The sequence below is a fragment of the Cupressus sempervirens genome, chromosome 3, assembly GCF_028749045.1.
Source record: "Cupressus sempervirens isolate cs-2001-9-10 chromosome 3, ASM2874904v1, whole genome shotgun sequence".
Lineage (NCBI taxonomy): Eukaryota > Viridiplantae > Streptophyta > Pinopsida > Cupressales > Cupressaceae > Cupressus > Cupressus sempervirens.
This window is the reverse complement of record NC_143120.1, coordinates 260,870,325-260,942,413: the sequence shown is the minus strand read 5'-3', so window position 1 is coordinate 260,942,413 and position 72,089 is coordinate 260,870,325. Positions and strand designations below refer to the sequence as shown.

Sequence of the window (72,089 nt, the reverse complement as noted above, 5' to 3'; positions counted from 1 at the left end):
TCCTATACTTCATCTGAATACTTCTACTTGGGCTTATATTTCCTATTTCATCTATGTAAGTTTTATGAACAACAACATGAATAAGTTATTTTCACTATTCAACTCATGAACACATATTTTTTTCATCTATGTGAATTTTATGAACAACAAAATAAATAAATAAATTCCACTCTTCAAATAATGTTTAAAGGTACACTTATGATATTTGATGTTACATTTTCTATGCATAATCATCAACACTAATAATAATATTTATGAAATTGCTAACATTGATATGTATATTATGTATAAAATTTATGCTTTCATTCATATGTTAGATGCCATATTATCTATGCACAATCATCAAAACTAATAATAAAATGTATAAAAATATAAAATTGATACTAACCCTTTAAAAAATTAACATTTTATCAAGTCGTTCAAAATTAATTATTCAAATGCATTATGCCAAATTTTATTTTAATATTTTTTAATAATTAAATTTATTAATTCTAATAATTAAATAACCTTAATAAATAAAAATAATAATAGAAAAATAAATATAATATATTTAAACAAATAACATTATTGATTGTGCGTTGTGTCTGCTACTAGCTTATATATATTTTTATATATATATAAAAAAGCTGAGAGTTATCCTTCTCGAGGCGCCTATTTTCATAATCTAACTAAGTGCAATAGGCGCCTCGAGCAGGATAACTCTCGGCTTACATACACACACACACACACACACACACACACACACACACACACACACACACACACACATATATAAGCATAAGCTAGTTACACTTAAGCTTAATTAGGATAAAGCATTGCAAATTAGTTTGTCATTAAGACATCAAAGAGTTTGCACCTATATTAAACACCACCTATATTAAATATACAATGTAGGAGAAATTCCACTTTTAGTGGTGATAATTTCTATCTCATTCCTCTTTATGTGTGAAATCCACATTTAGTACATATATCACATTATCATCCTTCATTTCATAATGGAGGATTTGCCATATTTGTTATACATGTGATTCCACGTTGCATAGGTGATAACTTATCGTCTCCTTAACATTGTCTCTTACTACCTTGATTGTATATGCATACATATTATGTACATTTTCATTATGTCCATTATCAACAATTTCATGATTCCATCTTAATGCGATTTTCTTGTCATCTCATGTGCAAGTTATCTTGGTCTTCCATTTAATCTTGGAGGTCTTGTAGAGTGGCCTAAAAATGTAATAATTGAAAAGCTTTTATGGAAAGATAGAGATGCAGATGTATTTTCTAACAATTATCATTAGGCAACTATTATTTTAACGCTTTAACATGTTTCTTTAGGTAACTTTCTTGTCTTCTCTAGTCTAATTTTTACACAAGGAAATGTGTAATGGACTAGCTTCAAGAAATCAAGGAGCAAATTTTTTAAAGTACTAGCATGATAATAAACTTAATCCATATATATGGTGTTATATAGGGATAACTTTAAGAAACCCCTTTAGGAAAAACTATAAAATTCTAATGAATCAAACATTAGTTCGGGGGGAAAAAATTAATTTCTATTAGTGATTTTTTTTTTAAGTAGGAAACTTTATAATTTTATTGGCAATTGTTTTTCAATTATATGAAAATTATATAAAATCCTAGCGAATCTTTCATTATTGATGAGAATCATGGAAAAAAGTAGAGAAACCTAGAAACAATGATTTTATTATTATTATTATTATATGGAGCCTAATTAATTATCAAACTTTAACGTTAAATTTAGCCCACTTTTATAATTGCAGTTTCCCTCCAAATTATTGAATGGTGGTTTGAGGGAAGCACCCCTATTATTTTTAACCATCAGATGATCCTAAATGAATTGTCTAAATCCTATTTCAAGCCAAAATTTTAAAAGGATACCAAGTTTTAAAGAAAGTTCCCAAAGTAAAGAAACGTATCCCCAATCAAATCTATTTTGTGGCAAAGTGAGAAAGGATAAAAAGTTTCATGAAAAGTCTTCAGAATAGAGACGCATGTAAAATATAAATACTTAATTTGTAGTGTAACTTAATTTTTTACCAAATATTGGCGAATATGACCATAAATTAAGACAAGCCTTGAAAATTGTAGGTGAAAATATTTAATTTACTACATAGAAAAAATATGTTTCATTGGCAAAGTTATCACTAACAAATAAATACTTTTGTGTTATTATTGGTCATTAGTCTAAGCATGGGACCCAATTTTGGTAAAGTGTAGGCGACATGGACATCCCAAAAGTGCAAAAAAAAAGAGCCAAATCTAGAGTCCCTGATGAGTGAGATTAGCCAAATGGTGAATATTAGCCACTAAAGTTATCCTTCGTGTTATACACCTGTATGATGATGTTTTTTTTGCTTCAACATCAAATTTTATTGTTCAAAGTTAACCATTTCTCATTTGTAATGGTGTTATGTGTTGAAGTTGATGAAATATCAACCCCACAGCTCCTAAGAATCACCTGCATGCAAACACCTGTCACAGAAAGAGAGAAGCAAAAGCTATGGAGGTTGGAATTCCTAGATCCATAGATGAGACATTCTTGATAAGCAAAAAGAGAGCTTGCTATTATCAAAAGTAAATTAATAAATTACAAAGAGATTAATCCTTATAAAAGGAGATCAAAACCCTAACTGGTAAAACATAGGTTGCATGATAATAATTAATAAAAGAATTAATTATTATATGCTCAAAGTTTAGCTTAAGTAAACTAGAGATAATAAGTGACTTAATAATTAAATCAATATGATTTAATTAATAAGAAAATACTTTATTACCCTAATACCCCCCCCTTAAGATAAACTTAGGGAGTAGCTAAAAACCTAGAAGCTTCTACTGAAAGAAGAATTGGGTCCCGACAACAAAGGCCTGATTAGGTACCCAAGTACAATCAAATCTCTGTAAAGAGGAGAAATAGAGAAAAGCACATGGGAAAAACCCTACTCCAAAAAGAGATGGAAAGAATGTTCTAGAAGATAGGAACAAAAGGATGACCATGAAGAACACCACTAGAGCATGAAGTTGCAAACACTGTCAAACTATTGATTTGAAGAACCTCCATTATATGGAACATGACCATGTAGAGAAGACTAAGTCTGAAGAGTTGATCAATTGAAGATGGAAGGTATCTTCATGGCCTCAAAAAATGGGAATGAAAGAATGTCTATATGAAAAATGATCCATCTCACTGAAATACATAGGTATCCAGCCATTGCAATCGCCTAGTACATAGGATCAAATACTGAATACATAGCTCACTCCATCAAACCAAGAAAGAAATAGAACCAACATAAACCCCCTATAATGCTGAGAGGTAAGACATGAACAATGAAACTGAATGCAATATCTCCTACAGAAAGAAGAACCAAGAACATCAAGAGTGCAAAAGAAGTACAAACACCTATAATGACATGTGCCATCGACACATCATGAGGCTAATATCATGGAAGGAACACACACTTGACAAAGGAAGATGGTGACTATGCCCAACATGAAATCCACCAAGTCACTTTATAATGCAGTACAAGTACAACAAAACACAAAGATGTGCAAGATCTCAAAATGCAATAGAGTGACACTTTATCCGAGTGCATTTGCAAAAATACTACAAAAGGATGTCAACAAAGATCAAAAGAGACATAAGGTTGATATAAGAGATAGTACAAGCCATGAAAAAATATTTGAAGCAACAAAATTGATCTTTGGACCTAAATCAACCAAGATATCCACCAGAATGTAAAAAAACAAAAAATTAAATGGGATGTGCCTAGAGTAGAATTTGGAAAATATAATGCCTCAAGATATGTCTCCCAGAGTGCAAAATAGAACCTCTAACTCTGACTGCATAAACAAGTAAAAAAAAATAGCATCAAAATTCCAAATAAACTGCACCATCATGATGGGCTCGGAACCAACTTTCTAGTGATATTTTGTTTACGAAAAACAGAGTCCGAATGAGCAAGTTATGGACACAAAACCATAGGCAAGTCAAAAAAAGTGTTGAAATTGAAAAAAATCATGCCTCGAGATCCATGTCAAAATGCCTTAGAAAGTGTGTCCATGAACACCAAAAATACCTCCAAAAGAGTACTAGCTTTGTACAAAACCATCTCGATTTGCATACCAAAAATCTTGATGTGTGTGCTAAAAATATCAAATTGTGTGCCAAAAATCTTGATCCACGAACAAAAAAATTGTGATTGGTGTGCCAAAAATCTTGATTTACATGTCAAAAAATCTCAATTTAAATGTAAAAATCTTGATTTTTGAGCCATAAAATCTTAATTTGTGTGTCAAAAATAAGAAAATCAATACCTTGGGAAACATGCCCAATCAGGAAGCAATATTATTTTGCTTCAGATTCCTACTGTGTCCAAATTCGACAAATATTATATGAAAATAAGGGTTTTTGGGTGCTCTGAGCTCAACGGTGATGTCCATTTGGGTTCAAAGTGCACTAAAAATTAGTGACCCCTTAGATTCAATACAAAATGACTTTGAAAAATGAAACCCTTTGAAAGAAAAAAACATAGATCTAAAAGTCAAGCCAAGCCAAGCCTCTCATAAACAGAACATGGGCATGTAGATCTGGAGCTTTGATACCATGTTGAAGTTGATGAAAGCTCAACCCCACAGCTCCTAAGAATCACCTATATGTAAACACCCATCATAGAAAGAGAGAAGCAAAAGTTATTGAGGATAAAATTCCCAGATCCATAGATGAGACATTCTTGATAAGCAAAAAGAGAGATTGCTATTATCAAAAGTGAATTAATAAATTACAAAGAGATCAATCCTTGTAAAAGGAGATCAAAATCCTAACTGGTAAAACCTAGGTTGCATGATAATAATTAATAAAAGAATTAATTATTATATGCCCAAAGTTTAGCTTAAGTAAACTAGAGATAATAAGTGACTTAATAATTAAATCAATATGATTTAATTAATAAGAAAATACTTTATTACTCTAACACTATGCACCTCCTTATTGAGGTTCCTTTTGTGAAATGATATTGTATATTACTGTTTAGAATTTAAGATTGTTCTTTATACTAATATTTTGTTTTAATTTTATTGAAATCTTTTATATGTTAGATCTATGTAATTTTGTAAATTGATTGGAAAAAGAGGGGTAAAAATTTATTAAGACAAAAAGGATTACAACAAGGAGAGCTCAACAAGGAGTTCTATCTTGAGAAAAAAAGTTCATCAAATTCTTGCACTAGCTCAAAGGGAAGCTACCCCCTATCCATAATATTCTAGCCCGGAGCATGACCAAAAGCCTATTTGGCCAAATGATCAACAACTATATTCCATTCATGAGGAATGCAAGTAAACCTAATGAACTCAAGAGAGGTACAAAAGAGAAGAGCCTAATTAACAATAGTGGCCAGCTACCAACTAACATCCTCAAGCTCATGCAAGGAAAGCAAGTTCACCACCACTTGGGAGTTAGACTCATAGATAATCTTGCACCATCCCCACAAACAACATTGTTCCACAACATATAAAATGGCTTGAGCCTCTATGAGATTGTTAGTGTAGTCACTCTTATGCATTGAGAAAAAGAATTTAACTTCACCAAAACTGCAATGAGCCACTCCCCCAATACTAGAAGGGCCTAGATTCCTCCAAGAAGAACCATCAATGTTAATTTTTAGAACTCCATGAGGAGGAGGAGACCAATGCCCCTCTTGATTCACCCATCCTTTCCTCTATTGTCGAGGCTACTTGGGCACTCTTTGATACCATTGAGCTACAACCCCATCCTAATGATAAAAATTGAGATGATTGCATATAGCAAGATCAGTTGGATCCATAACCCCATCTAGCACACACTTCACTTGAATAGTTTCCTAAAGAGAATGTGAGATCTTCCACCGAAGATGCATAACACCAATCCGAACATCTTGGAAGATTCGATGATTCCTCTCTAGCTAGATATGTCAAAGAATGAATGATGGGTCAGCAATCCAACCAACATGGAGAGGAGAAGACTTGGAGGGAGCATTGCCTAAGCGGGCCTAGAACTTAGGTAAAGAGGAAGCATGCCTACAAGAGTAGCCCCAAGCACTCCACCAAAGGTGCTATAATTAAGTAGAAAAGGAGCAATGGAAGAATAGATGGGAGACAGACTCCTCCCCATTACCACATAAAACACAATAAGAGGGGCCCTACAATCCATGTTTACAAAGATTATCCCACATAAGAAATTGATTGTGAGCCACTAGCCACATGAAAAAATTGCACTTGGACCAAGAAACTTTATTCCAAACTTGTTTCCAACAAGGGACCTCAACATCCCCAAATAATTGTCTAGTTATCTCCTGATACCCAATAGAGACATGATATTTACTAGACAAGGTACCTCCCCAAGCCAAAACATTTGGTCCTAGTAAAGGGGAACACTCCCTAGAGGCCAAAATCTAAGAAAGCTCTTGACGATCCACCTTTGTGCCTCTAGGAGGGCAATTAGAAGATTGCTTCCATCTATAACCAACAACAGGTCCCAATTGATAAGGAGTCTTGTAATGAGCCACTTTATCCCATCCAGTAGAATGAAAAGAATCACATAGAGTCTAAAATGAGGGTACATGGATAATATGGATGGGAATCCATCCCAAGCATTGGACCAAAAGAAAGCCTTAGAGCCTCCCTTACAAATCTAGAAGATACCTCTCTTAACTAACACAACACCAATCTTCACAATATGCCAGACCATAGAGCCACGACCTTCAAGAGGAAGTGCAAAAATAGAAAAAGGATCAACACCATGAAAATATTTATGGGTGATAATATGAGCCCAAAGTTGATTTTGTCCAGAGCACCATCGCCAATAAAGCTTAGCAGCCAACACTTGACTACTCAAGAGAGCTGATCGAAGACCAAGACCACCCTCCTTTTTAGGCCTGCAAATAGTCTCCCAACTAATCAAACTCCATTTAGTGCTACAAAAATTACCACTCCAAAGGAATTGTCGAGAAAGAGCATCAAATTCCTTGAGAAAGTAAACAAGAGTAGCCTGAACAATACTTCTATAAGTAGGAAGAGCATGAATAACAAACTGAAGAAGAGTAACCCGAGTAGCAGTAGAAAGCCATCTATGAGTCCAATGATTTTCCTTATCCTAAAGCTTGGTAATCAAATTTTTCCCGAAGAGTGGTGGTTGCCTAGAAACAATAATAGGGATGCCAAGATAAGTCAAAGGAAGCGACCCAATATGAAACCACAGGATATCAACAATCCTTTGTCGAATAGAATCAGGAGTGTTAAAAAAGTAAATGGAAGATTTATGCTCATTAACTTTTTGGCCTGAAGTTGCCAAATAAATATTCAAAGTATGTCGAAAGGCTTTAGCTTCCTTGATCCTAGCAAGACTTGCAAGAGCAGAATCATCAACAAATTGAAGGTGAGAAAGAGTAGGTAAACCATTACCCCACCGCCACCCTAAATATAATTCTAGGACACCTGATACTTAATGAATCTACCCAAACCCTCAGCTATGATGATGAAAAGATAGGGGGAGAGAGGATCACCTTGGCAGAGACTTTTAGAGGCATCAAATAACTGGGAAGGTTGACCATTAAGAAGAACTGAAAAAGAAGCAGAAGTAACACAACTCATAGTCCAACTCACCCAGTCAGAGCTAAAGCCAAAGGTAAGAAGAATATTCATTAGGAAACTCCATTTAACTCTATTGTAGGCCTTAGCCATATCCAACTTAACAAACATTGATTGCTACCTTGAACTAGCCATAGAGTGAATAGCCTTAGTAGCAATAACCACCCCATCCAAAATTTGTCTTCTAGCAACAAAACCACCTTGTTCCTCTGAGATAATAATGGGGAGCCACTTTTTAATTCTCTCAGCAACCAACTTAGTAATGACTTTGTAAACCTCATTAATAAGGAAATTGGTCTAAAAAAACTCCAATTGATTAGCCCCCTCTCTTTTTGGAATAAGAGTTAGGAAAGTAGAATTCAATGCCCGAAGCATCTACTTGCTAGAATAGGATTCTTTAACCACCTCCAACAAATCATGACTAATGATGTCCCAAAATTCCTAAAAGAACTCAACTAGAAAGCCATCAGGACTAGGAGCCTTTCCCTTAGGCATGCCAAAGACCACCTCCTCAAGCTCTTCCAAAGAGATCAGTCACATGAGATAATCATTCATTTCCTGTGTAATAAGGGAAGGAATACAAGACAAAATAATATTTTCTTCATTATCAATAGGAGGAGAGTCCTTAAAGAAGAGGGTAGAAAAGTATCAAGTAGCCTCCTATAATAAAGCTGGCAAGGAAGTCAGTTGGATACCTTGAGAATTAACTAATGAAGAGATATTGCTCTGATTCCAGTGAGATTGCACAATTTTATGGAAAAAAGTAGTGTTCTTATCACCTTCCTGGAGCTAATCAACTCTAGCCTTTTGCTTCCAAAAAAATTCCTCTCGAAGTTCCCATTCTTCTAGAACTCTAGAAGCTAGGGATTCAGCCCTTCCAAGATCCTTTTAGAAACCTCGATCTCTAATCTGCCTGGTGATGACATCAAGATCTTCCTAAGCAAGCCTCTTCATAGAGTGAAGGTTCCCAAAACATTGTCTATTCCATATCTTGAGCTGCCTTTTAACATATTGAAGCCTTTTAGAAAATGAAAACATAGCAATACCATATGCAGAAGTGCCATCTCTCCACCAACATAACATAAGATCACGAAGAGAGGAGTCACAAAGCCACATCAATTGGAACTTAAAAGCTGGATGCTTTGGAAATAAAAGCCCCAGTAGCAAAAAATTTGATTGGCCAATGATCAAAACCCCTCTAGTCTAGAATTTTTGAAGAGAGAGTAAGGGTGCCACTAACCTAGAAACAAAAAACAAGAAATCCATCCAGACATTCTAAGATAGCATCAGCCCCAGTCCTTCGATTATTCCAAGTATAGAGACCATTAGAAGGCTTAACATCATAGAGGTGCAAAAGTGTTATGTGTTGCCGAAGAAGAGCATAAGAAGGCCCCAATCTAGCCAAACCACCTTGCTTCTCCTGCAGACTTAAAACTGAATTGAAGTCTCTTGCTAACACCCAAGGATGAAAAGGGTGACAATTTCTAACATAGTGAATATGCCTCCAAAGTTCCTCCTTTCCCACAAAATCAACATGCACATACACATTGGTAATCATGATTACCTCTCTTGAGTCTAAAGCAGAAGCCACCATAGAAAGAGCTAAGTGAGAAGACACCCAGTTAAGGGGAGAAATTATTTACGGATCCCAAAAGATAGCCAAACCACCAACACTACCCATAGCCCCAACACATTGGTATTACCCATGAGTCCAAATACTGGAGGCATATAAGACCATAAACTCCATAGAGAGCTTAGTCTCCTAGATACAAAAAACATCAGGAGAATGATCAACCACCAAATTTTGAATAGCGTTTTGTCTAGGGGTGCTATTCAACGCCCTAACATTCCATGAGAGAATAATCATCATTGAGTAGAATGGGGAAAATGAGCATCTAGCAATTTCACTGACCCAGACTCTATCAATATATCTCTTGTGAGTTTAATCTTCTCTTGGTCTGTTTTGTGCCCACTCCTTAGAGGAGGAGTAAAGGAAACCTGCTTAAAGGTTCTATACATCAACCCCAAGGGGAGAGGAGACCCCTTACCCTTACCAGATGCTAGCACATCCTTAACCAAGTCTGCCGTAACAATGTCATTATCCTCTGACACTATAAGTGTCACCAGAGCATCTGATACAGGAGCTATAGGGACCTCACATTTATGATGTACCACAACTTGGTATGCCCCACAAGCGTTAATAAGTGAAAGTCCCTCATCTGGGCAAACTGGGTATGAAGAAATACTAGGAGAAATACCCTCCTCTAGAACCATACTATCCAACACCTCAAAGCGATTAAAACCCAAATCAGATAGTCTATCTTTCAAAGACCTCTTCTGACCACGCCCCTTAGCTCATGGGTGAGCAGGGATAAATCCATCCTTATCTTGCATTTGAGCCTTTCCCTTTCCTGTAGCATCTGGTTGATTCTTCCCCTTGGTTGTATTATCCATCTAAGCTTGTCCTTTCCCTACATCTGCCAGACCACCACTATTGTTGGTCGTAGAACCATCCACTCCTTTGGAAGTCAAGTTGCGAGGACACTGATGCTGTAAATGACCATACTCATGACATATCTAGCATCAGAAAGGGAGGGATTCATAATCTAATTGTTGCACCTAGGAAGAAGTCCCAAGACAAATTTCCAAAGAATTCGGTAATGCGTTATTCAAATTAATTTCAACACAAATTCTAGCAAAAGAAATAACCCTTTTATCAAGGGATTGATGCACAATCGCAGTTGGCTTTCTTAACAAAGCAACAATTTGATAGAGGATGTCTTCTCGCTAGAATTCTAGGGGAAGGTGAGGCAAGTGAACCCAAACTAGCACAGTTGAAGGGAGATCCTCAGTAGAATTAAATCCTGAATGCTAGGGTTTGATAGATAACCCCACATGGTTGTAGAAATAAGGCCCTCCTTCAAAAACACAATCACGATCATACATGCAAGAGAATATGTAACAAAAAAATAGCTATTCCCAACCAACATGATCTCCATATCTCCTTCCACTTGCCATGAACGACGGATCCGTGCCTCAAGAGCAAATAAGGAAATCTGGACTCCAAGAAATTTGCATATCAAAGCATGCTTGGTCCAATATTCAATGTCCTCCATCACCGCCACTGGAGGAATAACTAGAACAGGGTGATCATGGCTACGCGAAAAATAATCGTTAACTGTTTTCATCTTGGAGCTCTCCCCTAAATAAAATGAGTCAGATCTCGTTACATGCATAGTTGGAGAAGAACCATCTGTCCTCACCAACGTAGAAGAAATCCCAGGCCTTGCCATGCAAACAATAAAAACCCTAATTCAAAATTGTCTGCAAATGCTCTTCAAAATCCAGAACCCACACTAACTTTTTCTAGCAGCTGTCAATCCAAAAAGAAGAGGGAAGAATATCAACAAAAAGGGCAAACAACAAACAGGGGCTAGGGATTGAGCCCTAGCCTAGCTGGCATCCATCGCTCCTCATCGCTCTCCTGCAAATCCTTGATAAAATCTTGTTTTAAATTTGTAAATTAATTCAAGATATGTATATATATCAAATATTCAACAAATGAATACAGCTTATTTTTTAATAACAAGTGCTACGTAGTGGCATGTAATTGGTTGAAGTTTTTATAGTAATTAAAAATTAAGATTTACATAATAAATTTAATACTTTTGTTACAATATTATATAGTTATTTGAAACAAAAATTGTAATTATAATAATTTTATGAAAGATATATAAAAATTCTAATACATTAAATAAATATTGGTTAAATTAAAAAATATGAATGTTTAAATTTTAATTTGAAATAAATTCTATATAATGAAAAAATAAATACAATAGCTATTATCATACAAAATTGTTTAAATATTTTATTAAGATAAACACCATTAGTTCTCTGCAAAATTTTAATAGTAGTAAATTTATTGTACCCATCTAACTCCACCAAAATTTTAAAATATACTTTTGCATTGATTACAACTATTATGTTTATATTTTTTAATTTTAAATTCTCTATTACAAATGAGAAAAAATGAATTTGAGATAGTAGAAGATTTACTTTAATATGTATATATATAAAACACCAAATCAAATTGACCAATCAATTTAATTTTTTTTTCTTTTTTCTGTAATATAAAAAAATCATAAAAATTATAAAATTTTGTAAATATTTACATGACAAAAAAATAGTTATCTTTGATTAGGGGAATTTAAGACAAAGTGAATGCAATAATTGCATACTAACAATTATAATAATAAGAACAAGTGGCTCGTATTTGCCGTAGATTATAATAGTTTTAATTAAGTAGAATAATAAAGTAAAAAAATGATAACATTTAATATAATTTTATTAATAATGGGTTAATATTTTAAATAAAAAATCTAAATTTCAATTTACAAAATAAAAAATTATCATATTATTTTAAATATTTTTAAAAAATAATATTTAAAATAAAAATATTTATAATTAAAAATAATTTCTAATTTATTATATAAATCTAATGATACTATAATAATTGTATTTTAATATATTAATATTTTATATAAATTAAAAAATTATTCAATATATTTGCAAACCATTTGTCATTTAAGAAATTTTGGCTGTTAGATAATCATAAAATAATTCTACTCAATTTTAACCTAATAACAAAATATTTAAATATATGTATATATATTATTCATGTAATATTTTTATCTTTTCATTTATTATTATACTTCTTTTAGAAATACAAATAATATCAAGTATTATAAAAAAAATCATATGATAAATATTATATATACAAATAGTATTAAGTATTATAAAATAAATTATATGATGAAATATTATATTTAATATATAAACTAGCCATCTTTCACAAATTAAAATTATTTAAAAGTTAATATAATGAAATATTATAGTGATGAAATTAATATTTACAAATCTAAAAATAGTCATTTCCACTCTTATAACAACCAATCAAGTTCAAGTAAAATTATGTTTCAAATTTTATATATAAAAAATATAAACATTACAAAAATCAAAACTTAAAATTAAAAAGAAAAATACTTATATCTAATTAGTTGAGATATAAAAGATTAATACTAATTAAAATAGTATTTAAGAACAAATACAATAACAAAATAAAGATAAAATAATTAACTTTTTAAAATTTATTACAAAATATTTTGATGAATATACCTTTTAATTAAATTTTAAAGATTCATATGCTGATGCACCAAAAAAAAAGAGGTCTATTCATTAAAAGAAGAAAAAGAGCAAAAACAATTGTTCTTTGATTTGTAATATGAAACTATGAAACTAAGAAAACTTGAACAAACATTTTTTGAATTAATTGAATCGATAAAAGAATGATATTTGAGGGCTAAGAGGTCCCCAACTATACTTCCAATGATAATGCTATCCTAGGTAATAGATATTTTACTAATGATAAAATTAAGTAATAATAATAATAATAAATTTATTAATTTTGCTCATTTAATAAAATCTCATGGACCAAAACAAAAACAAAGACAAACAATCTCATCAGCTCAATATAGGAATTCCACTGCGCGCGGAGAAAAATGGCCACGCTGGTGACAGCAGGAGTTGTTTCAGTTTCTTCCATTTCAACCCCTTCTTCAAAATATGCGCAGGCATTTGGCTGCAGATATTCAGCTCGGAAGAGCTTGTCTGTACCTGCTAACATTACTTCGTCGGGAGATGGAGAAAGAAGATTGCCCAATAGCTTCATTTCTTCTTCTTCTTTGAAGAAATTCAGGTCATTTTCTGTTCAAGGGGAAACAGACAGTAATAGCAGCGCCCAAGAAAAGGTAAGTCTTAATTTTTATATTCTTTTCTATTAGGTCCAGGACAATGAATTGTTAATATTTAGTTTTAAATTATTCAGCTGAAGAATCGAATTGCTGTTTGTTCTTTACATTTCTGATGTTTTTGGGTAAATATCTTTTGATTCTTTATTAGAATCTTCTGTGTAGCTGGAGAATTTAGAGGCATCTGTTCCATCAAATTCACGTTTGGCTTGCACTTGGCCTCTTTGAGCGAGCGGCCTAGTCGAATGTGAGATTTTAGTTAGTTTTAACATTTTATTGTGCCTTCAGAGTCGAATCCGAGGTTGGTTGTTGTACTAGGCGACTTGGATATGGGATTTTATTTAATTCCACGTTTTATCAGTCACGCGGGGTTTAAACCTGTGCTAGTTATGGAAGCCATGCTTTTATCAATTGAATTCATCCATTTTGACGTTTGCTTTATCTTAAGCAGTTGGTGTATTATTTTATTAAATTCTTTAATTTTGAGTAGGATTTTGGATAGAAAAGGAGTTAAAATACCTGACTTCCTTTTTTTATTCGACTCTGTAATCTCGAATCATCTTGAAGGGGTTTGGTTGTAAATTTCAAAGGGAAGCTGCAAGCCAAGTTCAAATTCCTTATTGGTATAAGATTGCCCAGAACTCTGGCAGGGATATTTTTAAGTTGGGTTGTTAATTGTTACATTAGAGTTTACTTTCTGTTTTCTTATCAAAATAAGGCAATCCATAACTCTAGCAAACTTGTGGTAAGGTTGCAGGGCAATAATTATTCGGCACTTTGGAGTTGGAGATATGATTACAGATGAGAGATTATTGAACACCAAGTTAAAATGCAAATAAAAGAAGAGCAGGACAAGCGGGCCAAAGTGGCTAATATCATAGTCAAAGGAGTGAAAGATTTCGGAGAAAGTGAGAAAACGGACACCCTAATGAGAGATTTTCTTAGAGATCAGCTGAAGTGGATAGGTGGCATTCAACAAGCAAACAGGATTGGCAAGTGGATGGATAGAGGGAGAGATAGGCAAATACGGGTTACCCTAAAAAATATAGAAGACAAGAACATCATTCTTAGAAATAGAGGGCTGCTTAGAGACACGAGGTTTTATTTGGATGAAGACTTAACCTTTTCACAGCAAGAACAAAGAAAGGAATGGGAAAAAGTGAAAACAGCAAGAAGTTAAGGGAAATGGGCTTGTTTGAAGAATGGGAAAGCCCAAATCAGCAAACGTTTCTCGAAGGGGAAATAGCAATCAGGGACCCCACAAGACTGCCTAAGCATAGTAAGTTGGAATTGTAGAGGCTATCGATGGAGAAGAGGTCTGGGGGTGGGGTCCATTGCGGAAAAAAGAGATATCATCATTCTTGTGGAAACACATGAGCACAAGGGTTGCAAAGTACCAGTTTTTGAAGGTTACAAAAAAAATTCAGTTTGGAATAAAGGCAATGACACAGGTAAAGGGCATGGTGGGATTACGGTGCTAATCCATGAGAGGTGGTGTGACATTGTTAAATTTGAGAAAGAGGGCCCAAATAAACAGTATATTTGGCTGCAAATATCAGGGAACGAAATTAATTTTAGATTGGCTGCATGCTACTTTGCTCCGCAAAACTCAAGAAGAGAAAACTTGACAGTGAAGATCCCTATGCTTCACTAAAAAAAGACATTTTACAGTTCAGTATCATGGGAGATATAATTTTAGTGGGGGATCTCAATGCTAGGACTGTGAGCAATCAATCCTTACAGTTAAATGACAGTGAAAAAGTGACAAATAATTCTCTATGGCTGGAAGAAGGTAGTGATAGGCTTTGGAAGAGAGCCTCTGAGGATGACAATGGAGGTGTTTCACACTTTGGGTCTGAATTACTTGGATTGTGCAGTGTGTTCGATATGGTTATTTGCAACGGGCTGGAAAGATGGCCAAAATCAGGGGGTATCACGTGCAAGATGTACAATGGCCAAAGTGTGGTTGACTATGTAATCTGCTCACAAAATCTTATAGATAAAATGCTTGAGTTTAACATCGGTGTTTGTCCCATAGAGATGAACTCCGACCACATGCGTTTATGTTTTCAGATGGGCCTTTCCTCAAACAGTTTACACAATAAACAAGATACTTGCGTGCAAAAAGCAACTAGCATCAAAGGAAAAATCCTTTTAACTCAAGATAACAAAGTCATTTTCAATGCAATGCTTGAACAACAATTTCGGGAATCCAACAATCTTGTAGATAGTGACAGGGTTAATGGGGTAGGGGAACCGATTCATAGCAGCCGGCTGATTGCTATTATTCAGAAGGCTTTAGAGGCATGTAAAAGGTCAAACAACAAAAAGAAGTCTACTAATACCTTTCCGACAAATCCTTGGTATAATGAGGAGTGTAAGGCAGCAAAGAGAAATATGAAAGGGAAAGGGGCTAACAAAGAGACCAAGAAAGGTATATCAAACTTATTCGCACCAAAAAAGTAGAATATATCACTACAAGAAGGCAACAACTAATATCCTTGGGAAAGCATGACCCCAAGAAGTTTTGGAAAGAATTACAACATGAGATAAAGCAAATAAATAACAACATTAAGGATGCGCAATGGCTCGAGCATGCAAAGCTTTTATACGAGCGCCCGCAAGAGGAGAACAATCCTCTTGAGGTAAATACTTTGAAGGAACTCTTCACGGTTGATGATATCATAGCGGGGATAAAGAAATTGGCAAGTGGTAAGGTGAGTGACATTGATAGGATGCAAGCTGAATTCATAAAATGGGGTGCAGAAATTATTGCGCCTCATATAAAGGATATTTTCAACCACGTTACTCATAAAGGTTTCCCATTAAATTGGACTACTAGTGTGGTTATCCCACTTTTCAAGAGCGGTGATATCAACAACCCATCAAACTACCACACTATTATGGTTAACCCACTTCTTGGAAAACTTTTTGGGAGCATGATTGAATGTAGAATCAGCAAATGGGCAGAAAGTGAAGGTAAAAGAGCAAGAGGCTAGGCAGGTTTCAGACCCAAACACTCCACCTTTGACCATTGCATCACCCTTCGGCACATAATAGAGAAAGTGTAGGACATTTAGGGGAAAGAAGCTTATTGCTGTTTTGTTGACTTCAAGAAAGCCTTTGACACTACCTAGAGACAAGCTATGGAACAAAATGAATGAATTAGGCATCCTAGATGAATATAGAGCAGTAGTGCATAAATTATATGACAAAGTCAGAGCCAAAATCAGAACTAGTGATGGTATGTTCGAATGTTTTGGGAGTGACATTGGTGTTAAATAGGGATGCCCTTTATCCCCTACCTTGTTCGGGCTATACATTGATAAACTAGAAATTGGTTAGACAACATGGAGGGGGATGGTGTTCAGTTGGCAGGGTATGTGGTGAAGCTTCTTTTGTACGAGGATGATCTTATTTTGATAGCAAAAATGGCTCAAGGATTAAGAGATCATTTAGGGGCCTTAGAAATTTTTTGCCGAGAAGTTGGGATGCAAGTGAATATCTCCAAAACCAAAGTCATGATTTTCTCTCTAAAGAGAAAAGAAGAGAATACTACATTCCTTTTCGAAGGCAGCCCATTGGAAATCGTGAAAGAATACAAGTATCTTGGGATTGACTTTCATCATAAACTCAGTTGGGAGACATGTAGAGCGAAAATGATTCAAGGGGGTTGAAAAGCTTCATTTCTACTTCAGAATGGATGTAGAACAACATAACTATGGGATTGGAAAACTAAGAAGACTCTCTTCGGTTTGCTGGTCACGCCGGTGGTTCTTTATGGCTGCGAGGTGTGGGGGGCAGCATATCAAAGTGTGGATGGAGGCAAATAAAGAGAATTAAGAACACTTAATCACAAGCAATCTCAAAGTGAAATCCTCCATTCCTTATGAAATTCATTTGTTAGAAGCCGACATTTTTCAGTTAGAGGCTCTAGCATTAATTCGGTTAATTACCTACTTAAAAAGGATGGAAAACATGCATGATCATCAGTACCGAAAATTGTGAAAGAGGAAGCTCTTAACCATAGGAAGAAAACACAGATGAAGCAAAACATTAAAGGGATGGATAAATGGAAAATCAAGGTGCATGAGTGTCTGAATGATAATGCGGGCATAAAAAAGTTTGTTAGGGAAAAGTTTCAAAGTGCCATGTGGAATAATAACATTGGCAGAAAAAAGGCGTATTACATTAAAAAATTCAACCCAACCGGGGATCACGGCGAGAAAGTGTACCTTGGGGCTGCTATTAAAGGTAAGGCAAGGTTGTTATTGGCTCAATTGAGGACTGGATCCCATCACCTTAGATGCGAGACAGGTAGACGGAAGATGCCCAAGGAGGTTTGGGAGGAGAGGATATGCGTGTTTTGTAAGATGGGAGCTATTGAAACAGAATGTTATTTTCTCTTCAAGTGCATAGCTTACGACAACATCTGAATATACTATAGTTTCATACAAAAGGCGGTCAACATGCATAGTTTGTTTGAGGTCGACAGGATCAAACAAGCGACGAACTTCTTGATTAAGATCCATATCATAAGATTGGAAATGGAAAGAAATATGGAATCTGTTTAGCACGCTTTGCTGATCCCATAGACTACTGTGGTCTTGTGGACGTCATTAAAATCACATTCATTCAAATCTTAGGAATGCAGTCCAAGCTTTCCTCACGCGAAATTTAAAACTGTGCATAACATCCTTGCCAAGGATTTAGCAAGCAAACAAAACAGAAACTCATAAGTTCAGAATCTTTTTTTCATTAGGTTTATGAATTGTGGAAACTGAAGAATTTCTATTTTTTTATTTTCTGTAATCTGACCATTCAAGATAGGCCAGCAATTCATGATTTATGTCAAACCTAAGTCACAAGGTTTGTGTCGCATTAGAATCCAGTGATGAAAAAATTGAGAACAAGTCTTGACAGTTGATAGAAACTTGAAAATTAACCTGTCACTAATCTGAAGAATGTTCATCTGCATTTTTTTATTATTTCTATTTTGGAAAACAAGAAATTAATCTATAAGATCATAAAAAATAGGTGAATATCCACGCTGCTCATTCATATTTGGGTTTGATGGTTCACTAACATTTTCCCAAGGTTCTATATTGCTGGTTTCAGCTGTTAAATGTATATATAATATGTAAAAAATATATATTAAATTGAGAGCAACCATTACTTGCACAAAATGTACTAAATCAAATATATAAAATAGGTGAGATAGATTCAGCTCTACCACTTGCTAGCATTTCCTTTATCATTTACATTTCAATTTAAAGATTGACTCCTCAATCTAGGGCTTGACCAAGGTAGGCCCTTCTCCTCCCCCCCAAACAAAAAATCCATTTTTCTTGTATGCAGGAACAATTTATCGGAATTATGGATTTGGAATTAGAAACCTATTGTCCGAAGCTTTCAGAAGATCTGAGGTCAATTGGACTTCTGCCTTCTAGAAACATGTCAATTTGGGGAACATATACGAGCATAGGTCTACCAGGTCCATTTGTACTTGGAGATTTGCACTTTTCTCAGATTCCTGGTTTTCTGTCCTGATTCCAGATCTGGTTTTAGTTTTTGTCATATAGTTTCTAGTTTGTTTTTTTTAGAGCTGAAAGGTGTCTTCCACTACACATCTTCGAGGTTAGTCATGTTCTCTCCCTTGTCCTTGTGTCTCAGATCTGATTTCTTGCTTTGGTAGGGCTTTACATGTGTTTCTTGCATTTAAACCAATTACCCTAGGTAAGTTAATCAATCTAGTATTTAATCAATCAATCCAATCTATTCAATCTAATCACATTGCAAATCTAAGGTTAATAAATATTGCATGAAAGAGGACTTTCTTGTGTACTTCCTTGATATCATTTGGGTTTAGTATTGACATCCTTTGACCTCACTTGGGTTGTGCTAATCTAACTTGGGTTATATTAAGAGTTATATATGGAAGCCCCTCTTTTTCTTGTATTGAATGGCTAAGTGTGAAGATGTTTAACTAATGAACTCATCTCATCTAGTTTGCATTAACAAATTGATCGCTTCCATTTTTCCCCTAAACATTTTGGTAAACCCGACCGCTTACCCTCCTTTTTGATTTTGGTGTTGGATTCCTTTCCTTAGCTAGATCTACTTGGTTTCATTGTATGCATCTAGTTAGATCTCCTTTTGCATTATCTTCTTTACATTGTTTACATATTGATTTTATTAACTACATTGTTTCATTTCACATATATTTGCATTGTGAAAATACAAAAATTGTATCCTAATTTCTTAAGATTGCATAACATTTTTAAAACAATATAAAAACACAAAAACATTTCTTTCATGGTCATTGCATTTCATTTTCAATGGGGTTGTTATCTTTATTTTCAAGTTTTCTTCATGATCTTCAAGATATTCCATTTCATGCATATGATGACACTAAAGTGTTTTCTTTCATTCCTTCCCATATTTCTTCAAAGCTTCCCCCTCCAAAGGGTAGGCTCTTCAAAGACGATGTTGGCCAATCTTTAGTGACTCCATGAGTCATGACGTTCCTAACCTTGATAATGCCACTATTTGGGATGAGCCCTTGGATAGGGATATTGACTACTTTCTCCCTCATGGAACTGTTTTGAGTCATGATTATTCCTCTCCTAAGGTATGCTTTCTTCCATACTTCGATGATTCTACTATTTGGAATGAACCCTTGGATAAGGACACAAAACCCTCCCTCAAGAAGCAACCTTTATAAAATTGGATGATAACATGATTATTGCTCTTGATGATTAAACACTTCCTATGCATTTCATTGATTTTCCTTCTATAGATGAGGCCTTTATGGGTTATGTTTATCTATCTCCTAAGAGCACCTTAGAAGTGGAGAACCACACCTGTATGCTTTTTTTGTTCGTTTCAAGACACATCTCAAATCAAATTAGGCCTTGTAGAAAAGGATGGCCATTATGACCTCATTTTCACAAATTCAGCCTTTAACATAAGGATCCTAATCATACTGATCCTAGAGGTGGCCGATCAACTCTTTAAGATTGGGGAACCTTATATTTTACACCAACATTCTATACCAAAAGCAAGATCCTTGACTTTGAAAATCAAACACCTTTATTTGACGAGTGTACACATATTGAATGCTTCTTTTTACATTTCAATCTAATTGAAACTAAAAAACCTTATTATTGTATGCTTCATCAAATTCATAAGACTAGTCAATATCATTATTTGCAATGTAAAGAATTCAATTCGTATGGTATGTTTCAAATGAATTGTGATAATGAATGCTATCTTTTTCACGATCATTCTACTTAATACATCTACATTCCTATTATGTTGCTCTTCACTCTGTGACATTGCTAGCTATCCTTTGTGGGTTCATTGTCCTACTTTGGGAGCAACATAACAGTCATTTCCCTTGTCTCCTCAGTTGGGGTGCATGGGCCCTATTTCATTTTCCTATCTATATAGCGGGATCAATTTTCTCCCTTAGTTGACTTGTTTTCCTTTTATATTATGACATGTTTTCTTGCATGCATTGATTGCGTTACATAAGGATTAACATCCTGAGTGCAATCTTATGCTTGTAAGTGCATCTTTGTTATAAAAGATTCTCGTTTAAGGCATATATTGGGCATCCTTTCTTATTTCCCTCAAGGATCCGTTATCTCTCTGTTCCTCCCTTTGCAACCACCAAGTAGGCATAATATGGTATCCTTCCATCTTCCTTTTCATCTTTCTATGGATTTGCATCATTTTATGATGCATTCTTATTTTTTTGGGTATGTAATGCTTTGTTTCATGCAAAATGCGATTGTTTTTGCTATGCAAAATGCGATTGTTTTTGCTTAGCAAATTCTTTCCGTGCCTCGGATTTGAGTGCTTATCATTCAAATAATCATCTATAGCATTATTATTTTTCTATCTACTTCATATGTGAAATGTTTTCTTGCACTTTATCTTCTTGAGAATTATATATCCTATGAGGTATCTTTTTTCTTTATCTCTTTCTCTAAGGATCAACTTTCCTTAGTAAGTGGCATTTATTTATCATGTGACATTCTTTTTTTATAAGGAATTATTGTCTTGATCAGGATTCTCTTACAAGAGGTGTATGTCCTTGATCATTACCTCTTTTTTATTTGCAAAGCTATGCTCATTATAATTTCCCCCTACTATATGATTCAAAGTTTGCCATCCTTCATCCAAGAATCCTTATTTCAATTCGAAACAAGGGGGCTAAATAGGGGCATTCTTGTTCTTCTTCTTGCTTTCTCTTAAAGATGTAATCCTTGTTTAGACACTCTTGTTGAAGGTAGATGTCTTGCCAATAAGATCTTTTCCTTTCAAGGGTCTCTTCTCACGAGTGAAATAACCTTTCACGACTGTCTATTTTCTTAGCTTGCAAGAGTCAACACTCTTTGCTAAGTTTGTGGCATACAATGTTGTTTAAGGATATTTTTTTGTTGTTAGAAGTAGTTATCCTTGATTCTCTTCCTCGTGATATCTATGACTACATAGCCATCATAAGGAGGGGGTATACATATGCCCTCCGTGTACTATATTTTACTTTTTATGTACTTTTAGTTTTACATTGCAACATGCCACTCCCTAATGAGTATAAGTGACCCTTTTCTATCTTTGGGAAATGCTTTCACACACACTTATCTCTATGGATAGTGGACCCTTGTCCATCCACAGAGAATGCAAACATACTCACGTATTGTGGTGATACCACGACATTGATCCATGGGTGTACACACATATACATACAAATGCATGCAAAAGCCACTGATAGGCGCACAAGATTGACTACCAGGCACACAAACCTGTGAGACTATTCAATCGTGCCTCTTTTATATCCTTTTTTGTGATTCACAATAGGACACACAAATCTTATTGGGAAGATATTCATTCCTCTTTCCCTCTCTCTTTTTTCTTTCATGATAGTAGGATAGAATCATGGGGAATATCATCTTTTGTGATGCCTGTCTTTCCTATGTGATCTTCTATGTTTTTGTAGTATTTTACCAAACGTGATCTTAGTGGGTTAGATATTTTTCTTCAGCTGAGGTCTCTCTCACCAATTGATTTGGGTTTTGTACTAAACTCGTTCTTTTTGAAGTCATTTGCTTGTCTTTCTTTTTCCTTTGTTCCTTTTTGGTTTGTTTTTGTGCTCTTGTGCATGGGAATAAAATTAGGATCCTAGGTTTGGGGGCCAATGTCTTTGAGCTTAGTGATGTTCTATCTCTTTGTAATCCATCACTTGCCTCCCTCATCTCTTCTTCTTCCTCCTTTATTAGGAGTATGACTTGCTTCATACTTTTGCTAAAGTGGGGGCTAAATATACCATCTCAAAATGGAAGCACTAATTTTGAGACCTTTTAGCCCTCCTTAGTGTGGTTTTGGTCTTCTCTTCTTCCAATCTTGTTCAAATATTTAGGTTATCACCCATTTCTATTCATGGCCGTCATAGGTGTCATTTTATTACCTTTTTGGCCATATCTCCCAACACATTACCATTTCCTGCTTCTTCCTGGACCATCCTCAAGATGCCGAGATCATCTTTTGTTGGGATAACCTAGGCATAGGTCGACATACCCAAGCCTTTTTTGGTCGTGAGACGAGGATTGCCTCGGGTGTTTAAATTATTTCCTTTGGTGCCTAGTTGGCTTGCTTTGTTTGTGATCCCGAAAACTAGTATAGAAGGGAGCTTAGGCACTTCATTTTCATAACACACACATGTGAGTCATAAGACAAACATATTATACACACTCAAGCAGATCTGTCAAGGCATACTTCAAGCTCTCAAGCATTCATCAAGTCTAATAATTCCTTCTTGCATCATGCTTCTTCCGTAAAGGTGGTAGTGGAGTTTGGATTCTAAGGAGGGGATCTTCCATTCTTTCATTCAAGTTCTTCAGTTCTTCATCAAGCCAAATTACAAGCATTCCCATTAATGAGGTTTTGACTAACATAGTTTCTACTTGACCTTTGTGTTGAGTCAAAGCTATTACATTAACATACTTGATTGCATGCTAAATTCAATTGCATCTACATTGGTAATTATATTTCTCATTGATAGATTAAACTCTACTACTTGCTAGCATTTCCCTTATCATTTCAATTTCAATTTCAATTTCAAGGTCAATTCCTCAATCAAGGGCTTGACCAAGGCAAGCCATTCCTTCCCTGCCCCCCCCCAAAAAAAAAATCATTTTTCTTGTGTACAAGAATAGATTATCGGAATTGCGGATTCGGAATTGAAAGCCTATTGTCAGAAGCTTTTAGGAGATTTGAGGTCAACTGGACTTCTACCTTCTGGGAACACGTTAAACCGAGGGAACATATACTAGTTAGGTCGACCACCTAGAGATCTGCACTTTACTGAGATTTCTGTGTTTTTTCGTTGTGATTCTAGGTTTGGTTTCAGTTTATGCTCGTAAATTTCTTGTCTGCTATTTTTTGAGATGGAAGGTGTCTTCAACTACACATCTTTGAGGCTAGTCACTTTCTCTCTCTTGTCCTTGTATCTCATATTTGATCTCTTGCTTTGGTAGGGTTATACATTTTTTTTTGCATTTAAACCAATTAACCGTAGGCAAATTAATCAATCTATTATTTAATCAATCGATCCAATCTATTCAATCTAATTACATTGCAAATCTAAGGTTAATGAACATTGCATGAAAGAGGAATTGCTTGTGTACTAACTTGATATGGTTTGGGTTTAGTATTGACATCACTTCGTGCCACTTGGGTTGTGCTAATATAAGTTGGGTTCTATTGAGAGTTATGTTTGGAAGCCTTTCTTTCTCTTTTATTGAATGAATAGGGTGAAGATGTTTTAACTAATTAACTCATATCAAAGTGTTTATATTAACAAGTTGATCGCATCCATTTTCCCCCTAAACATCTGCATTATATTATTAATTTATTACATAATTTTGGGTGGAATATTGATGAACATGTGTGTATTGATGACCATATTTGTTCAACAAACAGTTATGACTATGATGAGTTACAATAGAATATGTCTCTAAATCTCAGTGTGTAATGCCCCGCCTTGAGATCTTGGAAACAAGGATAAATATAAGCGAAGATAATTTTTTAAACAAGTATGGATGTACATGACATACAACATACGAGGATCAAAAAGATCGCAACGGAAGACTAAACAAACCTCCAAACACCAACGGATCTCCAAACGCCACTACTGACCAAAACGACTAACCACGGAAGGAAACAAACGATTTCGAATCCAAAAACATACTGAATTCAAAATGCAATTCCAAGGTATTCGAGAACACTATAAAGGGTATCCAAAAAACCTTCAAAAAACTTCTGGTCAAATTGAAAAATGCCCGCTGTTTGCCTGGACAGGTTTTTCCAAAACCTAGGCGATACTTTAAGCCAACACAGTACGATACTTTCCAGTATCGTATGACCTTTCTAATTAAGGCATGCAATACAATCAGGTTTTGGGTGACACTTCTCATGAAGGCATGCGATACTTCACAAGTATCGTACGACTTTTCTCCAAGAGGCGTGCGATACAACAGAGTGTTGCATGATAGAGTTTACAAGGGCGTGCAATACATTCTAATATCACACGATTCTTCTCGCTTGAGCATGTGATACTTTAATGTATCACCCAATGCTGATGCATGGCTGCCCAGAGAAAGCAAGAATTACTGTAAGGACCAAAACGAGGGATAAAATAGGAAATCGAACCTCCACACCGGGAAGTATTGGACTCACAGTCGAGGCAAAGACACTTGAAACAATAGCTACAAGATGGGAACTGCATCTATCTATCATAGTAGTGAAGGGAAAGCACTGAAAGCAACATCGCAATAACTGAACAACCAAACTAAGTACGCGGTTCCTCCCAATTGTAATAGCATCATGAGACCCCATAGGTCCTAGCCATCCCCCGCGCGTAACATCCCAAACTACCAACCAGATCGTCGGAGCTATCCTATGAGGACATCACTACTAAAACATACTACAACATAAGAATAAGGAAATCTATCATGCTTGAAGTAAAGCATAAGATAATCTTACAAATCAAACTCATCCTCTAACATATGCTAAATATCATAAAACAGAAATGCATCAATTAAAACTAACATCATCTAACATGATAACCAAGCATTCCAATGAAAGCATAAATCACAAGGAAGCATACTCCGGAACCCAAAGTACCAAAGTGAAAACATCCAGCAACGATCGTATTAGAATAAAGAACCATCTCTATACACCGGTCCCTAGCAGTGGCGAAGGTAGCTATGCCTCCTAACCACGTGGAACCCGTAGGTCCACTCTTGCCATGTTGATGGAGATAATGATCCAACCACAAACACACATAAAGCAAATGTCCATAGCCAACACTCACGCTAGACAGTATGATGACTGAAACCAAGATCAGAGACAATGCATAAACTACAGGTCCTGGTTAGACACTCAATGGGCTACTAAGTAGGGGTTGACATCATGGAGAGTCGCTGGGCATCGACAAGCCCAAGCTTGGATCGTGCGGCTCAACTCCTCAATGGAAGGCTCTTGCACATACATTTTATTATCTTAAGTTTGATTACCACCCAGTATTTTTTTTAGTAATCACTTATTAAAACTTCTGCACGCCAACCCTCGGGAAATAGACACCGGGTTGTGGAAAAAAAGTCCCCTCCATATGCTACCCTACCTTACCCATGCTTATCCAACGATGAGTGCTTGTAAGCATGCATATTCCCAACAAAACCCCAATGATCATAACTTCCAGAAGTACCATGGGAAATCGGGCCTCGCAAGTCACCCGACAAATGTACGCACATGTACTCGTGTGTGGCGCACCACCATCATGAAGATCATAACACAAGGACTGGATGAGACACAATGCAGAAAATCACTCAACCGAAAATAGGCTCAGGAGGACGGATGCGACACACATCCCAATGCAACATAAAAGTGCCACAATGGTCGGACTGACATCCAGACAGATGATCCAGATCCACGGCCAAACTCATGCCAAGAAAACAGGGCGACACACAAAACGAGGTAAAAACCCCAAAAATTGGAGAACTTTGAAATTAAAACCCATTTGGTCTTTGGGCACAAAAGCCTCGAAAATCCAATAAAATTTGGATTCGGACATCGTATGCAAAAACGGCCAATATAACGGCGTGAAACCCCAAACCCCCATTCCAAAATCAGGAAAATGTTCATACTTGACCAACCGTGCAGAACCAGCAAACAAAAACGGAGGGGAACACTAGTTCTCAGCCTCCTAACAAATTGTTGCCAGAAACAGAAGCTGAAACGAAGCCGAAACAAGAAAACAAGAAAGCCTCTCTTGACAGCAAAAGGGGCTAAAATCGAAAGCAGCACAATAAAAACAATCGCACGCTGAAATTGCCGAAAATCTCGGCAAAGCAAGGTCTACCCGAGCTAGATCCAATGAGACTGACCTCGTGAAGATCCCATGCCCATAACTCTCACAACGAACAAAAATGTGATCCTCCAGAAGAGGATTCTAAAAAAAGCTCTCAAATTTGTGTTTTGCAAAAGTGAGAAGTGAGGAATGAAATTCCTCTTTCCATACTTATTCGCTTTTGAGTGAATAATTGATTAGGGCAAATACCCAGTTAAACTAGCTAAACTTCAAATCCTCCCAAATGAAAACAGGGTATTCCTAGAAATAGGAATTCATCTATTGCAAAGTTGCTAGAAATTAAATTCAAAAAAAATTAAAGCCTGAAAACCCAAAATCACAGAAATTTCCTTAACAACTTTCACGACAATGTGAACCTCTAAATGCACAAACACGCTCACTGGTCTAATCACATAATGCAGACGAGTTTGGATTTAATAATCATCGAAAGGTTTAATTTAAACAATTAAATAAGGATATGTCGACCATACAGAGATGACATTGGTGAAATATGAATAACTGAATCACTAACTCCATGTGCCACTGTTAGGAATATAAATCCTGCACACTAGACACACGATCAAGTGCAATTGCATATAATATCATAGCCGAATCAATAAATGCAGAAAATAACTAATTTAACCATTTATTCAATTTATACCTAATTAATCCATTTACATCACTCACGTTTGCATAAAGCATAATGAAACAAGAATGAAGTAAATCACCATAGGATAAAATCCATCACATGACTGAATCAGAGATATGTCCAAACACCAGATAATCAGATATCATCATAGACCTACTGTCATCTCAAGATGGCATCAACATGCAAATATGATAAACTGAACAACATAGCAGTAAAACATCTATGGTACTGAATCAAAGTATAACATCCAACCCTCAGGTCATCTCAAAGTACAAATAATAAGAGTAACAAGTATCTCTTGAATCAAAATATAACAAGGTACAGATTGCAAACATGAGAGGCACTACACAATGACTACAATTTCTGTCTTGCATCCTTCTCTTCAATTCACAGCCATAAACACGACATCAATTAAAGCACAAAAAATTATTGTTAAAAGTCATTGTTTATGAATTTTTTAATTTTTTAATATAATTTTTTACTTTTCAAGTTTGGTTATACTTGTATTATTTTATTATAAACATAAATTTTTGTATCATGAATGATCCTTATAATATCTACCTACAAACATTTTACTTAACTAAAAATAGTATTTTTTAAAAACTATTTATTAAACTTATTATATATTATGGTTACTATGATATATTGTTAATTTTATTTATTTTAAATTATTATTTTTATGAACATTTAGATTTCTAGATTTTATTTATATTTTCAATTTAAATTTGAAATCATTTTAATTATTCATACCTATTTTGTGAAATTATAATAATAGAAAAGATTAATTAACTTTTAATTTTGAAATATTAAAAAATAATAATATCTTTACATTTAATAAATAAAAATTTAACCATTTAGATATCCCTAATCTGAAAAGACTATATGAACAAAATAAATCACAAGACCTCTAAAAATTGGGTTAAAAGGGTTGTGAAAGGATTTGAAAATATGATAAACTATAAAATGGCTAGCCTTAATAAAAGTTTTCTTTTGGTTTGTTATATTTATGAAAACATCTTTCCATGTGGAGTATTTTATTATTTAAGAGATGTGACAATCTATCCTAGGGTAACTATATTTTATATGCATGCTTAATTACGTCACCAAATTAGAATTTGATGAGCAACATTATATTACTTATGTTGTCCTGCAATATTAGAATTTGAGGAGCAATCTTAAAAAGTGAGCAGCAGACGAACAAAGAGGATTTCTCCTATCTTCTTGCTAGGGATAGTAGAGAATTGATTGTTGATTCGTAAAGATAGCTGATTTACTTCATATAAGAAACACCTTCAACATAATTATGGTGCGTTGAGTATAAAATGGAAGGTCATGCCAAGGTAAACTGTCTCATGACATTTGTCAAGTAATGGGACTTTCCATCAAGGAATGCCTTTATATTTTGAAGACAAGAAGCACAACTTTCTTCACTCAAGTGAAGAAATTAACCTGCCTGACTACACCTCCAAAACCACAAAAAAATAGCACTAATGCATCTCCTAGTGGGTACTTTACCTGACCGAGAAATAACAATGGGCAAAGAAGTAGAATCTAGTATGATGTCAAAGTAAGATCAAATACATTTTGATCAAATTTGTCGTTGAAAATGTAGCAAATGTGGTCATTTCACTAGGGAATGCTAGAATAATTAAAATAGAGGAATCTTGTGTAAATTTTGTGGTTTAGGTGATCACGAACACTGACTACCCATAGCAAAAAGGTATTAACATGTTGGACATAGAGGACCAAGATGAGGAATTTTTGACGATTACTTGATCACAAATGAAGAAGGTAATATATCTAGAGCTTTGTATGGAGAAGGAATGACTCTAGGAAGCCAAAGCAGAAGTAGAATAGGTCATGGTTATAGGAAAAAACACCTCCAATGGATCTAAGTACCTTATTTTGGTCAGAGTTGGAGAAGAACATTGCATGACAAATGCTGTAGACAACCATGCCAATCAAGGTGACAAACCTCCTTCAAACCATGACATAACTGAGAGTGGTAGTTACCAACATGGTTGGTGATGACCAAAGTTGGCAACAAAAATGCCCAAGTAAAGACATGATAGTAGAGTTGCTACCCAAGGGAAATAGTCATTGACCCAATGCCATTGACAATGAGCATAAAGGAGTTGACAATCAATTGAATGGAAATCATGGGGAAGAACTTGATTAACAACATTGTCAATGGAGGCTAGAGAGTCAATGTATTGCCCAAAGATACACGAAAATGCCTTGAGAAGCCAAACCTCTAGCCACCTACATTAATTTGTAGGTACCAATCAACATGTTATCAAGCCATTAGGAATGTTGAGGGCATCGAAGGTGATAATTAGGATGTAATAGTTCTTGTTGAACTTTGTGGTCTTTCTATTGTAGAAGAGAGTGTACAACATTGACTTGGCATCTTCAAGTTTAGAGTCAGAAGGAGGAAAATTTGGAATGGCAGAAGAAAGAAGGGTAAGTGAACTTAATGATGGTGTCCTAGACCTCCAACCTTACTTTGAGGATGAAACAAACTCTTTGAATGGGTCTTTTCATTGGCAAATGGAAGACTATTAGTTCGATTGTAACATGGTGCATGTCGAGGAAATTGAAGAAGGTGACAAAACTGCACCCTATTAGACATTTCTTGTTGAGCACGAAGAGTATGAGGGAGTAGCCATGATGGATGACATGCTAGTCCATCACTTTGAGCAGGACAAAGTGATTATGTACGAGGAGATGAGAATGAAGAAAGTGAACCTAGGAGATGAAGGCAACCCACAAACAATTATGGTTGGAGACGATTGGGACCTAGTGCTAAACATGGGATTGTTCAAAACCTTCATGAAGTACAAGGATACTTTTTCTTGGACCTACAAGGACCTCAAGGGAATGCCAATAGAGTATACATAGGATTTCTCTCATTCTGGGAGCACAACTTGTATGGAAGGGACCCTACAAGATGAATAAGGACTATGCTGCTAAAGCCCAAGAGGAGATAGAAAAAATGTTCGAAGCAGGCATAATCTTCAAGTTTGAGAGTAGTGAGTGGGTTTCTTAATTAGTCATCTCCCTAAAGTAGTGAGCAAATCTGAATATGCGTGTACATCGGAAGTTTGAATGAAGAACCAATCAAGGACCCATATCCAATTCCCTTCACCAACTCAATTCTCAAAGAGGTCACGAGGCACAAGATCTACTTGTTCATGGACAAATTCTTTAAGTATAACTAGATAATTATTGTGGAGGAGGACAAGTTGAAGCCTGAGTTTGGCTTAGAGGACAGGGTATATGCATGCTATTGGATGTCATTTGGTCTATGCAATGCTCCAACAACATTTCAAAAAATTATCTTACACATCTTTGATAAAATCTCGCGTGGTAACTTCAAAGTGGCCCTGTATGATTGGTTAGTCTACAATGACAAGGAGACCCATTTGAAGCACTCAAGGAATGCATGGAATGGTGTGAAGCAACATAATTGGTGTTGAATCCAAAGAAGTGTGGATTCTTGATACCAGAGGGAACACTATTGGGTCACATAGTTTGTAAAGCTGGACTAAAGATTGACCTTGACAAGATAAGAGTAATCATACAGATGCAAGCCCTTCAAAACATCATACAACTAAAGTAAATTTTGAGTCATGTCAGCTACTATAAGAAACTCATCGAAATTTTTGCTCAGATATCTTACCCATTGGACATACTAACAAGCAAAGACTAACCATGCACATGGGCTGAGGACCAAGAGAAGGTGTTCAACAAACTGAATGTACAATTAATTAGCTTACCAATCCTTGCATATTCAGACTGGAGTAAAGAGTTCAGTGTACATGTAGATGCATCGAATAATCGAAGCAACACTTGCACGAGTGTGAACCCAAGGACTGGACAATTGAATATTCTTCAGTAGCTGGTTGTTGTCAAAGGCAGAGAAGAAATGCGCAATGGCAAAGAGAGAAGCACACATGATGGTGCATTTGGTGCAGAAGTTCAGGTACTACTTGTTGGCTACACCATTCACATTCTATGTCATTCACTAGGCCCTATTATACTTGTTAAATGAGCCTGTCATTTAAGGTCGGGTGAGTAAGCGGCTTTTACTATTGCAAAACTGCACATTTACCATTATTTGTTCATCTAGGGAAAAGCCATGCCATTTCAAACCAATTGTCAAGAATGAAGTTGAGTTAACTTCCCGAGGGAGTGAATGAAGACTTCCCAGATTCCCATCCTTTTCAAATTGTAATGCTACCTCCATGGTATGAGAGACTGAATGGATACAAAATCATAAATGAAAGTGTTATAACACTGTGCATTTCTTACAACTGTATTCTCTTATTTGACATATGCACAATGTCACTTGATAACTGTGTGCAATCAAGGTTTTGCTCATTTCACACCTTTATACTCTCATTATATAATTGTCTGCATTTCTACAATTGTCTTACATCATGGGAAAAGTACAGCTGTATTTTGCCATTCACTACGCATACATTTTCATTCAATAGTTGTAAAGAATCATTCCGCAACTATAAATTTTCATTCCATGGTTGCCTGCATTTACATAATTCTCTTTGGTGAAAAGAATAAGAAATGTACATTGTCTTTTCATTTTCATTCTACAGCTGTATACAGTCATTCAGAAATTGTACACTCTAATTCTATAACTGTATGCAGCCCCTTTCAATAGATCTACATTTTCTTTTGACTGTTGTATGTAATCATATATTTTCTCTTTGTAATGTAGAGTTTGTTTTTGTTAAGAAAATTTAGACCATCAGAGGGAATGCACGAGTCTCCCATATACAGTTGAGGGACATTTTGTATGTCCCTAGCTGTCCTGGACATGACAAAACATCCAAGGGATATTAGGCCTCTGGATGGTGTCTTGGAAATGTGTCATTGATTTCCAGAGAGATGGGATGACTAGGGTACACCCTCTGCCATCCCACTGTCCTGAGGACACTGGGAGGGGTGAAGACACTGGTCAGGGGGGAGTAATGCATCTCATGTATTGTAGGTTTCTTTTTTTCAGCTTATTGGCTTGACGATGTGTATGCTTCAAGGTGCACGATAGTTGTTTGCTATAGAAGAGATTTTGCTTAATCACATTTAAAATAGTTTTAAAGTGACATTAAGCTACTCTACCCTTCTTTGAGCCTGCAAGTCCTTTCTGAAAAAAGGTGTATCAATTTTTATTGGTTTTTCGCTGAGTTTCTACAATGGGGGGACATGTAGATGAGGTTGTAGCGGCAGCAAATTTTTTGGGTCAAGATTTTGGGGATGGCTATTTGAATAACTTAAGAAAACTGAAAATACCTGAGATTTTAAAAAATTAAATGTGCTGGATATGCAATGATAATTGCCCTCTTTTATGTTTTTAGCATTTTTCTTTTCCTTAGAAAGTTGCCTATGTTTATTTTTATGCACCAAATTGTAGCAGGTTGTCCAGGTCTGGAAAATAGGACATCACCTGTAGGTCCACAATTCCTTGGAATGTCTAGGATATCATCTAGATCCCTAGGGACTCATTCCTGTGGATCATTGTTTTCCATTGCAAATATTCATATTTAATTGATGTATTAAACCCTATATTTGGACGGTATTGTATAACTTTGTGTGCTATGAAATTTTTTTCCCTTGCTTATCTGTTTGTTTAGCTTTCCAATGTTTTATTTGGAGGATTTTGATATAGGTGTTCTTGTCAATACCCTATGCCTACATTCACTCTAGGAAAAATTTCCATTTTTTGCAAGTACTTGGATTATTTCCTTAGTGCAGGTTCGCAGAATAACATGTACATTGTGCCAGGTCCTTGTTTCCATAAAAGTATAATTTTGTTCCATTTGTGCCAGGTCCTTCTATCCATAAAAGTTTAATTTTTTTAATGATATTTCCATTTGTTTAAATGACTTATATCCTGTAGTATGTACCCTGACAGGCACCATTTGGATACACAAGGAAGGACGTTTTGCTTATTGGTCTGGGGGTGACAATCCTTGGATTTGGTCTAAAATCTGGATTGGAGGTACCCTAAAAGTGCACAAACACTTATTGCTGGAGTATTTTGTGCTTCCAATTCTCACTTTTTCAGATTGCGTTGCACAAAATTGAACTCGCTAACTCTTCGGATGTCTTTTTAAATATTTTCTTGACAATATTTTTGGCTCATTTTGTGATTCAGTATGTTGGAGTAGATTCTCTTAAGGCAGGGAATGTTGTGCAACTGGTGCTGGTTCTTGGGCTCACTGTTGGTTGGATTTTAACATACATATTCAGGGTTTCAACAAAGGACATGACTTATGCCCAACAGCTCCGTGACTATGAAAATAAAGTATTGGAGGTATGTTGATTTATATCAGCTGATGGTTGCTATTATAACATGTTTCAGGGTTTCAACGAATAATATATTTTTGATTAATAACTTTTCTTTATTTTTCAGTCCATGGATTTATCATGGAGAGTTTACTTTGTAAATTTATATTAAAATACCTTATAAGATTGTCTCAAAGCCTTTAACAGTTCATCTTTTCTTAAGAATTTTGCCAAGTTCCACATTTAATTTGTTTGCTTAAATGAAGTGTAATTTGACAATAGGTAACCATTGTGTACTAGTATACAGGAGTCTGGTAAGAGTTCATACTATATTTGTTTTATCATAAGCAGTAATGAAGTGGGCATCAAATTGTATCCTAAATGCATGAACGTCTGAGTATTGAGGCTCTTCTCCTATAAAGATGAAGCAATGCCTTGTAGATATCCTCAAGCCGTGTTAGGGAATAGAAGTCTAATAATTTTAGGTTTTTATCTAAGCCCAAGGATTTATTTACTTCAAATTAAAGGGAAAGATTATAATCACATCAATGTTCCTGTACAAATATACCAAGATCATGAATTTGACTTTTATTTTTCACATTTGCTTTCATCTATGGTTGGTTCAGTTGGATTTTGTTAGGCAATACAATGTTATACCTCTGCGATTAAAGGTGTGAAAGAAGCATTGTTTTCTTGTTTGTACAGAAAGCTATTAAAAGGAAGCTTGTACTTCATCAGCTAATTTTGTTAAAACCCATTACTTTTCATCAACAACAGTGATGTCGTCAAGTATAATCAATAAGAATTGTTTGTCAATTATGTGTATTGAGACTCTTCACATTGCTTTTTCTTTTGGTTATATGGGGAAAATGATGTAGAGAAGTAATAACTATAAAGAGCAATACATAAGTTATAATATTGTCCAAAAAATTACAATTAATGGACCCACTGTTTAGCAGGAATATCTAGAAGCTAGGGAAGGCCAATACATACTCTATTTTTGGTACCTTGCATTTGGAGGGATGCTTGTGCTGATATAATAATTGAGGGCTGATTTACTCCAGGAAGACAGATTCCATGATTATTGTTAGGGTGTCTTTGTGAGCCCAGGATGTGCAGTTATGGGATTTTAGAGCCCGGTGAATGTCTTTGAGGAGGACCAACTTGCCAATGCCACCACCTGTTAAAGAGGAGAATGCTACGTGAAAAAGAGGCCCATTAGATTGGGCCTTCAAAAATGAATTCGGGGAGGTCATAGTTAGAGCATTGCTCGTTGCATTTATGGTAGTGTGCTTCCTTTCAACATTTTTAGATCACCTTATTAGTGATAGGTGGTGAATACCCTTTGCAATGTGCATCCTAATTATGCAATTCCTGGCTAGGAAAAGGTGCAAACTACCTTATTGACAAAGGAGTTAACTTTAGTAGAGACATCCTTACCTTATTGACAAAGGAGTTAACTTTAGTAGAGAAATCATTATGAGTGATCCAAGATACATGGTGGGAAACAAGTTTGTCCATTTCTAATAGATGGGAAGATTGCAAAATAGGACATGGACCAATGTTATAGCAGTGTCCTCTAAAGGGATGATATTCTTCAAGGTAGTGTGAGGGGCAAGTGCAAGATGCAAGTTTCATTGCCAATATTCTCATAGAATCCATTGAGATGGTGAGGCCTACAAATGTTGTCCAAATCATAAAAACAATGTTAAAAGTTGTAGGGAAGTTGGCTATATAGTGAAGGCCATATAAATCACATTTCTTGAACACCACGTGTAATCCACTCATTTATTTCAATCATGCAAATGATTGGCACACAAATTGACTGGATCAAATAAGTTTATGCCTAGGCTAAGGAGACTCAAATGTTTGTGATGAGTTGTTGAAAGTAATTTATTTTTAATTTTTTATAGTTGATACATGATGTGCATTTTTTGTGCCATTTTAGGTTGTCAAAACATAATTTGCATCTCATACAATCATCCCAACACAACTTACGAAGGCACCAGAGGCCTTGAGTGCTATGGTCATCAACACCTAGTGGAGCGTATGGAGGCAGACAAACATAGAATGCTCCCAAAAAATAAAAGCATGAATCCTAGATGACGGGTGGCAGGATTGCGTGGAATATGTTTTGAGTTTCCCCAATCACATCATGAGCCGGATTAGGTATGTTAATATTGATCACCCATTTTTTTATGATAGTGCGGTTACCGTGATGGAGAACATAAGAACAATAATAGAGGTAAAGGAACATGACCCAATGGATGCAATTTTCAAATGGATGCAATTTTCAAAGTTGTGGAAGAAATTATTGTTGACCATTGGAACAAGATGGCCACTCCCTTACATCTCTTAGCATTTGCATTGTCACCAAGGTTTTTTTTATAGTCAAGAGATACTTGCATTACCAAGGAGTGTGGTACCATTATACATATAGAGATGCAGAGGTTTCTACTAGCTACAAGGTTGCATTTAAAAAGATATACGATAATGATGAATTTTGAAATATTGTCTTGTGTGAGTTTGGCCAATTTGTATCTTTCAAATATCATGATACTTCCACTTAAGGCTCTATTTTATTGCAGCCTCTTGCAATTGAAATTCTCTCCCAAGTATGTATTTTTATTTTTCATTTTATCAAGTTTCATTTGATTATGATGATATCATATAAGAATATTTTATTTAATAATTTTCATTTTAACTTATTAAGTTTTGATTCTTGATATCTAAAATTAAATATAATGTTGTATACAAAATTTGCAAACCCAATACGTTGGAGTACATACTCCATCCACTCGATCAGATGCAATCATTTGGGTGCAAAAAAGAAAAGGATTTGGTCTACATAAACTCTAGCCTTCATCTATTATCACATAAGCAACTAGAACTCAACGAGGGTGTGAAAAGGAATTGGTCTCTAGCCCCCGATTGCAGTGAGTTGCTTGCCACAATTGTACAACTTGCCTAAGTCTTTATAGATGAAAATGAGGCATAGGCTTAGCTATTGCAAGTGACAATCTAATGGCTTGTGGTTTATATGAAGTTGAACTTGATCTTGACCTTGATGCCTTTGATGGAGATGAATACATTAGATATTAAATATGGTATCATTCTTCTTTTCATATTTACAACTTTGATGTTTCAACATGTACCCATAAATTTATATGTATACATGTATGAACAAATTTGTACTCGTACCCATCTCAAGGAAATATTTTTTATCGTAAATCAAATCCGAACTAACAACTTAGTTCTAGATGTATAAGGAACCTAAATTCAACCATGTTTCTTCGAATGCAGTTCTATTATCCACATTCTAAATAGATCTCCATTCCAAAACAAGAATTTCATGATCAATCAAAGAAATGGAACCAAGAGAGAGCAAAATCTAAATTGCTTTTGGAAACACATAACATTCGATGACATCATTGTCATTAGAGATGTAATGCACATTTTTTAATGTATCCTCCAAATAAAAAAAATGTGGAACTAGGATTCATAAATAGGAATGTCAATGAAGTGCATCTAGAAGACTACAATTTTCCAATCGCAAAAATTTAATGGAAGTTCTAAAAAAGCAACATTGAACTCTATAGTATCAACAGGTGATGATGGAGTAGGAGTCTTAATGCATGTCATTTGTTTACATTACTCATCTTTGAATGAAGGGTCAACACAATATGTCTTTTTTAGATTGTACATCCCAATTTTTGACCTAATTTAAAATATAGCCATTAAGGTTCACATGAAGTCAGTTGACAGTTAAATTTGTTATAATCCTGCGAAATGGTAAGATGGTTAGTCGTTACAATTTCATGTGAAGATAACATGCTAGTTGATTATTTATCACTAATTCATGGAATGGAAAAGACAGTTAGCCGTTATGATTATTTATGATTAAATAACTTGTAATGGTAATATAATTTAACTGCAGAGAATTTCCTTGTAGGAAGCACGTTGAAGAGGTGGAAGCATTGTTAGAAAAGAATTGGGCATAGTTGCATCACCATTACTGGGCAAAGGGGTATGACTCATGAATCACCATGGTTGAGGACCTAGCAATTTAAACATCAGGATACAATCGATAGAATCACATAAGCTATTAAATAAACAATTTAAAACATAAAATAATTTAATTAAAATATAATACATACCTCAAAGGATTTTAAATGATCTTTCACCTTATTATTATAATATATATCTATGTACGTACGCATAGATATAAAAATGAAGTGACACCATCATATTATTTTCTTATAATAAAATGATGCCACCTCACAAATATATCTACGTGTACATAGATAAATATAAACCATAATATTTATTTTTTCCGAATTATAACCTTCAATCTTCTTCCATCTTTTTATTCTTTTTCTTGTTTGAAAACTGATTTAGCATTTGGCATTTTTAGCCAAGATATTCTTTATGTTACAGAAGCCAAGGAGTCACATTATTTCTTTGTAATAGAAGTCGAGAGTGAGAGGCGGATATATATCTATTCTTTCATGCACCTGACTTCCATATGTTTTTCTAGCACCCAACTTTTATATCTTTTCAAGCGTCCGACATTTAGTTTTCTATGTTGAACGGTTCTTCCATATGTATCGCCAACTCTTGGCTCTTTTGTTCAAGTTTCGATAAGAAATTGTTCTTCTAGGTGGAGTGTCCTGTCCTTAGCATTGGTGAATTAAGAGGTTGAGGATTTGAAACTCTTGATTATGTAACAACACTTTGATAGTTGTTGCTTGTTCATGCTTTCTGTGATTGAAGAGCCATAAAAGAATTCACCTTTGTGGTCTCTGGGCATTCCCGTGCATTGATTGTATTTTTCTTGTCGAGCATGATTCTGTATTATGATAGTGATCACTCAGGTGTTATTCTGGTTTGAAGAGAGGGAGCCATCATTCAAGTTTTTCCGTAGACCTTCATTGTGGACATTTCCTCTGCGACTATCATTGGCAGAGTGTTGTTTGAATGATTGTTTTACTGTAGGTGTTTAGTGAATGCTTGTTGTGCTATTTCTGTCTTGAGATCATCGAGAATGTTGTGTGAAGATTATAGTTAGTATTCGTATCCTGATTCTCAAGGGTGTAGGATTCATTGTGTAATCAGAGCATTCTGAGATAACTTATCTGTGTTTACTATTCTATTTTATAGCTTAGAGGATTTATTTTTATTCTTTGTTGAAGAACTTTGTAAAAGGATCTGACCTTTTTCCTTTTCGAGTGATAATTTTGGTGTGACTGGGATTCCCTCTAATTGGAGAGTTTTCCCAGGATAAAGTTCTTGTGTTCTTCAATCTCAAGAACACATTCTTCAAATCACAGATTGTGATAAGCTGGAGAATATATATATATATATATATATATATATATATATATATCATAGTTACGGGACTCGTACTCGCCTCTGACTCAGAAAGTCAAAATTCGACTTGGCTAGAACTCAGCAAGGACTCGAAAAATGAAAAAACCCATGAAGTTCAAAGATTTTTAAGGATTTAACGATTTTCAAAATTAATGTACACTGAAAAAAAAACACCTTCCAGAAATTTTTATCTTTTTAAATTTTGAAAAAAAAAATTCAAATTTAAAAATAATTTTTTTTTTTTTTTTGGAGAGTCCTGGGCTCAGGACTAGGCGAGTCCACATGGACTCTGCCAGGACTCGGTTGAGTCAGAGTCCAGAGGCCATTTGTTTCGAGAAGGTTGCCTCTGCCTCGGATTCACAGAGTCTTGTTACATTGAAAAATATATATATATATATATATATATTATTCATGATTCAGTTTAGAATCAACAGACATAGCTGAATTGCTTTGAGATTCCGAACACCTAGGACTCATCGGCTTTATAGCCATAGAAAAGGTGAAGAGGTGAGATAGAATTTGCAATAACATAAAACAGAATCAGATGTGGCATAACAATGTTTGTCATTTTTAAAAAGAATCATTTAATAGCTCATGCTTGATCATGTTTATTGTATTCTCTTGCTGTCAAGTTGAGTGGTGTGATTAGATACCAGGATGCTTAGTGGATGACAGGGTGTTCCATGTCTATTCTGGGTAGGGAGTGCCTTTCTCGTTAGAGATTGTGTGGAGATAAGTTATGGTTTGACATTGGGTGGCTAAGCTCCAGACAATGTTTCCCCTCTTCACAAAATGTCGGACGTGCACCAGATAAAGGCAAGTTATGCATTCAAACATTTGTTGGAAATAGGTATTTTTACTTTTATGATGTATGTTCAAGTAGAAGGTAAGATTAATTGAGTTGTATCATCATTACAATTATTTCTTTAAATGAAAGTAACTCTTATTGTCAATATAATTGGCAATTGGTTAGATCGGTTGATCTAATTGAATGTGAAATATATTTATTTGTGAGAGAGATTATTTGATGGATTGTTAATTCAGTCTTCATTTATAAGAATAATGATTATGAGCATATTTTTTAATCTTATGTTATTGCCACAGTTAAGCAATCGGAAGGAAAGAAATGATTCAGTGGTATTGACGCCCCAAATGATAGAGTGGTATCTAATGCCCTAAATGATCCAATGGTAATTGATGCCCTAATTGATACAGTGGTATCTAAAATAGTGGTATCTGATGCCCTAAATGATCCAATGCTAATTAAAGCCCTAAATGATATAGTGGTATTTGATGCTCTAAATGATCCAATGGTAATCAATGCCCTTATTGATACAGTGGTATGTGATGCCCTAAATGATATAGTGGTATTTAATAGTAATCGTCATTTGATTTTGATATAGTGGTATTTGATGGTAATCATCAATTTATCCTAAGCGATATTGGTGGACTAATCTGGGTGATTGCACAAGCATCCCTACAATGATTTCTTGATTCAAATTCCATGGTATGTAGATTTTAATTTCCATAGTAAATTTATTGATGGTGTTTTTAGATGTTTGTTATAAGTTTTCCATTTAAGTAATTGCAACTGTTAATCTCATTCACATGAACATAACTGATATAACTGTCTTCCTATGAAATTGAAGTAATAACTGTATTTCTTTGAGTATGTTAGTTGTTAATTAAGACTTGGAAAAAGTGTATGTTACATATGGTATCAGAGCGTTGGGTTTAAGGTTGAAACTTTGGGCTCAACACTGCTTTTACTAAGAATGTAATGTTGAAAATAATTTATTTTACATAACTGGATATTATAATCAAGCTGGAAAAATCACACCGGGAAATCATCCAAGAAAGCCGGAGAGGGCTGAGATGATGGTGTGGTGCATGTGAAATGGACAGATGGATAAACTGCAATATCATAAAGATGAAACAAAACTAAGAAATAATATGATTGGCATGTCGAGCGGTGGTGATCGGGTTGTTCATCTGCCCATTTAAATCCTTGGCCAAGGTAGTTTAAAGACATGCTTGCCATCTTTTGATCACAAGAATTGTCGGCGGTGCTAGTTAATAAGGCAAGACTCACCTATTACTGAGCGGACATTCTAAACACCAACATGCTCAGGTGGCAGGACCAAAATGGTACATGTGCCTTATCCCAAGAGGGAGGGCCATTCTCAATAGAGAATGAGAAGATTAAACGAGGTCCAAATGCCAAGGCTTGCGCAATACAAACCAGCTCCTATAATCTTGATGAGATGTTATCTAAAACCCTGATGATGGCTAAATATTTCTTTTCAGTTGAATTTTCCCAACATTTATTTTATGCAATTATATTCATGTTCTTATGAAATGGTAGTAATATTTTGTTATCTATTTTGAACTTGAACTGAAGGAAAAACAAAACAAAATTGTGAACTATGATTTTGAATGATAATCCTTTCAAATGTTGATTAAACAACAAGGTCATTTTGTGCTCTAGTATGGAGTAAACACACTTGCATAATTGAAACTATCAACGCTTATTTATAGATGTAAACTTTTCCTTGAAACAGTTACACTGACAAAATGGGCATGAAAGCCTAGGTCACACAAATGGAAAAGATAAACTTCCAAATATTTACAGGTGAATGATGAGCTACTCGATAAGAACCCTATGTAAATTTGTTTATGATGCTTAGGGAAATAACAAGACATACTGAGTTATATTGTTTATACTGAGTTATATTTGTTTATATTGTTTAGAGATAAAGTATATTTCTGATGAAATGTTATGGTGATAAGATGGGCAAGAAGGCCGAGGTTACATAAATGGAAAAACATGGATTCACTAACCTTTTTTAGGTGATCTGTTAGTTTGCAAGGATGATCTACTCATTAATGAGTGCCATATGCCAGATGGTATGTATAAGTGACTTAAATTATATGATCGAGACCTTGCTAGTTGAAGAATTCCAATTTTCAATACATATCTTACTCTCTGTTATTGAGCCCTGAAAATTCTCCTAAATGAAGATATCAATATGGGAATCGAACTAATGATATGGTGAGTGTCTACATGAGTATGACAGGAATATGAAATAGAATATCCTACAACATGATCAACTCAAGTGATGCTGAGATGACCACAAGTACGGTAAGTGAACTCAGGTGAGTGTGTGTTTAATTTTATAATATCATGCAAGCAACTTTCTGGAAGTATTGAAGTAAAAATACACCTTGAAGTTTTGATCATGGTTTAGATTTTGATCCAATTATGAAAAGAAATGATATCATGATACTATATACATCTTGTATTTGGAATATTCTTTTAGTGTCTAAAATTGCAGAGATCATCGAGGACAATGAAACACAAAGGGGAATGATACATTATATTCCAATTTTAAATGCTTATTTATAATGTTCGTTACAATTTCAAGTTCATCAAGGACGATGAAACACAAGGGGAATGGTATGTTACATCCCAATTTTTGACCTAATTTAAAATATAGCTGTTGAGGTTCACATGAAGTCAGTTGATAGTTAAATTTGTTATAATCCTGCGAAATGGTAAGATGGTTAGTCGTTATAATTTCATGTGAAGATAACATGCTAGTTGATTATTTATCGCTAATTTATGGAATTGAAAAGGGAGTTAGCTGTTATGATTATTCATGATTAAATAACTTGTTATGGTAATATAATTTAACCGCGGAGAATTTCCTTGTAGGAAGCACGTTGAAGGGGTGGAAGCATTGTTAGAAAAGAATTGGGCACAGGAGCATTACCATCACCAGGCAAAGGGGTATGAATCATGAATCACCATGGTTGAGGACCTAGCGACCTGAACTTCAGGATACAATCGATGGAATCACATTCACTATTAAATAAACAATTTAAAACATAAAATAATTTAATTAAAATATAATACGTACCTCAAATGATTTTAAATGATCATTCACCTTATTATTATAATATATCTCTATGTACGTACACATAAAAATGAAGTGACACCATATTATTTTCTTATAATAAAATGATGCTAGCTCACAAATTTATCTACGTGTATGTAGATAAATATAAACCATAATATTTATTTTTTCTGAATTATAACCTTCAATCTTCTTCCATCGTTTAATTCTTTTTCTTGTTTGAAAACCGATTTAACACTTGGCATTTTTAGCCAAGATATTCTTTATGTTACGAAAACCAAGGAGTCACGTTATTTCTTTTTAATAGAAGTCGAGAGTGAGAGGTGAATATATATCTATTCTTTCATGCACCCGACTTCCATATGTTTTTTAAACACCGGACTTTTATATCTTTCCAAGCGTCCAACATTTAGTTTTCTATGCTGAACGGTTCTTCCATATGTATCGCCAGCTCTTGGCTCTTTTGTTCAAGTTTCGATAAGAAACTGTTCTTCTAGGTGGAGGGTCCCATGCTTAGCATTGGTGAATTAAGAGGTTGAGGATTTGAAACTCTTGATTATATAACGACACTTTGATAACTACTACATGTTCATGCTTTCTGTGATTGAAGAGCCATGAAAGAAATCACCTTTGTGGTCTCTGGGCATTCCCATGCATTGGTTGTATTTTTCTTGTCGAGCATGATTCTGTATTATGATAGTGATCACTCAAGTTTAATTTTGGTTCGAAGAGAGGGAGCCATCGTTCAAGTTTTTCTGTAGACTTTCATTGTGGACATTTCCTCTGCGACTATCATTGGCAGTGTTGTTTGAATGATTGTTTTACTGTAGGTGTTTAGTGAATGCTTGTTGTGCTATTTCAGTCTTGAGATCATCGAGAATGTTATGTGAAGATTATAGTTAGTATTCGTATCCTGATTCTCAGGGCTGTGGGATTCATTGTGTAATCAGAGCATTCTGAGATAACTGATCTGTGTTTGCTATTCTATTTTATAGCTTAGAGGATTTATTTTTATTCTCTGTTGAAGAACTTTGTAAAAGGATTTGACCTTTTTCCTTTTCAAGTGATAATTTTGGTGTGATTGGGATTCCCTCTAATAGGAGGGTTTTCCCAGGATAAAGTTCTTGTGTTCTGTAATCTCAAGAACACATTCTTCAATGTGATAAGTTGGAATATATATATAAAATTCATGATTCAGTTTAGAATCAACGAACAGAGCCGAATTGCTCTAAGATTCCGAACACCTAGGACTTTGTAATGTCCCTAACTAGGGACTTCTTCAAATTCTCTTCGTTCCCAATAACTCTCCATATACGTTGTGCCTTGTAGACATATAGAATCATTGACCAGTGCAAAGTGTGAGTGTAATATCCTTGGAGATTGATTATGTCTATTATTGAAGAGATTACTTTTATCCCTAGAGATTTATTGTTCATATAGTTCCTAATCTCGTCTCTAAGATTCTACTATATATTTGTTTTTCATATACTCCATGACTCTTCCAAGCCATTTTCTCCACAATAATCAATTAGTCTTCAATTATGATTACAATCTAAATAGATCTTGGTTATTAACTTATCATGGATTGGATTGATACAAATGAGGTCTTTAGCAACACCCCCTGTTAACTGGAATTAGTTTGGATTCTCTCATGTACCTCCTGGACCACGTAAGAAAAGGTCCTATTTCCAATGAGACACTTAATTGCTTTAAACAACATACTGTATTGCTTGAGACTGGTCAATGGTCTTGTTTCAGACGTTTTTGACTGGATGATGTCATTTGATGTTTGAAGGTATTATATTCAACACACCTGGTCGATGCTCTTTCTTATGTATATACTAGCTAATTTTCCTTGTATCTTCTGCACTCCTTATCACTCCCATTATTGCTGATGTGACTGGTTGTATTTGTTCTATGTATGATTGTTCTTTCCTATATTACCATTTATCGCTCTTTGTTACCTCTATTAAACTCTGTTGTATATCTTTTTGCCTATCTCCAGATATCCTAACGTCTTCTCTAATTAACGTCCTAAGATCTTCTAATGGCTAACAAAGTGAAATCCTCTCTGTACATCTATTTGGCAGATGCAGATGACTCATGTTGTTCACCCCTTCTAATCTAACTCCTTCTCCGCGGGGTCTCTTTGCCTTTTTTTTTGAGATTGTTTATGGTCCAACTCGATTACTCTTGGCTACTCCATTGATCAATCACCTTCCACTCCCTTTCCCTCTCTATTCCCATATTCTATTTCTTTTCTCCATGGTTCCTTTGTCGTTTTGCCACCAGTTCTAACCTCCTCGTGTTTGCCGTAATGCCTTCTCTTCCTCTTCCATGCCTCTCGTGCTTGCCTGTAGTGTGATTATGCTTTTGCTCCCAGTTTGGTGTCTTTCCCTTCAAGGCTGCTTCCTGATGAATTTTTATTATCTTTCCCCTCTCCCGTTTTCTTTTGGGTCCCTTCGTCTTATACGATGTGTTTGATCAGTGGGATATGTTAAAGGGACGTACCTGCTGCTTATGGAATTGATTAATTTTTATTGGTTAATCTATCATTTGCCTTGGTTTATCAATGTTACATCACTGTGTAATGGGCATCGAGCTTAGATAGTATATGATAATATGTATGTGACTATCTAAAATAGTCGATATCCAATCTATAATAATCTTTGAAGACATTGCGCTAGGTTACCTTAGCGAAGTCTCAGACACCATATGAGTTTGTCCAAATCGGACTTAGTATTGGCCACCGAGTCTATAGTGACAACAATAATAATTTCATGGCTCAATACTTGGCCTTTTAACTATAATCTAATAATTTATCAATTATTATTTTATTAATAATTTTATTATGTTTAATAATATCTCTTAGCACCATTTTATTAGATTAAGCTATATCTCATTTCATTGTATTAATAATAAATGATTCTATTTATTTTAATTATTACTATTTATTAGATACTTGTTTCATATTCTTATTTATAACTATCATAAAATATTATCATATTGATTATATTGATCAATATAAGTATTATTAGGTTCTTATTATATTAATAATAAATCATATTATTATTTATTATTTATTCTATTATTAAATTTATTATAAAATCTTATAAATATGGGGACATGACAAATTCACCGACTATATAGCGATGGAAAAGGTGAAGAGGTGAGATAGAATATGCAATGACATAAAACGGAATCAAATGTGGCATAACAATGTTTATCATTTTAAAAAGGAATCATTTGATAGTTCATGCTTGATCATGTTTATTGTATTCTCCTACTGTCAAGTCGAGTGGTGTGATTAGATACCAGGATGCTCAGTGGATGACAGGGTGTTCCATGTCTATTTCGGGTAGGGAGGGCCTTTCTCGTTAGAGATTGTGTGGGGATAAGTTATGGTCTGAGGTTGGGTGGCTAGGCCCCTAACAATGTTTCCCCTCTCCACAAAATGTTGGACGTGTACTAGATAGAGATAAGTTATGCATTCAAACGTTTGTCGGAAACAAGTATTTTTACTTTTATGATGTATGTTCAAGTAGAAGGTAAGATTAATTGAGTTGTATCATCGTTATAGTTATTTCTTTAAATGAAAGTAACTCTTACCGTCAATATAATTGGCAATCGGTTAGATCGGTTGATCTTCTAACTGAATGTGGAATATATTTATTTGCGAGAGATAGATTACTTGATGGATTGTTAATTCAGTCTTTCATTTATAAGAATAATGATTATGAGCATATTTTCTAATCTTATGTTATTGCCACAGTTGAGTAATTGGAAGGAAAAGAATGATACAGTGGAATTGACGCCCCAAATGATACAGTGGTATTTGATGCCCTAAATGATCCAATGGTAATTGATGCCCTAATTGAGACAGTGGTATCTAAAGCCCTAAATGATACAGTGGTATATGATGCCCTAAATGATCCAATGCTAATTAAAGCCCTAAATGATACAGTGGTATCTGATGCTCTAAATGATCGAATGGTAATTGATGCCCTAATTGATATAGTGGTATGTGATACCCTAAATGATATAGTGATATTTAATGGTAATCGTCATTTGATTTTGATATAGTGGTATTTGATGGTAATCATCAATTTATCCTAAGCGATATTGGTGGACTAATCTGGGTGATTGTAGAAGCATCCCTACAATGATTTATCGGTTCAAATTCCATGGTATGTAGATTTTAATTTCCATAGTAAATTTATTGATGGCGTTTTCAAATGTTAGTTATAAGTTTTCCGTTTAAGTAATTGTAACTGTTAATCTCATTCACATGAACATAACTGATATAATTGTCTTCCTATGAAATTGAAGTAATAACTGTATTTCTTTGAGTATGTGAGTTGTTAATTAAGATCCGGAAAAAGTGTATGTTACATAGATATCTTGATGCAATGGGAGGATTCCAATGTTTTTGGTGAGCTCAAATCTCAGTTTCAGTGGGTTTCGACAACAGTTGCTGCTTATAGAAGTGCTTGCACGGTGTTGATCTTTATGGGTTTTCCTAGGTTTTTCTCTTTGGTTGTCAAAAAACATTGCTATTTATAGTAAGTGCTTGCATGACACCAATTTTTCTGGGTTTGTTCCTCTTTGGCCTTTAGAGAACCTGCTATTCATAGCAAGTGGTTGCATGACATTTATCTTTCTGGTTTTTTTTGGGTTTGTTCTCTTTGGTTCTTATGAAACATTGTTGTTTATATTATGTGCTCTTGTTAGCATCAATTATCATCTGCCAATTACAGTTGGTTTCGGTGTGTTCGATTCACCATTTGTAGTTGTCTTGGCAAGTTTCCATAAGCTGATGTAAATTATTTTAAAATTTTTACTAAGCTGATGAAAAGTAACTTTTTAATATTTTAGTGAATTAAAATTTTGAAAAGTGGGTATCTAATTGGGTCTCTTGGGCTATGGAAGACATAAGTTGTTTTTAAAAGTTGTATGGGGACCTTTTCTTGAGGGATTATTATATTTGAATATTTGAATCTTCCCTAATTTCTCCCTCCAAGCCTTTATCTTGCATTTGGGCTCTCAATCTCTCATACAGAGTGGACACACGTGTTGTTGGAATGAGCAAAGTCCTTTTGAAATTGAATGAGAATGGAAACCCTTGTCAAATACACTTGTCTGGGTGGTGAATGCTCCTCTCTAGCTGGTTTGTTGTTTTCACATAGGAAATGCATTGGTTTTTGTAGATTTTTTGTAATTGGCACTTGAAGAAAATGAAAATATACAAGATATTTTGATTGTGCATTTGTGGATTTTATTTTTGGTGATTAGCAAAGAATTTTAGGTGTATTTTGGTTGTGTTTTCAAGTACTTCTAATACTGGTTATCGACTAAGTATTTAGGGTGAAGCTTTAATTGCAGAGCCTTCTTTTGAAATCTAAAAAATAAGCATGAAAGAGTTAATTTGTGGGTGATTAATCAAGGCCATCAGGATACAATAGTTGTCTCAAGGGCTTTTGCTATTGGGTTTACCTTGTGGAGTGACCATGGCAAGGTTATGAAGTTGGTTTCATGCTTTTCTTGGCTATGGCAACTTTTCTTCTTTTCCTTTGTTCTCTGACCTTGTGAAGTGCATTTTGGCATCTTGGTTGAGCAATTTGGACAGTTTGCAAGCCAGTTTGGTGGGAATCATTGATGAACCTGGTGCCTAGTTTTACTGTTGCAGTCTTTCTGAGCATGATTCCAATTTGTAGATGAGATTCTCAGGTGTTTGCAAGGCTGAAAATTCATTCTGTGCAATCAGGGGTAAGTGGAGAGTTTCTTTTATTTGTTTGATGCCTTTGAGCCTTTCCCAATGACAGTGAAACGATGAATTTGAGACCTGCTGTTGACTGTTCACCTGGACTGCTGTGATACACCTAAAATCGCATGTAATACTTAAGATCTGAGGTATTTTGAATGTGAAGTAGTTGGTTGTTCATCATACTGCTTTGATTTCCTAATTTTGTATTTCATTGTAACGGCAATAAAATCACGAACCAGTAAGCATTCGAAAGAAGATTGCTAATAATAAAATATCAAATCAGAAAATTGCATCAGCAGGGAAACCTTGTTTGCATTATCAAAAAAATAAAATTTAACACTAATGCTCTAGCAGTGACCTTTCATATCTTATGTTGATTTCGACTTGTTTGGCAAAACAAATGAAAAAAAAAATGTTTAGGGTTGTGTGTTACAAAAGTGACTTTTTTTCATCTCAATGTAAAAATATAAAGTGGGCCACTTTTTATGAGTGGGATAATGAAATAAAGGAACATAAAATTTATAAATTTTCTCAAAGATGATACAAAAGGGGTTGGGAGTCAAAAACATTTTTTTTATTTGTTATTTTCTTGGAGAGCTATGAGAGCTTCTTTTCTCAATTTAGCAAGCCTAGGACAAAAAACCTTGGTCTTCTTTGTTGAAATAGATGAAAGATGAACCCCACAGCTCCCAAGAATCACCTACATGCAAACACCTGTCACAGAAAGAGAGAAGCAAAAGCTATTGAGGTTGGAATTCCCAGATCCATAGAAGAGACATTCTTGATGAGCAAAAAGAGAAATTACTATCATTAGAAGTGAATTTGTTAATAATTACAAAGAGAGATCGTCCTTATAAAGGAAATCAAAACCCTAAAATGGTCTAACCTAGGTTGCATCATAATAATTAATAAAAGAAGTAATTATTAAATGCCTAATGTTTAGCTTAAGCGAACTAGAGTTAATTAGGAAATATCTAATTACTCTAACACCCCTCCTTAAGATAAACCTAGGAAGTAGCTAAAAACCTAGAAACTACTACAGAAAGTAGATTTGGCTCCCGACAACAAAGTTTGAGGAGGTACCCAAGCACAACCAAATCTCTGAAAAGAGGAGAAATGAGAAAACCACAGGGGAAAAACCCTACTCCAAAAAGAGATGGAAATAATGCTGAAAAGAACTAGTGAAGGACTAAAGAAGCCTCCAAACTAGGGAATGTCCCAGAAGATAGGAACAAAAGATGATCATGAAGAACACCACTAAAGTATGTAGAAGCTGCAAAGCTCTGTCAAAAGTAACTGCTGATCTTAAGAATCTCCACTGAAATAGAACCTGACTAGGTAGAGAAGACTATAATCTACATCTAATTAGGAGGCACACAAAGGCAAACAACTGAACTCAAAAATACAGATGGCATGAAACACTAAAGCCTGAAGAGCTGATCAATCGAACATGGAAGGTCACAACCCAAGTAGGATCGAAAAGAAGAGTGTCTATATGGTAAATGATCCATCTCACCGAAATGCATAGGTACCCAACTACTGTATCCACCTAGTACATAGGAACAAATATTGAATACATAGCTCACTCCATCGAACCAAGGAAGCACGAGAAACAACAGAAGAACCCCTCTAATGCAGACAAGGGTGAGGTGACAGGCAACTAGAAAAGTGGGCCACAAGAACTGTATGTCAAAGAACCACAATCAAGATACACAAAAGAGTACATATGTGTGTATTGATGAAAGATCCCAAAATGATCTTTTCACTGAACTTCGGTAAATTTTAATTAAAATAATAGATTTTCCTGTGCTTTCCTTGCGGTCTTAGAGAATTAGATAGAAGTTGCAAAAAGATTGTTTCTTGTTTTTTATAATTTTTAGATATAAGTAAAAAAATAATTAAAAACAACAACAAATAATACAATATTAAGTCAACCAGAATAGTTAGAAATCGTACTAGGCAAGATATGTAATCAATATGCCAGCAAAGGTGTTTACAAACAAAGAATGATGATGCCAGCTGCAAGAATGGACCAGCCATGCACCAAAGGGGAGAGATGGCTGACATAATCCAACCAACAAACCACATGCCAGCTGAAAGGCAGTCGTATGGTTACCATAGTACGCCAAGGCAGCAAGAAGATCCCAACATGCCAAAAAAGACCCCCAACGTGCAATGCACAAGCACCCTCAACGCTGAACTTAACAATCTTTGTCAACTGCTGAAATAATACCGTAGAATGTTGCTGAAACCACCTATTGAGGTTTGCGTCCCAATAGCCAGGCTCTAGGGTTTGCATCGTAGATCTCTAGAATTGCTCCTTAGAGAAAAATCGCAAATACCAAGAATGAAGATGTAAAAGATAATGAAAGAATGAGCCAACATCTCCTTTTATCTCCCTCTCAAAGCTAATCGAACACTAAAGGGAGAATATGCCTTTACCTTTATTATCTAATGACATCTTCTTTATTAAAAAGTCTTTATGTATAGGAAAAACACCCCTTTCCTCAAATAACATAACTCTAGGTGCTCGAAGGTCTCTAGATGATGAAAATAAGTTATAATAATTCAAGACCTTTCCAATGAGCTATAACACATAGGCCTGCCTGACCATATGAAGCCAAAATCCCTTTGTTACTCCAACTAGTTATATAAATAGCTTTATTTTAATTTATTTAAACACAAACTTAGGAAATATTAAAAATATTTCCTTTTATTCAACTGGAAAGCCAAACCAACTAAATAATCAGTGAATGGGTCTTGTCACCTTCCTGTGACTGATGCCGGGCAATGTGGGCCAATTGGCAGGCCCATCCCTAAAAACTAGGGATGCTCCTAGAAACTAGGGAATATACTTTGTCACCCTAAAACTAAAACTAATATACTGGTCCCGAGGAGCCTCAAATCTGATCATTGCCACAACCTCCTAAATTTTAGGAAAATCCCTAAAATTAACGAACTACTCTGACTGGCTCTCAAACTGACTGTAGAACCAACTTTGGTCACTAAGTATCCAGTATGAGTCTCTATCCACCATTGCTAGCCTACAAGACTCCAATAATAGGCCAACTCTCATGACTCTGCTAGTCAGACTAGAGAGGGGCCATGACAGTCCTCCCCTCTCAGAGATGCTTGCCCACAAGGAATTGAAATGTTGAATGCTGCAAAATGGACTCACCCTCCCAAGTGGCGTCTTCTATGGGTAGACCTCTCCAGCTCACCAAGTACTTCCGAATCACCCTACTCAATTGTCTCTCCCTGACCTCCAGAATCTCCTAAGGGTCCAAAGTCAATTTACCCTCTTCATGCAAAGGAGGTAAAATGCGTGATGCTGCAATATGCTGCCCCAGTGCCTTCTTTAGGCATTACACGTGGAACACATTATGAACCCTACTATCTGGTGCTAACTTGATCTCATAGGCTACCTCTCCAACTCGCTTGAGTACTTTGTAAGGTCCATAAAAACAAGGCTTGAGCTTCTCAGCTCCTCCCCGTTTAAGGGTGCTCTGTTTGTAAGGCTGTAGACGAAGGAAACCCATGTTACCCACCTCAAATACTCTCTCCGTCCTATGTCGATCAGCGTACATCTTCTGTTGATTCTAAGCATGCTGCAAGTTCTCCCTGAGAGACCTCATGATATCTTGATTCTCCTGCAACCAATCCAGTGCCAAGGGAACTCTGTTGTCACTGTCGCTCACTATGGCTTTGGGGAAACCATGGAGTCTGAATATCTCTCTGAAAAACAACTCGAGTACTTGTGAAGTTGTGAAGTCCACTGCAATAGGAAAGAAGTGGACATACTTAGTCAACTTGTCCACCACAACATAAATATAGTCCTTCCTTTGAACTCGAGGAAGACCTGTAATGAAGTTCATAGATATCCCTGTCAACTTCTGCTCTGGTATAGGCAAAGGTTGCAACAATCCAACCAGAAAAGTATGCTCTGACTTGTTCTGTTGACAAGTCATGCATTCACGAACATGGCGTAAGACATCATCCTTGAGACCCTTCCAAGAGAATCTCTCCCGTATCGCCTTATAGGTCTTACCATAACCCAGATGTCCTGTTGTAGGAGTATCATGGTAAGCATGCAAAACGTGCTCCTTCGATTGTGATTCAGGAACAAGGTAGGCCTTGCTATTGTAGTAGATGACATCATCCACTACACTATATCCGTCATCCTGTGTCAACCCATCCATGATCTCACAAGCATGCTGATTTTTGGAATACTCAACTAAAAGTTGAGCCTTCCAGTTTGCCGAAATCTTGCTCAATGAACATAGGGCAGCAAGTGATGGCTTCCTAGAAAGTGCATCAACAATAGTGTTGTTCTTCCCCTTGATGAACTCTATGTCTACATGAATGGCCCTGCCATCCTGATGTGTAGGTATTTTGGACTTCACAAAACAATGTGTAGCCCAAAGCATGTCATCATGACGAATAATAGTCTCCAGCTTGCGGGAAGTTACTTCTTTAGGACCACCTTCTGAAGCCGCCCTCAAGATAGTCTTCTTCCTTCCAGAAAGAAACTCTAGCTGCATGCAGTGTTGGTCAATAATATATTGCCCAATACCCTGTAACCACTGCATGCCCAAAACTACATCATAATCCTCCAGCAGTAGCATATAAAACTCTTTTGTTAGAGTATAGTCCCCCATTTGGATGCTAAGCTGAGGAATTCTTTGAGTATAGCTCAACACGACATTATTTGCAACCTTCACTCCAAAACCAACAAACTCCTCGGATTGGAACCCATGCCTGTCAACTAGGTTCTGGTCAATAAGTTGTGCGTGGCACTTGTTTCTACTAAGCTCATAACCCGCTGGCCTCTCAATGTACCTTTTAAACGAAAGGCATGAAATCTAGGATAATTGGAGAGAGTCGCCATAGTCACTTTAGCTGACGCCAAAGGCTATGGAGTGTCTAACTCTAACTGTGGGTGTTCCTACTCAACCTTCTCCGGACTATCCTTAGTATCAGTATCACGTATCTCTTGATCGTCCATCTCAAATGTCACCTCTATCAAATTAACCTTGCCTTTACCAAGGCAACGATGTCCAGGCACCCATGGCTCCTTACAGGAGAAGCATAGTTTCTTCCTCCTCAACTCATTCCTCGACTCCTGGTCCATCCTGGGTGGTCTAGAAGGTGGTCCCCCTCCGTCCTAGGAAGTGTTGGCCTTCTGGGGAGGCCGAGAATCCCTAATAGGTTTCTTATTTGCCTAATAAGGAGTAGGAGGGGTGTCTAGTCTAAATGTAACATCAATGACCTTCTTGAGGGTGGTTGGCTTGAATGCTTGTACCAGTCCCTTCAGCCTGTCCTGCAAACTCTCTATGAACATCACACAACGATTATGAGACATGTCTGGAACCATGACTGCAATACGTTGGAGCTCATTCACAAAAGACTCCACGTTCCTTGTCTGCCTAATATGTGCCAACTCTCGGTAGTAAATTTTTGTGTCTTTACATTAAACCTAGCAATGAGTTGCTCAGTGAATTCAGCATAGGAGTGAATCATGGCGTGATCTTGGGTGACCAATCCATGATGCCACCAATCATAGGCAACCCCTTCTAAATGCAAAACCGCAAACTGTATAGCCTCTCTCTCAGGCATAGGTCTCAATGATAAATAGATATCCAACTTGTGCACCTAGGCTTGTGCACTCGTATCACTCATGCCATCATAGGTAGCTAGTGTTCCTAATGGCTCTATTGAGGTCATAGTTCTGTTGTGGTCTGTAGCCCTTGTCTCCTCTGAACCTGGTGTTATCCCTACGCTATGCACAATACTGTGGAAAAGGAAAAACATCCCTAACCTTTGGGGGTAGGGCTCTCCACCCAGTTGTAGCTGCCATGATTGAATTCTGGAATCCAATCTCAGGTGGCTCCACCTGTGCTGGCTGATCAATTTGCCTAAACTGAGGCAATAATGGTCTATCCAGAGTAGGAATACGTGGACGTTCCTGCCTATGGGAATGAAGGGAGCTCTCTACTGAGACATGGGATTGATGATTGCGCTCGCTTCTCGCAACGGAAACCGACCTGCTCCTTCCTTGTCTTTCCTATCTACCTCCACGTCTATCCAATTCCATTTGCTCCAGGGTCTCCTGTAATCTGTCCAGTGTCTGGACTATCTTGGGTTGCGAAACAATCAGAGTTCTCATGAACTCTCTCTCCTCTGCCTTTGTAGGTATGTTGTCACCAGCAACACCCTGTGCCTCACCCATAGCTAGTGTCTTTGCATCTCTGGCGGCCTCTACTCGCCACTGGTTTCTCCTGTGCTCTTAAAACCTGTGTATTTCTCCACCAGGATGCATAGAAGATATATAAAAATAGATGCCAGATGCTGAAATGAATTATCAAACCCTTTTCTGTAACCTGTTGTGATAATTTCACTGAAACCTTACAGGCTAGCAAGATTCAAGCTCTGATACCACTGAAAGATCCCAAAAGGAACCTTTCATTGAACTTATTTAAATTTTAATTAAAATAATAGATTTTCCTATGCTTTCCTTGTGGTCTTAGAGAATTAGACAGAAGTTGCAGAAAGATTGTTTCTTCTTTTTTGTATTTTCCAGATATAAGTAAAACAATAATTAAAAACAACAACAAACAATATAATATTTAGTCAACCATAATAGCTACAAATCGCACCAGACAAGATATGTAATCAGTATGCCAGCGAAGTTGTTTACAAACAAAGAATGATGACACCAATTGCAAGAATAGACTAGCTACACACCAAAAGGGGAGAGATGGCTGACATAATCCAACCAACAAACCATGTGCCAATTGAAAGGCAGCCATACAGCTGCTATAGTCACGCCAAGGCAACAAGAATATCCCAACGTGCCAAACAAGACCCCCAATGTGCAATGCACAAGCACCCTGAATGCTAAACTTAACAATCTTTGTCAACTATTGAAACAATAATGTAGAATGCTGCTGAAACCACCTATTGGGGTTTGTGTCCCAATAGCCAAAATCCCCTTATTACTCCAATTAGCTATATAAATAGCTTTATTTTAATTTATTTAAATGCAAACTTAGGAAATATTAAATATTTCCTTTTATTCAATTGGAAAGCCAAACCAACCAAATAATCAGTGAACGGGTCCTGTCACGTGCCTGTGACTGATGTTGGGTAGTGTGGGTCAACTGGTAGTCCCATCCCTAAAAACTAGGGATGCTCCTAGAAACTAGGGAATATACTCGATCACCCTGAAACTGAAACTGTATACTGGTCCCAAGGAGCCTCAAATATGATCACTGTCACAACCTCCTAAATTTTAGGAAAATCCTTAAAATTAAGGAACTGCTTTGACTAGCTCTCAAACTGATTGTAGAAACAACTTTGGTCACTGAGTATCCAATATGAGTCTCTATCCACCATTGCTAGCCTACGAGACTCCAATAATAGGCCAACTCTCATGACTTTGCCAGTCAGACTAAAGAGCGGACATGACCACTGAGGTGATCAATCTCAGACACGGCATGAGGCTAATGTCACAGAAGGGAAACTCATTGGACAAAAGAGGATGGCAAACACAGGCAAAACATCAACCCTCCATGGCACTTTGATCATGAGTAGTGCATGTACAATAAGGCACAAGATATAATGAATCCCAAGAATACAATAGTTTGCATGAGTGTCCTCAGATGACATTGCTCAAATCAGAAGATGAAACAAGGCAAAACTACTAAAACGAAAATACAGATGGAATATGGCACTTTATCTGAATGCGTTTGCAAGAATGCATACAAATGATGTCTAAATAGACTAGGAGAGACATAAGACTAATACAATAGATAGTACAAGTCATGAGGAATCATCTCAAGCAATGAAATTGATCCTCGAACCTGAATCAACCAAGATATCCACCAGAATGCAAAAATGCAGAAGATTGAATAGAATGCGCTTGGAGCAGAATCTGGAAAAACAACCAACATCACTAGAAAGAGCTCAGAAAGAAAGAATTCCCAAATTGGAGATCGGATGCTCAAAATGTCTCCCGAAGTGCAAAACTGTACCCCTAACTTTGACAGTAGAAAAAGCCATCAAAAAAGCATCAAAACTGAAAATCACTTGTACCACTGTGACAGGTTCAAAACTAGCTTTCAGACGATATCTCGTTTGCAAAAAAGGGAGTTCGTATGCTTGAGATATGAGCAAAAACAAAAAGGTAGGTCCAAACAGAGCTTGAAGGGCAAACAGGTTGATGATGCAGTGCTGACATGGTGCTGATGTCAGCAAGTGACGAGCCCAAATTTGATAATCAAACAACCGTTGAGACAAAAAATGCCTGAAACGACCCCTGTCGGAAAAATATGCAACCGTCGGAAACAAGCCAGAAAACTAAGGGCTGGTGCCAGATTAAAAAAATTGGTGGCCAATAAAGCATGTGTTAATTGGTCTAAAGTTTGTAAGATTTTGTGTGGGGCCTGCTGAACTCATAGATGTTTACCAAATCACGCCAAATCATGGGTGAATATAGACTATGAAATCCACAAATCATGGCAAAACATGCCAAAATAAAGCTCCCACCTTAAAAAAAATCATGTACGATTTTCAATGCTTGAGTGTAGGTCTTAAGTTAGAACGAGGGAGATGTGAACATTTCCCAAAGAACGCCATGTCGCCTGGGTTGAAAGGCATAGACGGGTCCACAATCCGCACACACAATCTAGCATGTTAATTGGAAGTAGCGGAACAAGCCTGAGAAGCAAAACAATCTTGAAACCAGATCGTTGAATTGCTATAGCAATAGCCTGAAACTGAGGATAGTCCTTCAACTTGGAGACTACATAAGACCTTCCGATCATTTTACCAACAATGAATGCAGCTGTTGCAGCACTTGTGGACCCATGAATCCGCAATAAAGCCAACAGTAAGTCCATAAAGATACCCACCTCCAAGTGTAAGGATAGATGTTGGAACAGCAAGGATCGTCAACAGAATATAAGCCACTACCTTGCAAGTGGGCACAAATCACGGATCAGATCTCCAAAAAAGGGCCAACGCACATCTCCAAAGATTGTAGGGGTGAGGTGATTGACGTGGGCAAGTGCCAAATAAAAGACACAACTCCAAACAAAGCGCTGCTTAATGGCACAAAATGTGAGGCAGGTAGATCAAGATTGAACCCACCAATCATGGTAATCCACAAACATCACAGGTCCCCATAAATCAATGCCAAAAATAAATGCTCTTGGCATGCGTAGAGATCCATGGTGGAGTTTGGTGGGTGCTGATGTTGGGGGACTTGGGGGCAGAAACAAAGCATGACTCTATAATCAAGATCCCAAAGCAAGAAATTATGGCCATTCAAACATAATTCAAGGGCCAATCTGGTATCCTCCAAGGCGTGTTCCAATCTTTCCAAGTGAAATCATAGGCAGAGGTCCCTTGGGGGATGAGCGTAGGGCCTTGGGAAGCGGCACAAGCCTATAAAAAAAGACCCTTCCACCAAATACGTGGCATTCTCCTCCAAATCGAGTGCTGAATATATATGCCCCCAAAAATGACGCAGGTCATAATGGCATGTGGATAAAGGTGACTCAAGCAGTGAGCTAGGGCACGGAGGTAGAGGAACTACCAAGTGGTGCTATTAGAGACCAAAGGAAGCGTGCAAGTACAAAAAAGGTTCTCTAGTGAAGCGATTCAGGCCCAAGACAGATGTGATGTCCAAAACAAAAGAATCGCCTCCAAACCTCCAATAAACAATTAAGGGCTCGTTGGAAAAAGGATGGCCCTCCAAACTAAAAGGCCACTCATTCAAAACACACAGACACCCCACCTTCAAACAAGCGATTTTGCAAAAACATTTTTTTGATAAAAAAATGTTGTTGTCTAGATTTGCATGCGCAGGTCAAAACAGCTTGGGTGCAAAAAATTTTTGCTTCAGATTTCAATAGTGTCCAAATTGGACATATTTTATATGAAAATGGGCATTTTTGAGCGCTTCGAGCTCAACGATGATGTCTGCCAAATCTCTCAAGAACAGAATAGGGGCATGAAGATCTGGAGCTCTGATACCATGTTGAAGTTTTCATCGACCCCATAGCTCCCAAGAATCACCTGCATGCAAAAACCTGTCACAGAAAGAGAAGCAAAAGCTATGGAGGCTAGAATTCCCAGATCCATAGAAGAGACATTCTTGATGAGCAAAAAGAGAAATTGCTATTATCAAAAGTGAATTTGTTAATAATTACAAAGAGAGATCGTCCTTATAAAGGAGATCAAAACCCTAAAAAGGTCTAACCTAGGTTGCATCATAATAATTAATAAAATAATTAATTATTAGATGCCTGATGCTTAGCTTAAGCAAACTAGAGTTCATTAGGAAATATCTAATTACTCTAACATTCTTTGTTGATCGGACGAAAACCCATATCAGCCAAACTTGGTGGATTCTCATAGGATTCATGGATGCATTTGATCAAAAAAATCTAAGGATTTGTTTGCAATTGCCAACTTCCATACTTCAGGTACAAATTAATTTCACGTGTGCCAGTAAAAATAAGTTTATCTTTATGAGACTACAAGGAAAGGTTGTATATAGAAAATAAATAAATAAAATAATAATATATATTGAAGAAACTGGATTCCACCCAGCTGTACATATTTCAGCTCCATATGGAAGCTGTACCACTTTAAACTAGTTTAAAGTATAAAGAAATAGTTTGAACTTGAAGCATTGAAGGAAAGGATGGAATTCATGTTTGAAGGCTCAAAACTTCAAAAGGCTTTGGGAAAATTCAATTGCAGCACTTAAAAGGTCAACAATGTCAGCAAGCTATGAAATTAAATAATTTAAACTTGTCCTTGGCTGTTGTACATTATGCTAAGTATCTGTACAAATTAGGAAGGGCCAATGCATGTTGTTTGAAAGGCTTAAAGCCTATGAAAATGCCAACCCAGCTATTTGGTGAGCCAATAAAGTCAAGCAAGTTATTACAGGTGTTGTTTATGCCTTTGAAAGCAGTGATACTTCCTCTAAGATTGCTGCACCTCTTTGGGAGAGGGTTTTACATGACGGAGAGGCATAAGGAGGTATCATAATAAAAAACCTAAATATATCAGCAGCACTAGAAATTGCAGAGGTGGAAGTTTGACCAGTCAACGGCAGGCTTGCAGGCAATTCAAACACCTCAAGCACCTCAAAGCATTTGGAATAGAAATTATTGATTATTTTTTAATGTGATTATTTGGAGCATATCAATTTGTATCAATTCAACAGTTGTGAATCGAAGAAATATTACTATTATATCTGGAATGCTATTAGATAACTATAAGATTACTTGCAAAGTGTTGCATAAATAAATTGAAGGCTTTCAAAAAAGTTCAGGGTAGAATCTTGGTGGGGTTCTTACATTGGCCTTATAAGATAAGATAAGATGACTTTATTAATGTCCAACAAAAGACCAACAAGAGGGTCCAAGTGACTGTAAAAACATGACAGAGAAAGTGTACAGCAGGAGCACCAAATGGTGTCTAGCGAAAGAAAACAAAATAACAAAAGCAAGAGCTCGCAAACTAAACCACCCCACTAGCTACCCCGAGCAACTGAGAAGAAATCAAGAATAGAAGGATAGGCCTTAGGGCAGGAAGATACCCCAAGCCATCACTGAAGACCTCTGGAAGAAGAGAAGGCTGTAGCTGCGGGAGGATCTACAAGGATACACAATCATGAGGGGCCCAGGCAGGGATTCAATGAGGCTGCTAGGCCCCCTGTGTAGGAGAGACCTCTATGAAGAATGAGATGATGAGCTGATCTAGGTGCGGGCTTGTGGAGAAATGTTGTTGTAAAGAGTGGTCCCAGAGCCTCAAGACCTCCTTGAAGATAGAGAGTGAGGCACCTTTGGTCTATATATTTGAAAAAGGAGGGGAAAGAGTAAGTCTCCCTAAACAAGCAATAGAACCTCCCTTTGATCTTACAGTAGACGGGGCAACAAAAAATGATGTGCACCTCCATCTCAACCACCTCCATATCACAAAGCTAGCAGATCCTATCATCCTAGGTAAATGATTATCAAATTCAATGTGAAGCCTATGTGAACCCACTCTAAAGGAGCCAAGAAAGATACAGAGCGCATGTGACTAATGGTGGGATAAGTAGGAGGGGTGAACAATGATTCCTCCTTAATAGCCAAATAGTGCTCAACATAGAAAGCCATTCTTGGGCTCAACCCCTGCCAGGGGTTAACCCAAGTAGTGAGGATGTACAACCTGTAAATGTCCATCTTGATGTGTATGTTCAGCTCTTGCCATGGTGGCAAAAGATGAGCGGGTCATCAAAAGAGTATTGGGAAAGAGGACGCCAATCAATGTTGATCCCGATAGACCCTAGAAGAGCTAAAGCTTGAGCAAACCAACAACAAGCCTGCCCTGTGGGATCCGATCGTGCAATAGCCTCTGAGGAGTAGTAGGCAAGGTAGGAGTATCTCTAACGCCTATCAAAGGAGTCTGTGAAGCATCGTAGGCAATGTAAGAACTAGACTAATTTGAAGATGGTGCCAAGTTAGAAAGGATGGGCCCTAAACTCAACTAAGACAATACCATGCAAAGTAGTCTGTCAACAATGGATAATGCATCAAAGAAAAGGGTCTAAACCTGCTCAACAAAGGCCTAATATGACACTAACAAGGAGGTCCCCAAACTATGGAACCATAGAGCACCCTCAGTCTGATCAAAGTGTCCATTAGAGTCAACTTGGACACCGTGTCCTGAAAATGATGCCTAAAACACTGCCTAAAACCCTTTGTTGATATGAGGTTGAAGTGTTGGTCTCATGTTGAAACAAGGGCTGGAGAATTCGACCCCCAGATATGTGTAGGAAGACGAGATCTTCACCTTTGCACCCTGGAAAAAGAAGTGGAGGTGTGAGGTCTTGAGACAGTTGAAGACCATCACCTTGGAGACAATTGTCATGAGTTGCCGAAAGAGGCAAGGCTATCAAGAAGTCTTTGTAAGCCATCAGGGGAGGAGACTAAAAGGACCACATCATCCGCAAAAAGCGAGATATAGATCAAGACTTGGTGTAAGGAGCAACCAACATCTAGAAGTGAGTGCACCTAAAGATAAACCTTCATCTCATCAATGTATAGTCCAAACAATGTGGGAGATAGAGGGCAACCCTGCTTCACCCTAGTGGTGCTTAGAATAAAATCAGACACCCCTGGGGGGTCCTAATGCGCCCAACCAAAGTTCAAAATCTTGTTCTCTGCCACTTATCGACGAGGCAAAAAAAAGTTTTCTCGATAAATATTGCAAATAAATCAGTAACATCTTTAGCCCTAAAAAAAGCATCTTTGAGCAATCTTGTAAATGATGATTAAATTTATCTCAGATTAGAACTATGAATGTCTTTTCAATTTTCAGAATATGATTGTAACTAATCTCTGAATTCTATTTGTAGGATGTAATCAGAATTCTATCTTTGTAAAATGTGTATTCAAATGACAATTCAATATTGATAAATACTGAATATTAATTTGTAATTCTAAATCTGATATTTGTAGTCACCAAACTCCGAAGGGAAGAGCATTTATTAATTTCGTTGTCTTTCCTTGGGATCAGATCTGCATAATATAGGATGTGAGGAGACATATCCATGAGCAAACATGTCTCCACAAAGTGGAGACATGCCCATTCATGGATATGTCTCAGAAAAGGTGCCTCGTCATGCCCGATCTCTAATCAGGTTTCATCACTTAACAAATGCAAATGATTTCCTTAATTAAGATCAAAAGTAATCTTGCACAAACATATTAAATGTCCGATCTGGTTCTCACCACCAATCATGATGCTTAATCAGGATTGGATATGGAACATCAAATAACTCCAATCTGCAATTTAATAGTCTCTAAATTCGGATTGATCATATACTTAGGCTGGGGTCCCATGGGCGGGGGGGGGGGGGGGGGGGCTTCCTTAGAAAGAGAGTTGTGACTGCTGAGATTTTTTAGGAATGTTTAAACGGCAGCAGTCTCATGAAATTTTAATTGTATTTCATTCTCACAGTTTTAGCTCCTCAATTTAAGCAATGTGTAATTGATTAAATATTTTAAAAAAATAAAAATAAAATTTTGTTTCTAAAATTTTGGTTTTAGTGGGGAAAAATTCTATAAATTGTTGACATGTGGCTAAAATTTCTCCCAAGCTGGTGGGGCTATTTCCAGCCCCCCCCCCATTTACACTTGCTCAAATTCAGCGGCCTAAAAAGGAGGGGCTCCTATTTTGGAGGAAAAGATTCCAAATTATCCTCCAGCCCTCCAAAATAATTCTTATGAGACCTCTTCCACCTAAAAAATAGAGCAGTAGCCCCTCCCATGGGACCCCTGCCTTAGAATATATGGTGTTTCAATCAGATACAAAAATGATTATTGGTTTTCCAAAACATATATGAAGTAATGATATGATTGAATGCAATATAAATATGTATGTGTGTATATATGCCAGAATAGACAGAGGCTGATATACATACATACATCATCAAATCAATCATTTGGAGCTACCATTTATTCAACACTCCCTCTTAGCTAGGGAAGATAAATCTTGATCAAGTATCGATAACAACAGTAGGCTCATCTATTGAAGGATAAAATATCACCTCACTCATGATATCAATGGATATAATATGCTCAGGAATATCAAGTCACATTACATTCTTCATAAAATATTCAAGTTATGGTATGTGCAATGACATCAAGTCTCATGATGTCTATGATAAAAAACTATGGCATATCCACAGAAATGTCTACGATAACAAACTATGGCATATTCACGAAAACACTTGTCCTCCGTGATTATCTCATAAGGAACATAATGATCTTCAATTGATATCAAATCGCATGATATTTATCAAAATGTCCAAGAGATGCTAACTATCATGACACGTCCACAGATATCAAGTCACATGATATCCATCATGATGGTGAGACTAATCATTGTAAAGTCGTTACCGTGCAATGTCAAATACAAGTTTATATTATGAGAAAGATCGTCACCTTTCAATAATGTGCATAGGGGCCCCATAAAGTCATGTAGTCACACACATGACAAAAGAGTTTACACATTAAACATTATAATATATATTAGTACAAATAAATAATTTGAGACTTAATCTCAAAAATAACTTACATTTCAACCATACCAAGTTTCTTCATAAAGTATTCAACTTTTACTTTGGAGAGAGGCTTGGTGAGAATGTCTGTTGTTTAATCGCTTGTACTAATATACTCCAACTGGATCACATTCCTTGCTACCATGTCTCTTACTTAGTGGTAAGGAATCTCTATATGTTTTGATCTATCATGGAACACTGGATTTGCTGAAAAATTAATACAACTTTGATTGTCATAGTGGATGATAGTAGGATTCATGGGCTCACCAAATAATCCCACAAGCAATTTTCAGAGTCATAGTGCTTCTCTTTCTACCACAAAGGCTGCAATATATTCGGCTTCTGTTGAGCTTTGTGCCACTGAAGACTATTTTTTGCTGATCTAAGAGATCATAGCCGATCCTAAACTGAAGCAACATTCTGATGTGCTTTTCTGATCAGTTACACTTAGAGTCCAATCTAAATCAAAGTATCCATGTAGATCTAGGTCAATATTTTTGTATTTAAGACCATATCCAATAGTACCTTGAAGATATCTCAATATATGCTTCGCAACAACAAGGTGTATTCCCTTTGGTTCACACATATAATGGCTCAGAGCATTCATTGCATAGCAAATATCTAGTGTGGTGTTAACCAAGTACATCAATGACCCAATACTTTGCCTTTAGAGAGTAGGATCTACAAATTTTGACTTTGTTGCTGCTTCCTTCAATTTTTTTAAGTTAGTTTCCATAGGTGTAGACATGGGTTGACAGTTCATCATTCCAAATCTCTTCAAGATATCAATAGTGTACTTTCCTTGATTAAGAATAATACCATTTGATTTCTGCCAGACTTCCAACCCTAGGAAGTAATGTAAAATGCTTAAGCCCTTCATGTCAGATTTAGAGGCCAGGTCCTTACATTGAGTGATAAGGTGATCTTCTCCTATGATTAGCAGGTCATCAACATATAAAATAAGTATTAACATATCACCATTAATTACCTTGAAATAGAGATTTGGATCTGCACAGTTCTTGGAAAATCCTAGTCACATGAGATAGCGATCAATCCTCTCATACTATGCTCCAGGGGCCTATTTAAGCCCATATAGGGCTTTCTTCAATTTGCATACATGCTATTCTGCATTATGCATCACAAAGCTTTTAGGCTGTTCTAAATAGACTTCCTCCTTAATGTTCTCATTCAAGAATGTACTTTTCACATCCATTTGGTGGATCTTCAAGCCTTTAGCTGTTGCAATAGCTATTATTGCTCTAATAGAGGTGCACCAAGCAACAGGTGCAAACATCTCTTCTTAATCGATACCTTCCTATTGTGAGCAACCTCTGGCAGCAAAATGTGTTTGGTTTTTCTCTATATTGCCTTCTACACCATGTTTGATTTTGAAGAGCCATTTGGAAGAGACAACATATTTCTCTTTTGGTCTAGGTATTATATCCCATACAACATTTTTCAAAATGGATTAATACCCTTTTGTTATAGCATCTTTCCATGCTTGATGCTTGAGAGATTTTGTAACACTACCTGGCTTTGAACTAATGATCTCACTCATTAGGGAAACATAGCTGAAAAATCTGTTGGGTCTCTTTCTCTAAAGGTTTCTTTGGGTGCTTCATAATTCTCAGCTTCGTCAATCATCTTTCTAGCCCAAAGTGGTCTCTTTTTGTTGTTGTTATTAGGATTCTCTTCTGCAGCAGTTTGGTTTTCACTTATGGTTTCTTCAGGATACTCCCTCTGAATCTCAAGAGCAAGATCCTCCTCTATGTCTATAGCAGAATCTTGAATTTGTATCTCATTAGAACTCTTTGCTCTTTTGAAAGCAGTGTCTTCCTCAAAGATGATGTCTCTACTTAGTTCAATTTTTTTCTGTCCAGATATGTAGATTCTGTAAGCTTTTGAAGTTTCACTATAGCCCACACAAATATCCCTTTCTTTCCAGTGGGTTCTAATTTAGACCTCCTCTCTTTAGACACATGAATGTAGGCATGACAACCAAAAATCCTTAAGTGACTTATATCAAGTTTCACATAGGTGAATGCTTCTTCAAGAGTTTTGTTATCTAAATTTGAGTGAGGACATCTATTTTGACTGTAGACAGCTGTCCTAGAGGCTTCTACCCAAAATGAAGTTTCTATGTGTTGGTCGTACAACATAGCTCTAGCGGCTTCTACAATAGCTCTATTTTTCCTCTCAACAACACCATTTTGTCGTGGGTTGTAAACTTGTATGGTACAGTAAACTCCCTCTCAGTTCCAATATTTACACAAAATTGCTTAAAATTTTCTTAGGTGTATTCCTTCCCATAATCTGTTCTTAGTACATTGACTTTCTTCTCGGAAAGCTTTTCTTTCAAAGCTTTGAACTTCTTAAACCTTTTAAGGATTTCCTCTGACTCTTTACACTTACAAAATATATCCAGGTCTTTCTAGAAAAGTCATCCTTAAATATTACATAAGATAAGACTCCTCCCATGGAGGGTACAGCCATGGGTCCACATAAGTTAGAGTGGACTAATTCTATTACATTTCTTGTTTTACTCAAACTATTCTGGAAGATCCCCTTTTAATTATTCATTTTTTTATTTGATCTGGGCAAGCTCCCCAATAAAAGAATTTACACTTAATACACAGAATTTACACTTAATAAAAGATTAAGACTTACTTTTGAGGTTTTTCATTTGGGTTGCATCCACTGTACTTTTAATAAAAGAATCAAATAAGGAAATGTAGGGAAAGACAATAACAGCACACTGCTTCTGTGCAAATTAGGACAGTCTAAAATGTCATAAGTACATATACACTAATTCAAGTAAGATAATAACAATATAACTATTACTAAATATGAAATTAGTTTAACCAAATTGAAAGCCACCAATAACTTATTTGCATTGCTGAAGTGTTTTGAGGAGGTACGGGAATATTGAAACAAAGCTCTCTTTTCTCAAGATACCAGTTAGCATCATGGGTTGTAAATAAACAGGTATCATATTGCTTGTTTTCTCACTGTATACTGATCTGCCAGTTGTCTCACGATTCATTACGAATCACATGCCTCTCAAATTTCCAAATACCCAGTGCATGTTTTATCATGGATACGTGTGATCTTATTCATGTAAAATGGCAATACTTAACATATCATTTGATCAATTCTGATGATAAAATTTCATTTCTGAACGACGACGTGATAATATACCTGCTCTTTTTTGAAATTACCTTGCCAACAAAAAATTGTGCTCCATCACAGTGAAGTACACAAAATTAGGTTTGGCTATGGTATGAATCATTTCGACTTTCTTTTCACAGGCAATCAATGCTTAATACAACTCAGAGATCAGAATGGATGTGCAAAAGTAATTCATTGCAGTAATAGTGCATAATATTAATAAAAACAATGGTAGTAATTCACAATCGCTCAGAAGGCCAGGACTTGAGTGATCCTTATCAAGCCTTAGAATAACTAATGAGTGCGCATTCATCAACAAATTGAGTTCACATTGTGGGGCAGTACAAAACTTGAGAATTAATTGTTCTTTGCAGTTAACAGCCTTTAGCTGAATGTTTAACTCCAGAATTCCTTGGCATTTATCTTAATAATTTTGGTGAGATTTTTATATGAGGCACTCAATCTGCTTTGTTGTTCCCTCATATGACACACAGTTTAACTTCTTAGTCATTTTCCTTAGTCTTTTTATACTCTCATATATAGTGAATTCTGTTGGCACTGCTCTAGGTTTCTCACCACAGTAGGACTTAATTATGGTAGAGATTATTTTTAGTAGTCAATTGTTAGCTGATTTCCCATCTTCTTTGCATTTCTATTTTTTGGAAGTCAGTACTGCACCTTTACGTTTTATGCATGGCTTTTTAATTTTCAATTTTCCAAGTGCATGAAATTTTGTGATGACTAGCAGAATTCAACCGTTTAGCTTCAAGCTAATCTTCGCTAACCCATAATTCATGAGTAATAGTTCACTATAACTTTTATCCCATGACCATCTTTGTTTGAGTCTTGAAGGTGTCTTCAACAGGCAAATACTTATTATAGTTTCACCCAGAAACATTAATGTTCTACTGCTTATTGGATGACTTCTAATGAAATGCTAAGGGTTTTAGAGAAGCTGAAATAAATATCTGCATCATCTGTTCATTCTATAAACAGTATCTCTCTAGGGTTGGTATAGATCCCTCTTGAAGTCTTCAATCTCTGCCTTTCCTTTTTCTATTTTTCCTATGACTCTCTCTGCTTTTTAACTCTGAAAATGCCATCTTTAACTTGTTTAGTACTGGCTCAACTTGGCAAAAGTGGGAACATTCATAATTCTCCCTCAATTAGGTGCTTGTATACCATTTGAGGTTTTTGCCTCGTGTGCCTGTGATTTGGGGAAGTTGTGATTCCTCCTGCCAAATATGCTTTTTGATATCAAGTGTCCAGTGAAAAATGAAATCCATTATTATTTGAATTGTGCAATAGGCCCATTACAACCTTAATTGTGGATTTCTAAGCAATAGTTGACAACGATAAGCACTTGTTTATTAAGGAATAAGATTATAGTTTGTATTCCCTTAAGTTTTTATCTGTTCCATTCATCAATTAACAGAGTCCAGAAAAATAGAGACCTTAGTAGTTGATGCCTGATAACTTTCAAGACAAGTGTTCAGTGCACTCTTGTGTAGGATGCATAAGCTTTCTAACAACTTGAAGCAGATATAGAGAAAAAAGATTCACAAATCTAAAGAACATATAATCTTCATGCAAATGTGGAGAGGCTCATGCTCATCCAGCTCGATGGGATTGTATGCTAATAAAGTGTTCATTTCAGTCAATTCTTCTGTCAGTTTTTGTGTCTTGATTATGATTACCGAGCTGAAGTGATGTGCTCTATCATATTTCTTTGTGGTTGTTATTGTACACAATTCCCCATGAATATTGCTTCAGACGTTGTACACCATTTATTTTTTTATTATTCAGTTTGCCGTATGTTAGTTAAATTTTACAAATTTTATTGGATTATAAATTAATTGGGCTGGTGCATCCCAAAAATTGTGCCACAATCTGGAAAGCATTCCATTTCATTTTTGGGGGTCGCTTTCAAAAACTAAATGTTGCCATGCCTCATTTGAAATTTTGTTCATGCAGAAGCGACTAGAGGAATTGCCTGAAGCCGAGCTTGAAGTATTGCTAGCTCAAGTTGAGGAGGAAAAGCGACTTCTGCAAAACAAAAATCGTGATGGTTTAAACTTATAGTAGCTCCTTGTACGTGTTATATTCTTAAAAGTATTTGTAAATTGGTTGTGAATATAAAACTTTTGTTGTATTGTATTTTCTTATAAAAAATATAACGCTATGCGAGTTTAAGCCAGGCATGAATGGAATTTCCATTTAACCTTCCGGAGTGCTAATATCAGTCAGATTGCTCAAGCATCACCTTTCGGATCAGAATTATTCAACTCAGTTTTTGTCCTCTCTTCAAACACATGGCTCAAATAAAGATAAAAGCAATAATTTTCCACTAAAATCTTTAAATCTTAAACTCATGTTAATGAGTTTAATTTTTTTCAAAATTTGGTTTTGGCCAGTGTTGACCAAGCTGCTTGAGAAGTGGCTGAGGTGAATTTATACCATCTTTAGACAAGAAAGGAATTATATTAATACCCATATATGACAAAGTAAGTCAATGTGACCTAAGTGTATACACTTAGCCTATAGCAATATAGTCGGGGGTTAAAAAAGATCCTTAATCCGAAAAGAAATAATAGATTAAAAGCTGATAGTACAAAAATTAAATTCGCAATATCCTTTATGGAGGGAGAGTTAATCGAATCTTAGTGGAGTTATCTTTAATTCATTTGATCATCAGCCAATACCTGTCATCTTACAAGGGAGAATGTTTCTCTTCCACAAGAGATTTATCTTCTCATTGAGTATTTTGATTCTTCTTTTCTGTGTTCAAACTGGCTTAACAATTTCTATTTTTGGTACTATATTAAGTTGAGTGGGACTAAGTCTGGAACTGACAGCACATGGTTTACAACTCATAGCAATTTGCCACTGCACTTAATTTGTGGAGGCTGAATAATGATGTGTATGATGACTTAAAAAATTATTCAGTTATGAATTTGAATGTTGTTGACACATAAGATGGAAGTTTAGAAACTCTAGAATGCTTATCAATAGAAAATCTATCCAATCGACAACTTGAATATTGTTGGGGTTTGAGCGTTTTGAGCTTGAAGTCTATTTATATCTAGAGAGTGGAGACAATATTTTGACAGGTTTTTGCCTTGTTTATTATGATATTTTTATACCTTTGTGTAAATAAGCACTAGATGAAAATATTTAAGTTAAATTTCAATGCAAAAGATACGAAAAGATACAGCTATTCCAATTTAAAAGAGGGGAGAGGACGTGATGGGAAGAAAAGCTTGGATGCAAGCTTTCCTTAAAATGTTATAAAGGTTGTAGGCAACACATACCTTAGCTTACAATCGTTGCGTCTCCACGTGTATTATGAGTATTCACCAATTTGACATGTGGATCCCATTCAAACTATTGTATATGACAATATTTAAGTAGATAAAGTTTGTAATTGTGAAATTTACATATACATGCCAATTCCCGTTTAGTTTTCTGACCATTTTGAGAGGATGCTTTAATAGATTTACATATTGACAAATGGCATAATCTTGTGCAAAGTTGAGCCCCTCCCAGACTCATTCCCACACATTTATCCTCCACCTTATCCACATATGCACACATTATGATACACTCACCTATATTCATTGCACATTTATCAATGCACTAATCAATATTAATCTGTTATCCACCTTGATCTAAGGCTTTTCATGTCTTCGGCCATTTCCACAAATGTGGGTTGATTCCTCAACATGGAATTGACCCTCAAAATTTCGAAATTAGAACTGAAATTGATATTCCGTCTTATACCTTTCCCTTCGTGGCTAACTTAAGACACGTGATCTTGCAGCCTCAAACTTGATCCGTCAAGCTCTGAATTTTAGGCAATTCTCATCCATTCGTTTCCTTACATATGCCTACTTCAATATAATGGCTCAAACTATACCTTTGTCTTGAAACAACTCTCAAATTGCAACCTCAAAATTTCTTGTATATCAACAAGATTAAATAAGTCTTATGAACTAACAGCAAGTACAATCTAAATATAAAGCTCATCTCCAAGATTATTTCCTAGTAAACATCCATTGCAAAATAAATACAATAATTCCATTTGTAGACCAGACCACTTATGATAAATATAACAAGTTCATAGTACAACTAAATCAATAATACATCCAAATAATAACTATGTACCCAAATGAATAGTGATCAAAAGTCAAGAATCCAAATATCCACTATGGCGACACCCAAGTGACTCCAACTCCAACCATGTTCCAGATACTTATGGGTAAGAAGATATGAATCCACATAACACATGTCTCCTCCTTAACCGTTAGTTTGGTTTGAAGTGATTATGAAAACAACTCATATTCCATGAAGAGATATGTATCATATTTAATGAGTATCTTTTCTAGATTCGTTGCATATTCATAAATTCTAACTTATTAAATAATCATAAAGCACTGATGGTCAATGTTCATAATCCTATTTTAATCAAACACAACTCAAGACTTAATCTAACAAGAGAAAAGTGGAGTCAACAACACTCATTCAAAACACACTAATGACCATACACAACATAATCAAACTAAGATACATAATTTTAAAGATCTAGAAGACTACACAACACCTACCAAAGGAACACTACACATCACAGACGATGCGAATGTCCATTTCAATGTCAAATATCTAGTTATTCCATTAAGCTAAAGGTAGAACAACAAACATTCCATATTTTAATACATGCTTAACAGAAATCACAACCCTGTACCATTCACATAAAATATGGGCATACATTGTAATGTTTCCAAATTTTAAAGTGACAATTAATTAAATTAATTTTTATCAAGCTATCAAAAATGGATGAAATGTTTAATGATAACTTAATATTAATTAATTTAATTAACTTAAAATAAAATATTATTCTGGATGCTTCTACAAGAAGCCACTTTT

At 35.9% G+C, this 72,089-nt stretch overlaps 1 protein-coding gene across 1 annotated transcript; it reads left to right on the top strand.

Annotated features, from left to right (window-relative positions):
- The first annotated feature begins 13,147 nt into the window (after positions 1–13,147).
- Positions 13,148–69,519, top strand: LOC149565890 (uncharacterized). The gene is made up of 4 exons (XM_089819363.1): positions 13,148–13,451; positions 33,447–33,533; positions 33,690–33,848; positions 69,141–69,519. Exons 1-4 carry the CDS (start codon positions 13,203–13,205, stop codon positions 69,246–69,248), a joined length of 603 nt encoding a protein of 200 aa, XP_089675489.1. The 5' UTR covers positions 13,148–13,202; the 3' UTR covers positions 69,249–69,519.
- The last annotated feature ends 2,570 nt before the right edge of the window (positions 69,520–72,089 follow it).

What these genes read in the sequence shown, in the direction of transcription:
- LOC149565890 (XM_089819363.1), top strand. Translation starts at nt 13,203, where the DNA reads ATGGCCACGCTGGTGACAGCAGGAGTTGTTTCAGTTTCTTCCATTTCA. An exon ending in ATAGCAGCGCCCAAGAAAAG is followed by an intron (nt 13,452 to 33,446) that starts GTAAGTCTTAAT and finishes GTACCCTGACAG; the next exon opens with GCACCATTTGGATACACAAG. An exon ending in ATGAAAATAAAGTATTGGAG is followed by an intron (nt 33,849 to 69,140) that starts GTATGTTGATTT and finishes TTGTTCATGCAG; the next exon opens with AAGCGACTAGAGGAATTGCC.